The sequence below is a fragment of the Pinus tabuliformis genome, chromosome Q (genome assembly GCF_031772625.1).
Source record: "Pinus tabuliformis cultivar Carrire ecotype Pingquan chromosome Q, CPIR1, whole genome shotgun sequence".
Taxonomy (NCBI): Eukaryota; Viridiplantae; Streptophyta; class Pinopsida; order Pinales; family Pinaceae; genus Pinus; species Pinus tabuliformis.
Genome location: NC_142296.1, coordinates 1,199,460,396 through 1,199,532,484, shown reverse-complemented (window position 1 = coordinate 1,199,532,484; position 72,089 = coordinate 1,199,460,396). Strand labels below are relative to the sequence as shown.

The following is a 72,089-nucleotide window of genomic DNA, read 5'->3' as shown; positions in this document are numbered from 1 at the left end:
AAATTCAAACAAAATACAATACTATAACTATCTATTCATATTTTGTGAGATCCAAATTATTCTAAAATTAATCAAAGTTTAGAAAATACTTCAAGTATTTTTAACACAAACAAACCAAATGTCATATATATATATATATATATATAAATTCCAACAAAAGCGGATTTGGATATTTATTTATATTATATGTATATAAGAGATTGTTATTTACCATGATTTCATAAATTATGAAAATACATATTAAAAAAGGTTAGTTATAACTATACATTAATCATAACATAAATAAAAAATGATTAAATATGTTTATGGAAAATTAAAAAAATTACACCAATACATATATATTAATACAACAATAAAAATATTAACAAATTTATGAACATATTAATTTATATTAATAAGTATGTTTATTCTCGTTAAATATAAATTTAATGTAGTGTAAATAACCCATTTTAATATTCTTTATTATATTATTGTAATTATGGTTTTTTTTAATGTTAATGTTAAGTATATTAATTTTTTTATATGATTGATTTTTATTATGCGATAAGTATGTTTATTTTGAAATAAAATTTTATAATTTTAATTTAATTATTAATAAATATTAAGTGGGCAGTAAGAATTTAATGTTACTCAATATTAAATTGAAATTTGAAATTTATTTAAATGTAGTTATATAATCATAAGAGAACAAATTACTTGACCAGATAAAAAATATCATAAAAACAAGTGTGATGTGAAATAAATTATAGTTTTTTAATCATATAATAAACAATAATATTATTCTATAATATTATAATACAATCTATTTATAAATAAAAAATCTAATATTATAATACAATCTATTTATAAATAAAAAAATCAATATTTATAATTAAAATTTTTATTACATATTTATTTAAATTTATATATATTTAATTTAAATATAATAACAATAACTAAATAAAAAAGCTAACTTCCGTTTTCACCTTTTTAACGAAAAAGGTTATTTATTTTTGTTCATATCACGAGAGTGAAGGCGATTTCATGTACGTAATGTATGTCGTAATAAAAAGGCTTAGTGAAAGCAATTTAAGGTAATTTATATATGGAAATAAATAGGGTGAGCGAAAGCAATTTATATAATTCAGAATTTATATGGTTTACAACGTTAACGTTGACATTTGCAATGAACAATTTCCATTGCGCTGAACACAATCTTTATCATTACAAACGTATCATTTAAGAAATGTACATGGATTATCCGAAGACGCTTTTAATTTTCTGAGCACGCACTCGTGTTTAAAATCTTCCTGTTTATCGCGAAGGAACGCTGACTTCGTGAATTATATGCAGGTGAGGAATTTCTAGATGTTCCATTCAAGATTAAGGGCTTGACAAATTTCATTATTTTAAATGTATTTTTGTAAAGCAATACTTTGGTATCGTCTTTTTATGCCACAACGTTTCCTACTTATCCTGAAATGAAATCAATAGGCGAAAAGAATATCTGAAAATGCGTTGAAAAAAATAAGTGTGCGCATTGATAAAAACCGAAAGAAGAAAAGAGGTGTTGGAGGTTACGTTTTAGAGTGGAGGAACAAAAGTCAAATACGTTGGCAATTTTGGGATACCGGGAGACGCAAGGATTATTTTGATGGGTTTCGAGATACACGGAGTCTTCTATTACATCACGATTGATGCGGGGAGAGCAATGGTCAAGTATTAAGTGGAGCAACATATTTGAATACCAGAACTGTGGATGTGATAATGTTATCTTGACGTTGACGTTTTGTTTGTCCAGTTTTCCCAATTGCGTATGCCGACCGTCTGCTAAATATGGTCAAAGCGTGACGATATGCCCTCCATTGCATTCCGTATATTTTGTATCTCTCAAGTGCGGACGTGAGACCTCTCTTTCGCGATTCGCATTGAATACGTTTCGATGTACGTTTCTGGTCATTATCGTTAGTAAAACAAAATAACGAAATCAATTAAGACATATTGAACAATTGCATGGCAAATCGTCGACATCAATGTACGTTTCTGGCCATTATCATTAATAAAACAAAATAACGAGTCAATAAAAAATAGTGAACTATCATCGACATCAATGTAGGGAAATTTAAAATTTAATTGAAACTGCTTCCCATCTTCATAAATGCTCAAAAGAATTAGAAGGTGCTCTGCTCAAAAGAATTAGAAGGTGGCGAGCACAGCTGTCAAAACCACCCCTAAATGCTCGTTATCACCCCGGTCTTTTACCATCAATTTTTGTTTTTTATTTTTTTTAAGGATGCATGTTGGATGCGCTTTTTTTCTTTCTCTCTTTCCCTCAACTGTGAGTGTAACGCCTCGCAGGTTCGTGGGAAGGCGCGCGCCCCTCTCACTTGAAAAACGACTAAGTCATAAAAGTGCGGTGGCTCGAACTTGCGAAGGCGCAGTCACATATGCGCGCGGAGATAGGAGAGCGCCCGCACTGTTATAGGGCGACTGGATAGCTCGCCCCACACACAAGCCGACCGAAGGGTGGATTGAGCAAAGCTAACGGCATAAAGGGTTGAAGACACAACTGTTGGGCGATAAAGGGGTCGGCCATGGAGATGGTCGCCGCATGGAATGATGGTATAAACTCTTGATTGAGCATGCTCATTTGACAACAACAACTTCGCATTCTCTTCGCACATCTCAAGTGCGCACAAGAGGATGGCGCAGGTCTATCAACGACTCGCACTAAGGCAATGAGCCCGCCGAGCCGGGCGTAGGGTTGTAAGTGCACGGTGATAGGTTTGGAGGTTGCGGTGGTGCGCACAGGCGCCCACACCGTTATACGCTTAGATTGGGTTGAGGTTTGGAAACGGGTTAAGCATGGGTGCGCCCGCCCGCCCAACGCCAAGATTGTGTATGTATATTTGTATTACGGTGGATTATTGTGGCAGACCGTCGTGCACTCTTTCACAGGCGGGCGCCCTCTCATTTTATTAATGCCGGTAGAGCGCAGCTCCCGGTCATGTAAACTCTCATTATATAATAAAAGATCGTTCTTTTATATTATTGCCGAGTTGTATTATTATCTTTATATTGTTGATGGTTTCCGCACATTAATAATATGTAATTCATGTTTACTATGAATTGTTAAGGCGTAGTTCGTAAAGTTAATTAACAACGGAACAAGTTATTAACTTAGGCGGTGCCGCACCCGGCCAATTTAAGGGAAAAAGAATTGGGGGCGTGACAGTTGGTATCAGAGCAAGGTTTGCTCGTGAAGGTTTGAAGCTGATACACAACTTGACAGTTGGTATCAGAGCAACTGATTCAGGGTATTGAAGGTTGAAGCTGCTACACAACTTCACCGAAGTGAAGTTGGTATCAGAGCAGGTCTGAAGACTTGGAGAAGTCTTGCAGGAAGCTGGGCGAAGCAAGTGTGTATACACTTGGAAATTTGACAGGTGATATTGAGGCTTGAACAAGGTTCAGGTGTTGAAGCATTTGAAGGTAGTTTCAAGACTCGGTTTGAGCAGGGTTGCTCGTGACAGTGACAAGGGTACTTGCAGGTGAAGGAAGCCGTTTCACACGAAGTGAACAAGGGCTGGTTCATGGTTGCAAGGAACTTGGTGAAGCTGGTAAAAGTTGGAACCGGGTATCGTAGAGTTGGGCAGGCGATACTATGTGTTGGTCATACGATTTGGGCACTTGTCAGGTGGGCAAGTGGGACTGCATGTGGACAGGTATACACAGTTTGGGCGTCTGTGGACCAAACAAAGTACGAACCAGGGAAGACGAAGTACAAGGCATGGTAGGTTTGGAAGAATGCGAAGGGAAGCTCTTGCTTACCTTATACAGGTTGAAGAGGATGAAAGAAGAGAATCCCCGAATTCGAGATAAGCTTGAAGTCTTGGAAAGGAATGTTGAAGACGAACTTCTTCAACTTGGTTGGACAATGGAGCAAGATGAAGTTGCAGATTGTGCTATCAAGGAAGAGGAGGTGATGATGATTGAAGATGTTGCAGACATGACCATGATGGAGGATGAACTTGAGATTAATCAAGTTGGACTAGGATCGTGCAGTTTGCTAGCATGGATGGATGAGGATACTCATATGGAGGAACCTCATGACAATGATGATGAAGTAAGTATTGATACTTGTGTTTCATTTGGGCATTTGGTGGATGGACCATATGCAGGGAAGGGCAAAGCCAGTTTGCCAATGCTAGGGAGAATCTTACCATGGATGTCTATGATGAGACCTTGTATGGAGAAGCAAGGATTGTCGATTGTTGCAGGTTTTGTTGGGGTTGCTTGTGACCTTGTGATGAAAGGTGCAAGGGGCTGTGACAAGGGAGGAACATGATGATCGTTGTGGAGGATTGGGTCATGCTTTAGCCACTTTGGCTAAGTGCCCGGCATGACTCATGGACAGGTTGAGGAGGGCACACATTTGATGATGCTTGGGTGTACTTCTCATGGTCGAGACCAAGAGATAGTCTTGGTGGAACCTTCAGTGGGGGAGCTATGATGGAAGGGACTTATGATGATGATATGGTTAGGTGACCGAGTTCACTAAACCAAAGATTGCAGACTTGGATGAGGGTGACCGATTGTTGTGATGGGTCTACTTGGTTGGACTACATGGGCAACTTAGGCATGAACATCAGGTGGAGACATGGAGCATGGCAATCTTATGCAAGGACATTGTGTGGGAGCACTTGTAGAGGTGTCACTTATGGGCATCCAAGGAGGAGTGCGAAGGCAGGAATGTTGGGCAGATGGATTTGCTAGTGTTACATGGAGACTATTACTTATGAGCCGATGGGGAGGTTGTGCACTTATGTACAACAATGCCGTGGACTTGGATGGAGTTGTGAGCAGGCTATGGAGCATTCCTACTACATGGAGAGCTAAGGCATCTTGCAGAGAATGGAGATCCCCAACTTGACTTAGAGTTTATATATGTGGGAAACAATGAAGTCCAAAATATTTACTAGAAGGTAATGAATTTTCTATTAGAATTCTAGCACATATTTGGTAACTTTATATACAACAATGATTTAAATTAGAATGTATGGGATAACTAATAAAAATTCCACAAATGATTGGATCTTACCACACTCCAAAAGAGACTTTCTTTTGAGCATATATTAACTCGTTATTAAAACCACAATATATTTGACAAGGGATAAAATTACCCAAAATAATAACTCAAATCCCTCAAATCAACTATTCCACTATGAATCTCTATTAAAAAAAATAGTTTACAATAAAAAATAATTTCCAAAATAATAATTCACATCCCTCAAACAAATTAGTCAATTAATTTATTGATAACTACATTTTTAATATAAAAATAAAATTTATTTCTAACAACAACAACACTTACTATGAAAACCTTTAAATTATAAGAACACTTTCAAAATGAAAGAACTAGGAGAAAATATCATTGTAAATATGTCCATAATAACACATACAGAATGAAAGAACTACTTTAAGAAAGGAGAAAATATCATTATAAAGATGTCCGTATATTTTTGCCTAAAACTTTATACCTCTCGATAATCCTCCCTCCCGTAAAAGCATATCCTTTATCTCTAAAGGTATCCCTCACCTCTAAATTTATTTAATGATTATATATATATATATATATATATATGTGTGTGTGTTAGGATATTCTGACACATATGATATTCAAAGACATGTAGCTGCCACATCTTGTCTGAGCTAGTTTATTTCCATTCTGTATGTAAGAATATTCCAATTCCTTGATATTAATGAAATGAAGTTTTATTTTTGTTGTATCTCTGTGTTTATGGTTATATCTGTAATTTGTTGCATTCCTGTTTAAATTCGGATCAACCTGTGTGCCTCTGCAACAATCCTACTTCAGAGATTGACCGACCTCATTGTGGTTTCACAACTCTCATCCTTAGAATTTTGGTACTTCATCATTTCGTACTTCTTGATTGGAGCAGGCCCATTTTCTTGCCATTTAGTCGATCGTTATGGGATCTACAATTTCAGCTCCCTGATAATTTGAGCAATATATTTTTTTCTCTTTTGTGGGGAAATTTTTTCCTATGGGTTTTTCTCTCTTTCTCCACTTATGAGAGTTCGTACATGGGTACCTAATCAGGCCTGATTGCCGAGACCCATACTTCATTTCCTTTTTTCTTTAGTTACTCCCTATGAGATAAGTATGGTGAGTTCTAAGCTCACATAGGGACTTACATCTACCCATATTTCATAGTTATCCTTAACCGACAGTGTGCATCCTCCATTGTTGTATAATTGAGTTCTTCTATATATTTTTACATAAGATTATGAGTATTAAAATACGCTTAGAATTATTAACTCCAGGCCCCTTAATACTTGCATCAAGAAGGACAACATTAAAATCAAACACACATTAAATATATATATGTATTAAAAAATATTCCTTGGTTAGGTTTAACTCCATCAAATTTTCGACGCAATTTTTGAGATGAATTCCAATTCCATTCTTAACTTCCAAATCTTAAACTTTTTGAAATCAAACTCTTAAACTAGCTAAACAACTATTCATATTAGGCTTTTAATTCATCCTGAATTTATTCAATACTATAACCATTGAAAAAAAAATGTGTAGTGTTTTTATTAACACATTAACTTATATTCATATTGGTTTTTTAATTGATTGTGAATTGATTCAATACTATAACCATTGAAAAATAACAAAAAATTGTGTAGTGTTTTTATTAACACATTAATTTATCTATGCAAGCTCTTCAGTCATGTCACCCTATTCCAAGGTCACATATCCATGCTTTATTTGACAAACCAACTAATAAAAAATCCAACAAAACCCACGAAAAAAACCAATTACCAATAAGAAATGAATCTCCTCATCCATATGGAATAGGATTAGAGCATTGGATTCTCGACTTTCTAGGAAGGAGGTGAATCCTCGTATTACTTTGAGGGTGGAGGTGTGAACCTCTGGATTCCATTTTTGCAGATGAAGGTATTGTATCCTTTTATTTGTTGGTTGAGAAAATGTGCATATGTATATATGTGTGTATTATTGTAAATATTGTATCAAACTGGATTTATAAATCTCCATAGATAGTATCATTATTTGCTGGGTGAAGTAGATGTGTATGTGTGTATATTTGGTTATTATTATAAATATCATAATGAGCTATGTTATAAAGCTCCAGTAAACGGTATGCTTGTCATGTTTTAGCAAATGGTGAATGTAAATAATGCAAATGGTCAATGTATAAGTTAAGATCGATTACACTTGATTATGATTTTTAGTAAAACCTTATGAATAATTTAATATTAAATTAATTTAGGTCCTCTCGTGAGTCTTTGACTTTGATTAAATAACTAAAATTGTTTGATTATTTATCATGTAATAATTCTTATTATTTGGTGGTGGGGGGGATGTCAATTATGGGACTTAAAGAATGGGTAGGTGAACCATTAATGGGGAATAAATATTTTGGGGAAGGAGAGGGAATATGTCTTAGAAGGAGAGGATGGTGAGAAGGAGCTCTATTCATTTTTTCATATTTGGTTTTGTTGAAGTTTTGGGGAGAGAGGAGAGGAATAAAGTTGAAAGAGTTTGGATACTAAGGGTTCTCTAAGGAGGTTAGAGGAAGTTGGTGATTTGAGCACACGGTTTGAAAACACTATGGGTGGAAATTAGGGATTGGGCACAGGGGGTAAGGGAATTTGTTGAGGTTCCCCTTGGCTAGGATGTTGGAAAGGTTGTTTCTAGTTGGTTGGGACACAAACTTAATCAAGTGGGCTTGAAGGTCATGGGAAGGAAAGCGGCTTCATGGACCTCACAAACTCCATGTACTCTTCTTACTGTTGATGTTATCTAAATTAGTTTATGAATATTATGTTTTTGTGTGTAGATATATCTACATATACATATTTACATGCTTGCAACATGTTGTTCATTCAAATGAATATACACAATTTAACATGGGAACATGGTAGTTGAAAATTCTTGATGCCTTGTCTTAAGAATCACACATAGTATCAGAGTCGAGATTCAAAATATAGGGCCTAAAACTACTATAATAGCCTAAAACACCCTTCATCGATCGATTTTTTTTTTTACCTACAATCTAGCAAACTAGGCACATAGGCCTACATAACAGAAACCTTAAAAAGGGTGCATCTCTCAAATGCCCAAAGTTAGGCATCAAAGAATTACAAAATAGGTCAAGACCCCAACATATAACCATGAAGAAAATGGCACAAGGCCACCAATAGAGCTGCCATGGAATATCTTAGAGAAGATCTAATAGGGACCAAAATGATTATGAAGCCCCAACCATTGCCACCTTAATGCAAGCCAACAACACACACTAGAAGATAAGAAGAGAAGCATAAATGGTGTTCCTATTTGCACAGTCTCAAGAATAACCATCAAGGTTGATGAGTCTACTCCAAAGAAAATAGGAACATACTCTATATCTATGTGTGAATTTCATATCAATGAACCAAACATGAAGAAAGATAGATACTACTGTACACAAAAGCTTGGTATAGTCAGGAAAAGATAAATTGTTTTGTGGGAAGATGTAGGTCTTACTTTCTTTGGTTCATCAAAAGGAAGCATTGATAGGTATAAATATAATGTAAAATCTGTACTATAATAAGGGTATGTAAGGCTTGTTAGAGAAAAATATGTGGCAACTTAGGAAAATACGAACTTGAAAATATTTTTGGTGAAAATGTGCTTTAAGTTGTTTTTAAAAACAATATTAAAAAAATTTACAACCTACAAGCATGAAAAATTCGACATTTACCTATTTTATATGATAATCTAACACAGTAAATGTATATTGCCTCCTTGAGAGCTTGAGGTGGCTACACTGGATCACAAATTTCATGGTAAGGATGAGATTTTGGGGTTCTCAAGTGCTCCCAAGACAAATAGTTGTATCCAATATGGAGCCAAATGTTACCCAAAATCGTTTGGGGTAACCTTGGGTGGTCCTAAACCTACTTCTTGAAGACAATGATTGTGTTGTTGTTTGTGGAGCTAGATTTGGATTTTAATCGTGTTGAAAGTGTGAGGATACTGAACTAGGTACATGACATCCTAAAGTCATAAATGATAGGTTACAAATTCCATATTAAATTCATAAATGGAAAGTTACAAAAGCCAAAGGGAGCATGTGTCTCCCATTATATGGATGGAAACTAAATAAGAAGGTTGTCTGCCAATGGCCAAAGTACTAGGGTGACTAGGGTATGTTAGATGCAAAATAACCATAAGTTTTCAAGAATTTATTTTAACAAAAGTGATGGTGTGAGAGAATTTACTCCAACTTAATCACATTTCATGAGGTGAATTTGTGTATCCAACGCTACTTGAACCTATTATTTCAATGACAATGGTATAAGGCAATATTGAACCATGCCATGATCAGTTCTTAGAATGTTTTATAATGTTTTATAAGATGCTGAGATAATGTTTTATAATGAATGGAATTATATTAATTGTAGGTTTCAAAATTTATCTGTGAAAAGTGGAACTCCTAATTTTCTTCAAGGCATTCAAAATTGCAAAATCAACTATCCTTTTAGCAATGCTCTAGTGTCTGTCTACTAGAAATTATGTTTTTCTTTCAAGGTAAGGTACAAATAAGGTCATAATAATGTCAAATGCAAAGAAAAATTCTTCAATGACATCTAAAAACAATAAGCCTCCTTTCGGCTCCTCAATAAACCCAAACTCAATAAAAATCCACACTGAGTAAGTCATTACAAGGATAAAGAACTTTTCCCAGGCCTTGAAAGTATAGAAATTTCAATATAAATCACTCTATGTAACAATCCATCCTCTCATAAATTATAAGGATATGTTCTAATAAAAATCAAAGATTGTTACTAACCACAGAAGACAAAGATTTGTTCACTTATTTTCATAAGGGATCATGGAAGGTAGCGATCGATCAAAGTCGTCCCTTATTTTGTTTTGATAAGGAATAAGGTCAAGCAGGAGAAAGTAAGATAAATATTGACCTAAGGAAACCTAGTCAGCGGACTGTCCTGGTTTCTCTCATGCTTTATTTGCTTGAATTACATGAAAATGATGGGCAAGCTTACGAAGGAACAAATCTTTGAGTTCAGGGAAGATTTTAGCTTGTTTGACAAGGATGGAGGTGGATGTATCACAACAAAGGAGCTTGGGATAGTAATGCATTATTTAGGTCAAAACTCCAATGTATATAGGAAGTGGTCCAAATGTTTTATATTCAATAATCTAGTCCTGAATAGAATCAACCACAAAAGAGAATTTCTAATCTGCCTGTAAATTTAGCATCTTAAATACACCCTTCCAAATTGATTTTGAAAAGTAGCATCAAATAAATAGATGAGTCGGGTCATCCATCGCCTTCATACAAAGTAAACAACAACCAAGTCCACTTTGTCTTTTACGAAACAGATTGTCCCATGTTAAGATGAAGTAGGAAATATCATTTTAATGATATTATTAGGCAGAACGAAAGATGAAGCCAATATACATAGATGCTATGAAGGACTGCTCAAACTAGAGTCAACTTGCCTCCCAGGGAGATCCCCTTGTGTGCCCATGATAACGGCTTATGGTGGATTTTCTCTATAAGTGAGCTCCAACCCTTAATTCCATAACAATTAGGTTGGAGCACAAATAAAAGATATTTAAAACTGCATCCAACTCAGTGCAGATAACACCAAAAATATTTGAAATCTCTAGTACCAGTGCATCATCTAGGTAGGCATAAATCATATGATATTTACTATTATTCATAAGGAGCCCGTATACTATTCCAAATAGGTCAATAATACCGTAAATGCATCTCCAATCTAGAATAGGTATTCTACCAAATAGTAACACATCATCTCCACCATAGGCCGGGAACTCGAATTTTCTACATGCACTAGCTATTTTTGGTTGATTGATTAGTTAATTGGATGATCACTGAGTTTGACTGAAGTCCCACTGCACAACTGAATTCCACTAGTTCATCAAGGACTCAAAACTAGTTTAACTGAAAATAACTTGAGATAATTGAATTTGATTGCTACAAAAAAGTAATCACACATGCTTAACTGAACTTTAACTCCTCCAAGTCGAATATTTTGAGTAAACCAGGTGACACAAGCCATGTCACACAATTTAACTGCATCCAAGTTGTTTGTTGATGTGGAAAGTCAAATCTTCTCAATTTAATCAAGGAAAAGTCAAATTGAGAATTTCTTGTTTCATTTTTCAAGACTCCCTCTCAGCAAGAAAGGGGTTATCAACCACCCCTATCCTGCACTTGTGGAACTCAAACTTCCCTCTTTACAATTTTGTTTTCAAAATGTCAGCATCTTGTTCCTCTATTAGAATGTAGTGTAGCAACATCATCCACCTCTGCACACAGTCTCGTAAATGGTGATACTAGGTGTCTATATGCTTGGATCGATCTTGAAATACAAGATTCTTAGAGTGATTGATGCGACTCTAATTATCACAGTTGGATCCATCATCTGACCAAACAGTCCAACAAGTATATTTCTCATCCATATCGCCTCACATGTTGCTTTACTTGCAACCATGTATTCTACTTTTGTCGAGCTGAGTACCACATATATTTGCTTCCTGTTGTACCATGAAACAACTATAGATCCAACACTAAATATTCCACCTGATGTACTCTTTCGATCTAATGGACTCGTGCCCAATTTTCATCTATCAAGGCACACAACTTCACTCCCTTTGCTCGTCTGTACCATAGTCAAAACTGGGTAGTGCCTCTAAGGTATTGTAAAACATGCTTAGATGCCTTCCAAAATAATTTGGTCGGCCTAACCATAGCTTGGCTTTGCTGATTGACTACATAGCACATATCTAGTCATGCGTTCACAAGATACATGAGTGAACCCACTAACTTCCCATAAATGGTAGCATCCACTTCTTCACTTGAAGTGGCATCCTCCTTCCTCTAGTTGTTTGCTAGATTTGTTTCCATGGGTTTACAAATCTCCATAAAAAATCTCTGAAGTCTCTCATTTGTATAATTTCCTTGAGAGACAAATAGTTCCCCATCGCCTTGTCATACTACCAACTCGAGGAAGTGGTGCATGAGACCCATGTTATTCATTTCAAATTCCCTTGCAAGGTCCTCCTTAAAAAAGATCCGATCAGCTACTCATCACTGGTTAAAATCAAATCATAAACATATAAGACATTAATAGGCAATTTACCTTCTACTAATATGTGATAGAGGTTTGCATCCACTTCACTTATGGTGAAGCCCAAACTAGTGAGATAGTTATCAATCTTGGTGTACCAAGCATGAGGTTCTTATTTGAGACTGTACAATGCTCACTTGAGTCTGCACACATGAGACTCTCGATCAAATGTCTCAAATACTTTTGGTTTCTTGATGTACACCTCCTCCTCAATAACCCCATTGAGAAATGTTGTTTTTACATCCATCTGGTGGATCTTCCACCCCATATGCACAACCACAGCAAGAATTTACCTAATGGATGAGTACCTTGTTATAAGAGCAAAGGTCTCCTCATCAATTCCCTCAATTTGAGAGTACCCCTTGGCTACAAATTTTGCCTTACACTTCTCTATGCTTCCATTTGTTTCATGCTTCACCTTGGAGATCCATCTCGAACTGACTATTGATTTATATGTTGGTCATGGGACCACTTCCCAAAAATATTATTTGCAATGGATTTGTATTGCTCCACCATAACATCAACCCATACATGTTTCTCTATTTCTTCCTGAAAATAGGATGGCTCAATCTATATAAGATCAATCATAAGATCCATGTAGCCAGTGTACCTCTCAGGTGACCTCATTTCCTTGCGCAAATTTGAAGTATTTCCCACGTTATCCCCCGCATCCTAGACAAGTCTGTCAACTTCCTTGTTTCTTTTTCTACCTTCTTTGGATGGTTCTACTTCAGTGAATGTCTCCACCCTCTACTCCTCAATTTGTGGTTTCTCCACAAATTCCTAAGGCTCCCCCTTTGGAGCTAAAAGCTCCTCTTCTGGTGGGATCTAAAGATCCCTCTCAAGAGAGCAACACATTGCTTGATCATCATCAAACTTTACATCCCTTCGTAAAACTATCACTATGAGGGATGGCAAGTACACAAGGTAGTTGTGGGGATTTTCCTGAGTAACCCACAAATACCCCCAATTCTACGGTCCACTCAAGCTTATTCCTTGATTATTTGGAGACATGGCAGTAAATAGAGGCTCCAAAAATATTGGAGTGTGACACATCTGACTTTCTGACCAAGAAAGCCTCCTCTGGTGTAATCATGCCAAGAATCTGATGAGGACCTCGGTTCTGCAAACATACTATTGTATTGCATGCCTCAACCCAAAAATGTAGAGGTAGGCCTTTGTCATGCAACATCACCCTTGTTGCTCCTATAATGCTATGGTTCTTTCTCTCAACCAGCCCATTCTATTGTGGGTTGTGGGGTGTTGTCAACTCTCATCGAATGCCTTCTTTCATACAATTTTTTTTAAATTCATTCAACACATACCCACCTCCATTATCGCTCTAGAGAGCCTTCACCTTCTTCTTGGTTTCTTTCTCAACAAGTGCCTTGAATTTTATGAACTTGGAGAATGTCTCATCTTTCTTCCGCATCAAGAAGATTTAACACTTTCACGAGAAGTCATCAATAAAAGTGATAAAATATTTATGTCTAGCAGTGGAGGTTGTCAAGAAAGGTCCACAGACATCATAGTGGATCCTTTCTAGGACTGCATGTGCTTTGTTGCCCAATCATGGAATGTAGATTTTGTGTACTTCCCCAACATACATCATTTTCATACATCCTATTGCTCAAGTGATCCTTTAGGGAGGTGAGTGCTTATTTGTTATATAATATTTAAGGTTCCATGATGTAAATGGCTAATTCTTTTGTTCCAGTGTTCCCCAACATCGCGACCTTGCACTTCCGCTACCTTTTTGCTTAATGCAATAGAGTCTTCCACATATACCCTACACAAATTCTTCACACAAACCCCAGTCTGCTTCACCTGTCCCATGGCTATATGTCTCAGGAATTCTTTTCCTTTGCTAAAGATCACATCATAACCATAGTCTTTCAAAACTACAACAAAAATGATATTTTTCTTTAGGCCTAGAACAAACATGACATCCTTGAGCTAGAGAGGGGAGCTCAAATCCCTCTAAAAGGTGATTGTACCAATATCTGTCGTGTTTTACCTTCCATCCTCCCCTAGCTTGATGTGCATCTGGAGATCTTTCTCCTCTAGGTCACTTAAAAATTCCCTACACCTTGTCATCTGGAACGATGCACCCGAGTCCAAGTACCACACTCTCGCCATGATTGTGTTGGATATGCATGCGACAAGGGTAAATAAAATCTCAAACTGTGAAGCCAAGGCTTCATGTGCTGCTCCTCCTAAGGTCCTTTTTCATTCCTGTTTCTGTGGACACTTCTTGGCATAGTGCCCATATTCATGACAATGGAAGCATTTAAGTTTTGACAAATCTTTCTTCTTTCCCCCTTGACTAGATTCTGATTTGGTTTGAGATTTATTCCCTTTTCCCTTGTTTCCCATTCCAACCAATGCAAAGTTTTATTCATCCTTTCCCTTAGATGAGGTTCCATCTCTGGTATTCCCCCTTATTTCCTCCTGTACCAAATCAAACCATAAGCGTTCCCAATTCAGTAGTTTCTCCCTCACTTTCACTGAATCTTGATAGCTATGCTAACTCTTGGGAAGGCCCAGAAGGGCTATGCTTACCAAGCCATCCTCTGAAACAGTAACACCAACTCCTGCAAGCTCATCATGAACTTGTGTGAACCTCCTCAGATATTGCAAGATAAATTCATTATTTTACATCTTGATATTTCAAAGTTTATCCTTGAGCACCAATTTCCAATGGTCACTACTATTCTGTAACATATCTATCAATGCTTACCACATTGCATAAGGATTTTCTTTCCCATGGATATTGGTGACAATTTGGTCCCATGCACCCTCCAATATTATTCTCCAAACCTTTTCTACATCTTTCTTCCACTGAGCAAGGTTTTAGGCATTAGATTCTGTTGATTTTACAACATCTCTCTTGATGTATTCCATGCGGTCCTTCCATCCAATGAAATTAGAGCTTCCTTCCAAGGCATACTCTAGCCTCGACTCATTGAAGGCCACCGTCTGAGCTCTTAAGATATCCTACTACACTGAATTGCAAATTCAAACCGCCTGAGAAACAACTTCGAAATTCCTACTCTAATGTGAATTGTGTTATTATACCATGTAGAAATTATGGTGTATATTTGCAACTGCTCATGACTTTTTTCAAAATCACAAGACACAAACCTTGTCTACTACTCTGCGTAAATTAATTCACAATTTAGAACAAAAAATGTAGACATGCAATAAGAAATAAAACACATGAACACAATATTTTTCCCGATGAAAGAAATCTACTAAAAACCTTCTTTCATTAATCTTATGAATATTGATATATTACAATTGATTTTCTCAACTGATCACAACTTGCAAGTGAATAACCTATCTCTCTGCTCACTAAGAAGCTCTAGACCAAACTTAGCCAATTTATGCCTCTACTTGAGCCCCTATTTCCTTACGTAATTCTTTGAGAAATTAGGCCCCTATTATTTAGAAAAATTTCCAAAATGGATTGCACAATTCCTAAGGTTGATCATATTACTGCATGAAACACTTGTATACTCAAGACTACTCTATAACTGATGTTGCACTGACTTTGAATCTCTACCATAGTTGGGCAACTAGATGATCACCGAGTTTAACTGAAGTCCCACTGCACAACTGACCTTCCACTAGTTCCTCCAACAATTAGAACTAGTTTAAATGAAAATAACTTGAGATAATTGACTTTTATTGAACGAAATGCAAAATTATTCTAGAAATCAATGATTTAGTATAGGAAATATAATAGGATCCTATATTCGAAGAAAACTAATGGAAACATGATCAACTTACACGAAGACATTTCAGCAAAGCTCAGCACTTTCTTCGGGAACCTCCTGCAGGAACCCACTTGTTGAAAATGCACCAAGAAAAGATCAGTTTGACTTTGCCTTGGTCAAACTAAAGAAAATATGAATTTCTATTTTAGCAAAAACCTTGGAGGTAGTTAACTAAGGTGACATGGCGCTTGTCACTCATTTAAATAAGTTAATTCGAGTTGGGGAAGCATGAGTTCAGTTGAGTATGATTGATTGCTAATTTATAGCAATCTATTTTAGTTAATTTGAGTTATTTTCAGTTACGATAGTTCTCACTATCAAAATAACTGGTGGAGGTCAAGTTGTGGAAGTGGAACTTCAACCACACTCAGCCATCAACTAATTAACTGAGCAATCAACCCTAAATAATTGTTGCATTTAGGAAATTCAAGTTACCCATTTGAGATGGATATTCCAAGGTAGTGTACTATCAGTTGTAGCATACAAGTGGTGCATGCAGTCAGAGAAAGGACCTAAGTAATTACACAATTCAATAGTGGGAAATTCCTAAATAATAGGGGCCAATTTCCCAAAGGAACAACCCAAGGAAATAAGAGCTTGGAGGGCTTGAAAATTAGCTAATTCTCTAAGTTTAGGGTGAGTGAGTCAATTAGGCAGAGTGATAGACTATACACTTGTAGGGTGTACTGAAGCTTGAGTAAGCATATATATTTCATATCTATTCTCTGATTAATGCAATATATATAGTAAGGGGTTTTGAGCAATTTATTTCCTCTATATAAATCTTTGTGCATGTGTGATGTTTCCTTTTGCATTTCTATGACTTGTGCTCTAGATGATGAATTAACTTCCACAAACCAGTAGAGTAGCTTAAAGTCTTGTGATTTAGTAAATTTCATGAGCAGTTTTGAATATACACATGGTATCAGCTTAAAGTCTTGTGATTTAGCAAATTTCATGAGCAATTTTGAATATACACATTAAACATGGTATCAGGCCTGGAATCACTATAGAGCATAGATTTCGAAGTTGTCATAGTAATAGGTTCAAATTTGAAGATGAGTGTTACAAGTTTTCTTCCAAACTCAGAAAATGAGTTTCAAATAACAGACAACACATCCAAAAAAATCTACATTAATCTCACATCATATATTTCTCTTAAGCCTTTCACAAGAGACTTACATTCAAAACTACCAATTAAAATATCAATTTAAAAAATAATTATACACAAAACAATTTACACTTTTTCATATTATTTTTTTAAATTGAAATAAAATACAATACTATAACTATATAACTACATATTTTGTAAGATCCAAACTATTCGAAAAGTCAAAGAGTGAGAGAATACTTCAAGTATCTTTAACAAAAAAAAATCATATATATATATATATATATATATACTCCAACAAAAATTAACTTGGATATTATAAAAAAATATTATTTACAATGATTTCATAAATTATGGATATAAATATTAAAACATTTTTGTTAGCCATAATTATATGTCAATCATAACATAAATGAAATTATTAACTCCAACATAAATGAAATTGGATATTCATTTCTATTATGTATCTTTTATATATATATATATATATATATATATATAATATTTTTTACAATCATTTCATAAATTATAGACATAAATATTAAAAAAAAAATGTTAATTATATGTCAATCATAACATAAATAAAACAATGATTCAGTATGTTTGTACAAAATAAAAAAATTGCATCAATGATGATGATGATGATGATGGTGGTTAATGTCCACTGATACCAAATTGGTCTATCGGACCTACAATTTTCTTAATTTTTACTTGTCTGGCTCCTCGTCTTTCTTGGCGAGATTGGTGTTGTAGCTTTCTTTTTTTTCTCTACGGTCTTCCAACTTCCTTTATCTTGCATCTCCTTCATCTCTTCTGGTTCTTGGGACATTGGTGTCTTAGCTTCGCGATCTATTGTGTTCGTTCTTTTGAAGATAGTCGGAGAAGAAGTTTGGTCTGGGAGATCTGCTTTGCTGTTAAATGAAGATTTATTTTCTGCGGTATTCGAATCCTCGTAACTGTTGATTTGTTGTGGCGGGATTTCTCCTTGCTTGTCTTGAGAGTTGTTTCTTTCTTCCCTGCTTTCTTGTGACTCAGAGTTTTCTCTAGAATATTCTTCTTTGATGACAGTGTAGTGTTCTTTTTGTGCTCCTTCCCACCATGTAGATCTGTGGTGGTTTTTTCTAGCAAAATTTTTCTCAGAGGCTTTTGGGCAATTTTTGGCTAGATGCCCTGTCTGAAAGCAGGATCGACATCTGAAGAGGACACTTTCATAATCAAGTTTCTGAGTCCACACATAGTCTTTACTTGTTAGGTTTATTTCAGCTGGGAATCCGGCGCTGAAGTCCATTTCCACACAGATGCGTGCATAGGTGGTTCTGGCATATTCCTCTGTTTCTGGGCACCTGCAGTAAAATTTCCCAATTGCATTTCCGATGGCTTTTAGTGAGGAGAGATTCCAGAGATGCAAGGGTAGGCTTGGCAATCTCACCCAAACTGGTGCTGAGGTTATCACTGCTGTAGAGGGATCGAATGATGGGTCCCATGGCTTCATGAATAGGCCTGATTTTTCCCAAAACCAAGGGGCCAGAATCTAGAATACATTGTCTGCTTTCAGGATTTTCAAAATCTACTATAAAGAAACCCCTAGCACAGGGGTAGATATTAATTTCATATAGATTAATAGAACATTAAAAACATCAACACGGACATATTAATCTATAAAAAAATACAAATGCAATGTATTGTAAATAACTTATTTTAATATTCTTTGTTATGTTATTTTAAATTGGTTTTATTTTTCTAAACTTGTTATCTTTAGTTTCAAATTATTTATATTGTTATATTATTTTCATTATTTTTTAATGTTAATGTTAAGTATATTATTTTTTTATATAATCCATATGTATTATTTGAATAAGTATATATTTTCATAATTTTAATTTAATTATTAATAAATATTAAATGGAAAATAAGAATTTAATTTTACTTAATATTAAATTAAAAATTGAAATTTATTTAAAAGTAGTTATTTATTTTTTATATTTTAATTAAATTAATGAATTAAAAAATATTATAAGACTAAGTATAATATGAAATGAGTTATAATATTTTGGTTATATAGTAGTAATAAACAATAATATTAATTCATAATATTGTAATAAAATCCATTTACAAATAAAAATATTTTATTATAAAGTTGAATATCCATAATTAAAATTTTTATTACATATTTATTTAAATTTATATATATTTAATTTAAATATAATAACACTGCTTAAATAAGAATAAAAAAACTAACTTCCTTTTTCACCTTTTAACAAGAGAGGTTATTTATTTCTGTTCATATCACGAGAGTGAAGCGATTTCAAGTAGGTAATATATGTTGAAATAAAAAGGTTAGTGAAAGCGATTTAAGGTAATTTATATTGAAATAAATAGGGTGAGTGAAAGCAATTTATATAATTCAGAATTTATATCGTTTGATGACATTGCAATGAACAATTTCCATTGCGCTGAACATAATGTTATCATTACAAACGTGTCATTTAAAAAATGTACAGGGGCTCGTTTTTTAAATCTTCCTGTTTGTTGCGAAGGAACGCTGACTTCGTGAATTATATGCAGGTGAGGAATTTCTAGATGTATCTCTTTTTATGCCGAACAACGTTTCCTACTTATTCTGAAATCAACATATGAACAGAATATCGAAAAATGAGTTGAAAAGATAAGTGAGTAGCATTAATCAGTTTCATAAAAACCGAAGGAAGAAAAGAGTTGGAGGTTACATTTTAGTCAAATTCGTTGGCAATTTAGGGTTAGCGGGAGACGTAAGGAATATTTTGATGGCTGTCGAGATACACGTAATAGAATATCGAAAAATGAGTTGAAAAGATAAGTGAGTAGCATTAATCAGTTTCATAAAAACCGAAGGAAGAAAAGAGTTGGAGGTTACATTTTAGTCAAATTCGTTGGCAATTTAGGGTTAGCGGGAGACGTAAGGAATATTTTGATGGCTGTCGAGATACACGTAATCTTCTATTACATGACGACTGATGCGGGAGAGGTCACGCTGGCGGAGAGCAATGGTATTCAGTGGAGCAACTTATTTGAATACCAGAACTGTGGATGTGATAAGGCAATTCCTATTTCCACCTCCATAGCAAAGTTAATGCTATGGAGGGTACCTCTGTCAGAGCCCGGCGACAGCCTCGACGGCATCGACCATACCTTTCCGGCTGCCCAGCAAAAAGCCCTCTCCGACCTGCCCGCCGCCAACCTTGCAGTTCATTCATGGCATTGTATTGATGAAGTAAATCTGCCGAAGTATGGATCCGCCGCCAACCTTGCAGTTCCCAGGACATCCCTCACATCGTATTGATGGCATCAGGATTAATGCCGGAGGGGAGAGCTCACCAACCTCCTCCGGCCTTCAAAGTCCCGGCAGATTATCTGCAGTTCAATTCGGCAATTCGGAACAGAGCAGACCTGGAGCACCTGGCCACTAGTTATCGAGAGCAGCGGTCTGCAAGGTTAGTGCTGCTACATCTTCAGTAAATGGTGGATGCACTAGTTCTAGTTTTTAGCAAACGGAAGTTAAATTGTGTTCCAAAATATATACTGTAATGGAATTTATACTGTAAAACATATATTTTTGACTGCTTATTAAGTTAATCCGCCCTGTAAATCCTCTCTTGTATGTGATTTGTACGTAAGATCGGATTTCGTTTTCATTGTTATTGGAGATAATTTGATTTCATCGCCGATTTTTGTGGACACATTTTATTGCTATTTATTTGTTGAATTCAGTTATAGTTAAGTAAGTGTGAAAGTTCAGGTTGTTTCTTTTAGGGCGGGGAGGGGGCTTGGGTTTTCTCAGACGACCGCAGGGGTGAGGCGGTTTGAAGTTCGTCGGCTTAAACCCTCTGCCTCCGTGCTACGGCCTTTTAGGCGTGCTGCATTTTTATCTTTTTCGATCGTGCAATATGCGGCGTTTAGCTGAAGCGGCCTTTTATTTTCTTGGATCTTTTAAGTTGCTTTGTTACCTTCTCCTGTTCAAGCTTTGTTTGCGCGTTTGAACGATAGTTTGTTTGGCGTATCGGCTTAAAATAGCCGATTCTGTTATTGGAAAACTTGATCAGGCCTTTTGATTCTTCACGAGAAAAACTGCCCGGTCCAGAATGGTAGATTCTTGCGTCGATGCACTGATCTAGCTTTATTCTCACGTTTTGCCTGTCTTTGAATAAATTATTTTCATGTTTCTCGCCGTTTTGCTTTGTTGATTTGTTCCTCCAATTGAAAGAATCCCTGGGTGATATTCATCATCATGCAAATTTGTTATGAAAAATAAATACAAGATGCTTCCAACAGTCTCTAACTCAGTTTCGAATTCCCGCAAACTTTGTCGATGGTGTGTGTATATATAGTCTTTTAATAGCAATTGTCTTACAATTCTTGAGAATACATTTATAAACTTTGCTCAGTTGAGAAAACCTACTAATAAAAATTTTCAGTCGTAAAAACAATTCGAAAGAGTTTAATATAGAAATATTCCACGTCATATTCTCACAAGCATCCTTACCTGGAACTCAATACGGAGAAATTGAAAGCTTAAATACCTAATTACCAAAGAAAAAGTGAACGCTTAAGCACCTCTTCTTTAAAAAAAAAAAACTGTTTTCATTAAAAAGAATTCATAGTTGTAATAACAACTCCAAATCCAAAGTACTTTACTATAAAAAAATATCCCGGTCCTTATTCATAAACGCATTACACGTTCAGTTGAAATCCAATAGCGAGAACTTGAAGGGTTAGATACCTAATCAGTAGGGAAAGGTTTCGAGGTTTGAATACCTCAGCGGGGCTCTCATTGTAGAGAAAGGCCATGAGATGGTCAGAAACTAACGAAGCAGATGTTAGGCATCTCTGAATCTGCATTATGTCATCATACATGAGAAGGGCCATGTCCATGTGCAATATTACTAACCTTGGAGAACCTGGTCAGGACATCAAAGCATTTTTTAAACAAAGGACACATATTGATGTTGATATAATTCTTAAATCCATGATATGATCCAGAGAAATAATACCTTGACCCATTTTGTTCGCATCCCCTTTAGTAAATGGCTTAGGCTGATTTGAACGGTAGAGAGCTATAATGATCATACATACTAATAAAACTGAACCCAACGAGATGCAAACAATAGCTGGTGTTGAGACGGAAGCTGTCCATTTTCAAAATCAACTCAATACTCTTAAAAATATAATTTCACAGGAAATTTAATCACAAAACAGAACTAATCCATGGAATCTAAAATTTATTTCTGTTTTCACCTTTCGATTGTCTGGAGTATATCCCACAAAGTGATCCAATCCAATTGCCACAAAGATCTAAACATGTTATTATTATAGTGAATTTTGGATTTGGGTAAAAATCTCAAAAATTTTATTTTTGTAAATACAGTGTTTGAATACTTGCTCGTCAACTCTCAACTAGTTTTCTTGGAAAAGCCATTGAAGGAATTTGGCATACCGGTGTGGTAGTTTATGGGAAGGTGTATTACTTTGGGGGTGGTATTCAACACAGCCCTACAGGGCAAACTCCTTATGGAAAACCGTGGAAAGTGGTTGAGTTGGGTGTCACTCACGTCCCGATGGAAATGTTTGAAGAATTCCTGGAAGAAATAAGCCCTCGCTATACAGCTGAAACATATAGTTTGTTGCACCATAACTGTAACAACTTCAGCAATGAGGTTGCACAGTTTTTGGTTGGCTGCAACATCCCAGATTTCATCCTTAGGCTCCCACAAGAAGTGATGAACAACCCAATGGGCCCTTTAATAATGCCAATGATAATGCAGTTTGAAGCTACTCTAAGAAATAAATTTAACACCGTCAAAAACACATAATTTTTATTTAGATTTACTAAAATCTCTGCAATTTTTTTCTTTCAAGAAATTCCAAAGAAAAAAACATAATCGTTAAACTAAAATCAGTGGATGAAAGCACTTACAGACTTTGTCCTTGCCGGATGTGCAACAGTGACCACAAAAAAATAGATATGAATATTGATTTTTATTTTAATCTGTTTTTATGATGTTTTTAACAACATTGTTGTTTACATATTCATTTATAAGGAAGTAAGAAAATGGAGGAAATTAGACATGAATGGGAGGTAACTATCAAAGGCACCAAGCAAGTGTTCACTTGTCTTGTTGGTGGCTGTGCGGGGAATTTGAGTCGATCTAAGCTATCTGGCCTTAATCATCATCGCGCTACCACCCACAATCTCCCACCAATTCCTCCACGTCAAAGAGGTCGAGCAAGAGATGCAAATGCTACATGGGCGGTCAAATCAACAAGTGCAGTTAAAAGGCAAAATGCCAAAATACAATATGACTTAGATGCAAGGCTATGTCGTGCACGACAACAAGCATATAAAAGATTTGTCAATGAAGAAATTCTTTCAGCTGTAAGTATTTATTAGTATTTATTTGTATATGATTTTTTATTAATATTGTCAATGAAGAAATTCATTCAGCTGTAAGTATTTATTAGTATTTATCTGTATATGTTTTCTATTAATATTAATTTATTGTTGTGGACTAAATTCATTGAAACTTGTTTTCACAGTCAGTTGCTACATTTGATCAGCTTAATGACACTTCGAAGCAAAGGATTTGTGAAAAAATTCAACGTTGGGATCAGAGTCTACCTCGTAGACGCATGCAGACAATGAAGCGCATAGATATTGCTATAAAAGAGAAAGCAAGCACTGAGGTTCCCGATGATGTGGGGGAAGAAGGATCAGATGGGCACAGCCATATATTAAACTTTGATGAAACCAATCAGGACAATGACAACACAGTTGAGTCCATTTTTTTGCAGATATTAATTTTTTAGACATTTTAACATTAAATAATATTTATATTTATTATAATTGTATACTAATTTCTCATTGTTATTGATATGCATAGCCTAATCAACAAAATTCCCCAAATTCAAGCCACCAACCATTGCGACGCTCACCTAGATTTCAAGGTTTTCAAGGGGTTACTGGGCCAGTAAGTTTTTAATCCATATAACCTATTCCAGCGAAAATATTAATATATAAATTGTTATGTTTTACCATAATGATGGGATTAAATTGTTATGTTTTACCATAATGATGGGATGAGAAATGGATGTCCTGTATTATATATCCTTATCTTTGATTTTTTTTTATTATGTGCGTGTGTGTTATTTCTTATTTATGGTGCAGGTGTTCCCTTTGGAACCATCACAATCAATGAAAACCCCTTGTAGAAGCCTTAAGAAGAATGGAAATGAAATGGTTCAAATGCTACAACCATCTTCATGTCCAATGTCACAATGCAAGGTAAGACTATATTTATTTATACTCTTATAATTTTATCATATTTTTACATTTAATTCTTTTTGATTCACATACTTATATCTATGTATAATCTAATGTTCAGAGTAATGAATATACATCTCCTAAAACACCTTTGCACATGTATGATGGTGGATATGATACTCAGCAAAAATCACATTCTCCTCAACCATTGCGGCATTCACCTAGACTTCAAGATAAATTAGGAGAGGTAAGTTATATACTACATATCTTAGCTCATAATAACATTGACGTATTTTTTTATGACTAGTTAATGCAATTTCTTTTCATATTCCTTAGATGTTCACCATATTCTCATTATATCTATATAGATTTTGATATTTATTGATAGCTAGTCAATGAAATGTCTTTTCATATTCGTTACATGGTCAGCATATTTTCATTATATCTATGTGGATTTTGATATTTATTGATAATGTTTTAATTTCCACAGAAAACAAAAAAGATAAATGTTGATGCTATGGTTAAAAGGACCAAAATCACGCCAAAGGACTTGAAAGCTCGTGGGTTCAAGTCACGCAAACAATACATAGAGCATATATGTTCAACTAGCATTGCTCTCACTAAACCCACTAGGTTTGCTACTTTGAAGGCTAAAGATTCCAGCAAGTTTAAATGACTTAGGCTACAATAATATAACTTTAGCCATTGTTTTATCTATAAAGGGGCTACAAGGACAGTTTCAATATATGTAATCTCTGTATTTTTTAGACTTTTTAATACATCATTTTTTTTTCCAAAAATTGTTTCCAGATGCTAAGTATGTCTTTAAAATGCCAACATCTAAGATATTTTGTAATTTTGTAAATAAATCCAATTCCAAATAATTTTTTTTTAAAATTAAATTATTTTTGGTGACGTTGTGCTTGAAAATGGCAAGTCCTGGATTCAAAAAGGATATATACATTTTTGCCACCAAAATTCTTTTAACTACGTTAGAAGTCGCTAGTGGATATGAACAACAAACAATATTAGTTAAGTTCCAAAATTTTAAACGTCTAAACTTTCGTTCTTGCCTGCATCAACACCGTGTCTTGTTTTATATTTTATACAGCTTCAATTTAAACAGAGTTAACTTTAGTTTTTATTTTTCATTACATTTTATGCTTACTAGAAACGATATTATTTTTTCAATCAAACTTGCATGGAGAAAAAACTTATACATTCACATGTGTTTTAATTCCCTAATGATTATCTTTTTTATCTGGAATAATATATGAAATAATATATAAATGGGTTAGTTTTGATAAATAATTGAATACTCAAAAATACTAAAAGATTACATGTTTTAATATTTAATTTTTTAAAATTATAAAATTATAGTATATATATATCATTTGGGTATTTAAAAATGTCTTACTATTTTATATACAAAATAGAGAATTTTCTTGATTACTATATATTAATTTATTTTTTATATGAAATAATATATGATTTTGTTTAATTTTATTTTTAAAATAAAATTAAAAAAATAGAATTTTTAGAAATGAATTAACAATTTTAGTTTTTGGAAAGTTTTTACTAAAAGAAATGTATACCTATTTTTTAATATGAACATTTTATAGTAATAAATATTTATCTGGTTCTTTTCGATTCTCTTTTCTTGTTTCACTTGCCTTGCCTTAACTTTGTTTTTAAACATTGAAGTTAGAGAATGACAAAGAAGTGCAATGATCTGTAAAAAGGAGTGCAAGAAGCATAAGGATGAAGAAGAGCCTTTAACTCAGATTACTTTACAATGGTTCATAGACATTTTAATCCATCTTTACTTTACATGCAAAATAAATTATCAATATCCAATCAGTCTATATTCACAAATAAGATTTTGGAGTGAAACAAAAATTATATGCTATATGGATAGATCACACATATATAGAATAAATTTATGTGGGATTGAGAACAAAAAATGCTTATGTTTGCATGAAGTATTTTCATTTTATTTTTTCATGAATAATATCAATATATAGAATAAATTTATGTGGGATTGAGAACAAAAAATGCTTATGTTTGCATGAAGTATTTTCATTTATTTTTTCATGAATAATATCATGTTTCGTTACATGTACTCAGTTCTCAATTTTATTTCATTTTTGTAAAATATATATTTTTATGTATATAAATTTTCCTTTGGATGTATTATTAGTCGAGATTTATTTATAGATTTCTTAGCATTCTATTTGAGACACCTAACCTTTGTTTAACTTTTATTTGGGTAAATTATTTTTATTTTTATTTATTTATATTTTTATGATTAAATTTGATATTATATGTAATACATTAATGTTTCTCTAACCAATTTGTATTTTAATACATAATTGTTTTACTAATCACATTTTCTCAATCTTTTCAACATTTTTCTATGATTCTTCAACTAATTTTATAACCCATACAACAACTATATAAAATCGTTGTTATTACTATTTTTTTCATTTACTATTTATAGAATAGATAATGTCCTTTCATGATTCTTTCACTAACTCTATAGATCAAAGAACAACTATATAAAATTGTTGTTGTTACTAAGAAAAAATGTCACTATTATATGAAATGATTATATTGTTATCACAAGTATCTTTACGATTTGTTAATAACACAACATCATCTATTTAAATTAATAATAGCAAAGTATGACTTCTTATATGTATACTTCCTTTATTTTTTATGATCCAATTTTCTAACTAATTTATATATAAGTCAAATAGAGGATACATTTTTATTTCATTTCTATTTTACCCTTGATTTTGACTAGTTCTTGTAATGTTATCATTTATTTAAATCCTCAATTTTACACTGAAATTTTCATATAATTAGAAATTAGTCCTTCTCCACTCTACTTGAATTCCTATTTTCTCCATTATTTTTCAAAGTTATTAAAGATAGTATGATCATTTTTAGAAAAACCAAAGAAACATTATTAAGTATTGTTTCTTCATATCTTTTTCAAAACATCAACGAAGTTATGAGATGGTCAATGGTTGAATGCTAAGGCTAAGGAAACCCAATAAATATCCCTTACAATTTTCAATGGTCAATGGTTGAATGCTTATGCCAAAATAAACCCAAGAAAAATCTCTCACAATTTTCACATTATTAGTCTCGACAAACTCTAGCATCATGTTAAGCGCCATGCCAAATTGACCAACACTATGTAATTATGCATTGTACTACACAATTTGTAATTTAGATCTATAGAAATGTGGCATCCATTTAGTTGTATATGCACATAATGTAAATGTGATTTGAACGAGTCCTACCAAAGTTACTACTTTGTAATAGAATTACAAGATTTTTTTTTCTGGAAAATATAAATTACTAAACTTTGTCATGTATAAGTATGAATACAAATGTGCTTTGTAAAACAATTTCATAGAATAATCATTTTCTGTTATCTTACAAATATGAAAGATATATATTAATATTCTCCATATTATATTAATATTAGTTTAAATATCTCATAGTATACTTTATATGTATCATGTTATCACCTTCTATGTGCAAATTTTCTAGCAACATAATCCCTATTTTCAATGGCAAGGACTATGCTTCCGTGTAACACTTGTGTAAGGTTGTATTTTTGATAATAAAGAATCATACCTCCATTAAATCAATTTTTGAACCTTAATGCCTAAAAAAAACATGTAGGTAATTTTCATAGCATTAAATTTTTGTTAATAAGAAATCATACTTTGGTTCAATTAGTTTTAGTCCCTAGTGCATCTTCATATTGAGTAGGCATAAAAAACCCAACAAGGGATTTCAAATGGGGAGCAAATAAAATAGATAAAGGCAAGATTATATGCTAGAATCAAAATGTTAAATGATGCTATTTTTGAGTGTACAAAGATTAATGACTAACGAAGCAATAGTTTCTTTAAATGTATTAAAGTTGTTGAAGATATTCAAGGGTCAAGAATGATTACAGACTCCATGTTAGTTCCAAAAGATGTGCTACAAGAATTGGAAGTTATTAAGACATTATGGGGTAATGAGTTCGACAACTTAACAAATTCTTTGAAGGAAGAAATAAAAAAATGGTTAGTTACATATAATAATGAGAATGAAGACCAACTATCAGTCATCAATCAATTATGTTCAAATACAAAAGAAACATATGAGCATACTTTTGCATTAGATGTAAGACACGACATAATCGTCCTTCCTATGGATTATATTAAAGAATGGCTTAGAAAATATTTAAATGAAATTGTTAATCCTGAATAACTTCCCCATTGGTTAGATTAACAAATATGCAAAGACTAATGTATACTCCAACATTTGATGCTATAAGGGATAGATAATTCATTAAGTCGGTCATCCTTCTGCAATTTTGTGAGTGTTCTATATTTTATTTGAAGCAATTCCCATTTATTTCTCCCTAGTCTTAAATCATCCAACTTTGTAAAGTTTGTTATACATTTGTAATTATGTCTGCATTCCTTTTGCTTTCTTCTAGCTTAATATATACCATTTATTGTTCCTCAAGAGTCCCATTCGAGTTCCATTCTAGTCCCTTAAGGATGAATGCATTCAATTTACATTTAAGTATTAGGAATTTTGTAGAGTACTTTACACACTTGCTCTATTTGAACTTAAAGTTTGTAATATCTTTTTGACTCTTATAGAGAGCTATTTCCAAGAGCGCATGGAATTTGTGGTTTCGTATACTTTTAATTAAGCATTGAAATCTCATGAATGTTCTCCTATGATTGTTTATGATATTGAATGAAATCATTTTAGAGCTCTTTAAAATATTTGGACCATTTCTTTATTTTTTGTCTATGTATTTGTTTCAAATGTGTCTCCCTCATGATATGTGAATGGATATGTGCCATGGAATGACTTAATTAGATAGTATTTACTTCTTTTTGTTTTTATTTATTTTCTTTAAAATCACATGGTCCACTCAAAGGTGAATATGTTGAATGTTTAATTCCACATTTTTGAGTTAATCAGAAAATGTGAGTGTGTGAAAGAGGAGTATCACCTCTATAAAAACACCATAGAATATATAAAAGTCCCTAGGATGTTGACTTTTATCGTTGACGGGAAACGAGATCAACAACATTGTGTCTTTTGATATGAGGCTTATAGGTATTCTTCAAACAAGTTTTCATAATTTTGTGAAAGAGCCAAATCCTAGTGAGTTGCCCAATAAGTCTATGATCAACAAGGGCCAAGATTTTGTATCTTCACATGGTAGGATATAGCATGGCTTCTAGAATTTTCTCAATTCTCTTCACAAATATGTTTAGTTGATATTTGGAAATCTTAGTGTAGGTCGTAACCATGGTTTCAAAAGCTAGACCTTTAGCATCGAGAATGGATTGCAACCCCCTTTGAAGATGTGGGCATATACGGAAACTGGGCATGTACGGAAGATGTGCGCATATACGGAAGATGTGCGCATATACGGAAACTGGGCATATACGGAAGATGTGCGCATATACGGAAGATGTAGGCATATACGGAAACTGGGCATATACGGAAGATGTGCGCATATACGGAAGATGTGCGCATATGCCCAAACTGGGCATATACGGAAGATGTGCGCATATACGGAAGATGTGGGCATATACAGAAACTGGGCATGTACGGAAGATGTGCGCATATACGGAAGATGTAGGCATATACGGAAACTGCGCATATACGGAAGATGTGGGCATATACGGAAACTGGGCATATACGGAAGATGTGCGCATATACGGAAACTGGGCATATACAGAAGATGTGTGCATATACGGAAACTGGGCATATACGGAAGATGTGCGCATATGCCCAAACTGGGCATATACGGAAGATGTGCGCATATACGGAAGATGTGGGCATATACGGAAACTGGGCATATACGGAAGATGTAGGCATATACGGAAACTGGGCATATACGGAAGATGTGCACATATACGGAAGATGTAGGCATATACGGAAACTGGGCATATACGGAAGATGTGCGCATATACGGAAGATGTGGGCATATACGGAAACTGGGCATATACGGAAGATGTGCGCATATACAGAAGACGTAGGCATATACGGAAACTGGGCATATACGGAAGATGTGCGCATATACGGAAGATGTAGGCATATACGGAAACTGGGCATATACGGAAGATGTGGGCATATACGGAAACTAGGCATATACGGAAGATGTGCGCATATACGGAAGATGTGGGCATATACGGAAACTGGGCATATATGGAAGATGTGCGCATATACGGAAGATGTGGGCATATACGGAAACTGGGCATATACGGAAGATGTGGGCATATACGGAAGATGTAGGCATATACAGAAACTGGGCATATATGGAAGATGTGCGCATATACGGAAGATGTAGGCATATACGGAAACTGGGCATATACGGAAGATGTGCACATATACGGAAGATGTAGGCATATACGGAAACTGGGCATATACGGAAGATGTGCGTATATACAGAAGATGTGCGCATATACGGAAACTGGGCATATACATAAGATGTGCGCATATACGGAAGATGTGCACATATGCCCAAACTGGGCATATACGGAAGATGTGGGCATATACGGAAACTGGGCATATACGGAAGATGTGGGCATATACGGAAGATGTGGGCATATACGGAAGATGTGGGCATATACGGAAACTAGGCATATACGGAAGATGTAGGCATATACGGAAACTGGGCATATACGGAAGATGTGCGCATATACAGAAGATGTGGGCATATACGGAAACTGGGCATATACGGAAGATGTGGGCATATACAAAAACTGGGCATATACGGAAGATGTAGGCATATACGGAAACTGAGCATATACGGAAGATGTGCGCATATACGGAAGATGTGGGCATATACGGAAACTGGGCATATACGGAAGATGTGCGCATATACGGAAGATGTAGGCATATACGGAAACTGGGCATATACGGAAGATGTAGGCATATACAGAAACTGTGCATATACGGAAGATGTGCGCATATACGGAAGATGTAGGCATATAGGGAAACTGGGCATATACGGAAGATGTGCGCATATACGGAAACTGGGCATATACGGAAGATGTGCGCATATACGGAAGATGTGCGCATATACGGAAACTGGGCATATACGGAAGATGTGCGCATATACGGAAACTGGGCATATAGGGAAGATGTGCGCATATACGGAAGATGTAGGCATATACGGAAACTGGGCATATACGGAAGATGTGCGCATATACGGAAGATGTGGGCATATACGGAAACTGGGCATATACGGAAGATGTGGGCATATACGGAAACTGGGCATATACGGAAGATGTGTGCATATACGGAAACTGGGCATATACGGAAGATGTGCGCATATGCCCAAACTGGGCATATACGGAAGATGTGCGCATATACGGAAGATGTGGGCATATACGGAAACTGGGCATATACGGAAGATGTGGGCATATACGGAAACTGGGCATATACGGAAGATGTAGGCATATACGGAAACTGGGCATATACGGAAGATGTGCGCATATACAGAAGATGTGGGCATATACGGAAACTGGGCATATACGGAAGATGTGGGCATATACGGAAACTGGGCATATACGGAAGATGTAGGCATATACGGAAACTGGGCATATACGGAAGATGTGGGCATATACGGAAGATGTGGGCATATACGGAAACTGGGCATATACAGAAGATGTAGGCATATACGAAAACTGGGCATATACGGAAGATGTGCGCATATACGGAAGATGTGGGCATATACGGAAACTGGGCATATACGGAAGATGTGGGCATATACGGAAACTGGGCATATACGGAAGATGTAGGCATATACGGAAACTGGGCATATACGGAAGATGTGCGCATATACGGAAGATGTGGGAATATACGGAAACTGGGCATATACGGAAGATGTGCGCATATACGGAAGATGTAGGCATATACGGAAACTGGGCATATACGGAAGATGTGCGCATATACGGAAGATGTAGGCATATAGGGAAACTGGGCATATACGGAAGATGTGCGCATATACGGAAACTGGGCATATACGGAAGATGTGCGCATATACGGAAGATGTGCGCATATACGGAAACTGGGCATATACGGAAGATGTGCGCATATACGGAAGATGTGGGCATATACGGAAACTGGGCATATACGGAAGATGTGTGCATATACGGAAACTGGGCATATAGGGAAGATGTGCGCATATACGGAAGATGTAGGCATATACGGAAACTGGGCATATATGGAAGATGTGCGCATATACGGAAGATGTGGCCATATACGGAAACTGGGCATATACGGAAGATGTGGGCATATACGGAAACTGGGCATATACGGAAGATGTGTGCATATACAGAAACTGGGCATATACGGAAGATGTGCGCATATGCCCAAACTGGGCATATACGGAAGATGTGCGCATATACGGAAGATGTGGGCATATACGGAAACTGGGCATATACGGAAGATGTGCGCATATACGGAAACTGGGCATATACGGAAGATGTGCGCATATACGGAAGATGTGCGCATATAACGGATAAATATGTACTCACCCCGTACTTATTTGTACGCAAGGTTGAATCCATTGGGATAATATTATTGTGAGAGTATTTCAGCATCATTGAACACATCCACTTTGTTTGTATGCCTATGATAAAAGGGATATTTTCAACAAGATCATTGAACACATGCGCATACCTTCCATAATCCTATGAGTTTCGAAGTGAAACTCGAATTTGGCCTATTTCCAAAACGTTTGACACACTACCAACCTTCTTTTCTGAAGATTCGATAGATTTCAGTGGTCATCGTCATCATCATACATATAATTTTTCATGGTTTAAATTGAATTTTAGAATGTATAAATGGATTCAACTCTTTGAAAATCCTTTTGAGCACTAGGATTACATAGATTATAGTCTCTTTAATTTGTTGTCTGCTATATCTTTTGTTGATATTTCTAATAACGTTACAACATCATCAACACCTTCAAACTATTCCAAACTATTCTAATTAGTTGATATGTAAAATTGGATACGTGTACAAAGTATTTTTTTTTTTATCTTTGTGAACCTCATCTCCTTGGTGACTCCTCATGGCAGTTTTTTCCAAAGTCTGAACTTTCTTATTCTAGAACTGGTTTTAATATAAATGTAATTATAATTATGTATCAAATTTAAGCATGTTGTATTTTCTTTCCAAGGTATGGAAGTATCAACTACTGGAATTTTTCTCATATTTCACTTCTATCTGTTGAATGATGTCTAGTATTTGTCTATTTTGGAAAAGAGAGTGGCTATTGAGAGATGTTTTCATTGATAGGAGAGGGTTGAAAATGACCTGCATAGGGATCATAGAAGCGTTTAAATATGGAAATAATTGTGCTTTTTCCAAATCCGTTATGACCAACAGGTGTTATTGTCTTGCCAGCATGAATAGAAAGGTAAAAATATTGAAAGACAATTTGTTTTCGAGATGGATATCTAAACCAAATATTCTGTAGTTCAATGTGCCCCTCTACTTGTAATAAAGTCTCGCTTTCAGGAAGATTGTGATTTATATCTTGATTTTGTTCTATCATGATTAGAATGCTATATGCAGTTGTGATTAACTAAGTGCAAGTGTAATCACATCACACAAAATGCAATACGTTTTTTCATTTTTTCCTTTTAATTAAAATTAAATAGCAAACTATAGGATTGTAATGTTGAATTTACATGTTATACACATTTTTTTTGTAAGCATTTCAAGATGGTGTACAATTACACTGTCTAGATTTGTCCCCATTTTCCCCATCCTAGGACGAGATGATTTCCTTATCTCATACTGTCACAGTTTGGGCCTTGAAGTTGAAATAGGCAAACAAAGCATGGGTTTGTTAGCAAATCAATAATGAAATGACATATTATACATGGTATCCAGGGTTTGTTAACAAATCAATAATGAAAAGACATGTTACCCATTATTTGTAGATGGATAGGTGGTCTCATTTAGATTGAGGTCTTATCTAAGGATCTATCCATATGTATGAAGTGTTTGAATCAATTCATCAATCTTGTCTCCATGAATCTATAAATTGTGCTCTTTCCAAATCCTTTATGACCAACAGGTGTTATTGTCTTGCCAGCATGAATAGAAAGGTAAAAATATTGAAAGACAATTTGTTTTCGAGATGGATATCTAAACCAAATATTCTGTAGTTCAATGTGCCCCTCTACTTGTAATAAAGTCTCGCTTTCAGGGAGATTGTGATTTATATCTTGATTTTGTTCTATCATGATTAGAATGCTATATGCGGTTGTGATTAACTAAGTGCAAGTGTAATCACATCACACAAAATGCAATACGTTTTTTCATTTTTTCCTTTTAATTAAAATTAAATAGCAAACTATAGGATTGTAATGTTGAATTTACATGTTATACACATTTTTTTTGTAAGCATTTCAAGATGGTGTACAATTACACTGTCTAGATTTGTCCCCATTTTCCCCATCCTAGGACGAGATGATTTCCTTATCTCATACTGTCACAGTTTGGGCCTTGAAGTTGAAATAGGCAAACAAAGCATGGGTTTGTTAGCAAATCAATAATGAAATGACACATTATACATGGTATCCAGGGTTTGTTAACAAATCAATAATGAAAAGACATGTTACCCATTATTTGTAGATGGATAGGTGGTCTCATTTAGATTGAGGTCTTATCTAAGGATCTATCCATATGTATGAAGTGTTTGAATCAATTCATCAATCTTGTCTCCATGAATCTATAAATTGTGCTCTCTTAATATTTCCCAAAAATAGATCTCGAATGGTCCACCCATCTGGAAATTGTGCTCTCTTGATATTTCCCACAGAGATGGTCCACTCATCTACAAATGGTAATTTGGAATGGAGATGTAGAATGTAGAAGATATTTCTAATGATAAAATGGTAATTATATGTTTTATTTTTCAAAATTTTGTTTGCATTGATTTTTTTTTTTTTTATATATTGATCTTTTATATATCACGATTCTTCGAATTTATGCCTAACTAAGTTTCCTTTGCAACATCTAGTGCAATTGCTAGTTATAATTAAATTTTCATTTTTCAAAGGTTACACAACTTTATATGGGAAAATGCAATATCCATAACATTTCTTATTGGAATATTCACAAAATTGAATATTTGACTCAAGCAATGAAGACATTAGAAATTGCATTTTTCATTAAATAAATATGATATAATTTTAATATATTGAGAAAAAGTTTTTAAATTTTATTTCTAAAAATTATTGAAATAATCATAAAAATGAATATTTAATTTAAGCAATAAATACATTAGAAGTTACATTTTTTTTAAATAAATATGATATAACTATGATACAGTGAAATGAAATAATTACATGTCATTCAACATTTCATTAATATTTTCCGAAATTTTTAAAACTTTTTATTAATAAGATTCATTATTAATATTAAATAGTTCTCTTTACCTCCCATCATCTTCAGGACCAAAAAAGACTTATGTAATATTAATAATAATACTTATTATTAAAAAGCTTTTTAGTAATTCCAAAAAGATGAATGAAATACTAAGTGATACTTATTATTCAATTATATTTTTATAAATGGAATTATAAAACTTTTCTAGATACATTATAGTTATGATCATATTTAGCTCCGGGAACCGGGTATTTTAATCTCTTTACTCTTAAAGTCAAATATGTCTTTACTGTTAAAGTCAAATGGGTATTTTAATCTCTTTACTCTTAAAGTCAAATATGTCTTTACTGTTAAAGTCAAATATTCGTTTTTTTTTTTGTTAGTATTTGAATGAGAAATGTTTTAGATTTCTCATTTTAACTTATAATGTTATATATAAAGAAAAAAACAAATCTTATTTTCAAAATTTCAAATAAATAAGAGAATAATCAACTCATAATCAAAAGTTTGAAAAAGAATATTGAATATTTTTATTTCCTTATTAAATAAACTTTCTCCAAAAATCAATGAAGGTCCATCCCAAAATACAATTATTAAAATTGGAGTCATTTGTGGATGTTTCAATATAACATAAGTTTTCAAACCATCGAAAAGATCAAACTATTGTATTTGTTTTATTAATTGTATTGTTTTCAATGGTTGGTTTAATTAATTGTTTTCAATTGTTTAATGGTTGGTTTAATTGATATTTGATTTCAATACATTTGTAATTCACTATAATACTTTATTATTTTAATTCTAAAACGTTATCTAATTAAACATTAGTTAGAAAATCAAAAGAGGGATTCATTTGGAATAATGGGGAAGTCTATAATACATATTTTCCAACCATTGAAAAGCTCAAATAATTATTTTGAAGGATGGGTTAATTGATATTACAAGGTTAGTTGAAGCACTTAACTTATAAACTTGATAATTTGTAACTAATAAAAACAAAATCCGTTACAACTATTCATCAAAAAGTAATGTAACATTGATAGAATATAACATCGCATCCACATAAGGATTTAAAATTCAATGGAGATGTTGTCATAAACACAAATATAAATTTATGTATTTTTTATTCAAAATAGGTCCAACTATACATGTTTCTTTTTTACAAAATAGAACTTCATTTCCAACATAAATAATGGAATCTCATGCCCAGCAATGACATAATGGAAAAACAACATCATGATCGATCTACCGTATGGGTCTATAAGTCACCCTCGTCCCATGAGGCACTCCCAGGTGGATTTCCAAATTGATGTCTCTGCAAAAAATTACAATAATCAATTAGTTGTAAAAATTGAAAGGCATATAATCAATTTCATTAATTCATGATGATATTTTGATCAAATACTCATTCTCACCGTGAGGATTTGAGGCAATGGAGAAGACAACCCTTCCTGGGTAGATGGCGGAGCACTTGGTGACAGATATAGGCATGGTTCAGGGGCGCTGGATAAAGGCATGGTGGATGTGAAATATGGAAAAGGTAGTGGGTGCGGGCGACGATACACCCCCACCGGTTGTACAATACTGGGAAGCACTGTAGGCCGGGGGATTGACCTAGGGGGGGAATTGGAATGTTAAGGGTGGACGATTGAAAAAATGAGAATGGTGGATGATTGAAGGGTAGGGGTGAGCATTGGGAAGGTATTACAGAGGTGGTTATAGGCATGGAAGAATTTGTGGAGGAAAGAGGTGGTGGGTGTGGGCGATGATACATCTTAATTGGTTCAACAATAGGGGGGGCACCCTTGGGGAGGATATTGGGGTGTTAATCGCTGAAGCAGTGTCCCCAATGCTAGATCTTTTTTCGGTAGCATGTTCATCGAATAAATGAATTCGACAACTTGGAATGGCGTGAGATGTGGGTCCCTCAGCTGTAACAATAAAAATAGTTCGTATAGTCATGCAAATGTGTTGAACATGATAATATATCGCATTTAACGTAAAACAATGCATAGCATGACATTTCCATACCAATATTGGGTATAATAGAATCTTGAATTATCTCAGGCGCGTGGTCCATATTTCCTTGTTTTTGAGAAGATGACTCCAATTGTTCATCCATTCTTTTTTTCCTTGCATGAACTCGTCCAACCCTTTCAAATTGTAGTATATCTGTCCCTGACTTTGACTTGCGACCACATCGCCTCTTTTTATTTACTAGACTCAAGAAACTATGTTTTCTCTTGGTAGTGATCTTGGATGGAGTTATAGTATTGAAAAACATTTTGTTGTATTCTTGACATGCTTTGTCTACCAAGTTGTTCAATGCATATGCCTGTTCCAAATTTGTAGGTATTATGGATCTCAATTTCTCAAGAGTTGATGAGTTAACACGTTCCATCTCATCATGTTCAAAGAATGCACTATCTTGTCGTACATTGGTCGATTCAACATTGTATGAGAAATTCTCTAAATTATCAATGCTTGTTTCATTATGATAATTCAGATTGGGAGGAGAATCAAAGCATGGAAAAAGCTCTGTTTGGATTTCTGGGACCAATATAGGTGTTTCATTCAAGTCAAATAAAATTCTAGGCCTTTCTGTCGTGGGATCAGTGACACCAGGTGCTACATTTTCACCCAAAATAGTGTTACTCACTAACATCTCAACTTTCAATACATGTTTACAGATATTTCCATTTAGGGCCCAATTGCAATTGCAGAAGTGTAGATTAGAACCCTTATATATGACATTGTACCAAATGTCACGAGTATCCTTATTTTGGCTACGAACCCAGTAGTCATTACTCTTTTCATCAGGCACACAATCTTCATTTGGGATTTTCTTAGCTCTACACTTGGATGAATTCAGTTGTTCCTGTATTTTTCTGGGTCGTACAAAACCAGCTTCTTTTAAACGGTGCATATGATTGTAAAATAATACAACCTTTGTCAACAAAACATAGATTAACCAATCAACCCTTCTGTGGCATGCATTGTTCTTCTCACATAGGTACCTTTCCTTGATATATCGATGGTAAGATTCAATGGCGTTGTTCGTATCTTGATTTGAATGTGGAAAATTTCTGTATGCTTTTGCCCACATATCTGTAGAAAGAAATTTATTAGTTATATATTAATAAGTATACATATGACATGAAAAATAGAGTCATTATAACCACCAATAAGAAGCTTACATATTTTGTTGTTGGACAGCCAAGTATTTCTAAAATATTCCAAAAAAAAAATTTGTTCACTAAATTCTTCAAATAAGCTTTCAACTTTCTTTCGCACAAATTCATCATCTTTACACATGTGCATGATTTCACCTAATCCACGAAAAATGCGTATTTGGTTTTCCCTCCCTTTGACCTTGTTTCCAACATTTTTCAACCATGCACGACGAACATGCCACACACATAATAATACTTTGCACTTGATCGTAGACCTGCAATAACATAATTTTTAGTGAGATTATACATTAACAATATTTTTTATGCCTCTTGTAAAAATAATAAACACATCACCTCAATGCTTCAATTTCAGCAGTAGCATCATCCGTGATGAAGGCAAGAACATGCCAATCTGGTCGCTCTTTGTATCCAATTGAAAGTAAGGCCGACATCCATTTAGAAAGATCAGCTATAGTGTTGCGTGATGATATCACCCAAGATATTGGAACCCCATTGTGATGTTCGTCGAAAACCATTAAGGTGTAAAGTTGATACTGCATTACAAAAAATATGCATAATTACATTTATATAAGATACATGCATTAATATGAGGTTAAATAAATGAATCGGATTTAGGATAAATATGTACTCACCCCGTACTTATTTGTACTAAAGGTTGAATCCATTGAGATAATATTATTGTGAGAGTATTTCAGCATCATTGAACACATCCACTTTGTTTGTATGCCTATGATAAAAGGGATATTTTCAACAAGATCTTGTTTTTGGTAGAAGAAAAAACTCTCTGGGTTTTCCTTGTACCAGCACTCCACACTCTTTGGATCACTTTGATCTTTAACATACTCTAGCCTTATGATATCATTGTAAATGTTACTTATATCCTTTTTTGTCATGTAGGTATCTCGAAGTATCCCTGTGTATAACTCACCGGATCCATCCTTCACATCAGAGATGAACTTGTCCCATATCATTGTAGCATTAAAACCTCTTTTAACGAAATGTTGGATTGTAGATCGCATATGCCAACTTAAATGTGGTGCATAATTGAATCTCATGAACCTTCCGATTGCATCTGTCCCATGACAAATAACATTGGATTCATCAATATGTCTACATGCAGTATATATTATTACAGCATCATCTGGTCTCATCACAAGTCGTCGCACAAAGAAGTGACATTGGCAACCAACTTTAATACTTTCATGTCGATTGCGGGTTGTCTTTGGATCTGATGATGCACTCCTAATTCTCCTTGTCGACTGTGGACCATATGAACACCAATAACTGTACGTAAAAAAATTACTGCAAATTAGATATAATATTTATGCATATTGAAAAAATTACACATATCTTGAAAAAGCATATAGAGACTCACACACTGTACTCCAAGAATGTTGAGTAATTGGTGACTTTGATATCCTCTATTTTTTTACTTCGGTGATTCTTAAGAAGAAATTGGGTGGGTGCACTTTCATTTGATTCCTCTCCACTTATGAAATCATCAAGTCGACAATATGGAATAACTGCAACTTGGTCCCCCTCAATCTCTGTCCATGTTAAGTCTTCTGCTGAAAATTGTATCATATCTTCCGGGTCTTCAACTTCCAACTCGTTAATCCTCCCCCACTTATTCATTCTTAAAATACCTATACAAATTGCATTGAAAATAATTTAGCTTGAGTAAATAATATGGTCTTGATCAATGCATAGCGTACTAAGCATGGAAGTCTCATTTTTTAGTAAATATTTTATACTTTTCACGTAAACCACTTTGGGATTAAGTAATATTCAGGGGATCTTAGATGACATTGTACGATAACTAAGATCATAAGAAATTGGGTCATTAATAAGCTTAAATATCTCTGACAAATTTAGACTAACCCATGCATGACATATGAATTCTTTCTGGAGGTGGGGCCACCATGTTATTGTCGAGGGGCGACTTGTGATGAGTCGCTGCGCTGGAATTGGTCAAAGGGAACTGCCTAACATTGACACATAAGATGGTGCGTTAATGGGTCCCTTCAAATAGGGATGAAAGGGAGAGACATAAAACCTGTCCCCAACAAACCCCCAATATCAAGAGTAATAAGCTTGAAGATTACCAATGCTAGGGAATTCCAAGGTTAATAACAAATGAACAAAACAAGGCTCTGATACTGGGGTTGACCTTGGGGTACATATTGAGGCTGGGGTTGACCTTGAGGAATGTATTGTACCACAGGTATATACTGTCCTTGAGGTTGCCCCCCAGACGCAATTTGTGTCCTCACCCCGAATTCTACGGGATGTCCTCAACAATTCGGCCACGGAAACAATCTCAGGAGACTGGCCCCGAAGTCTACGGGACTGTCTCGGTAATTCCGCCACAGTTAAAGACTTTGAACTACTGCACACGCAAACAAAGTAAAATCTCAAAGCAAACTGCCTAAAGTCTCTAAAGAACCAAACAAATTTGAAGCACACGCCTAAAGAATCTAGGGCATCAAACCAAGCACAAACAGTAGCCTTCCGGACCGAAAGCGCTAGTTGGAGATGAAACCCAACATCGCCGGATTCAGTACAGAAGTGGCGGGTGGAACAGTTACCCCGGCAACCTGCTTAATGAATAGACCGGCACAAGTTCCTCCACTTTAACCATCTCAAGTGAAGTGAACCCCCCGGAAAATCCAAGTGAGTCTAGCCGACGTCTGCTCCAGGTACAGTGGGATCTTCCCTCCACCGTCACCTCGGTAGAATCCTAAAGATTATGGTCACTAAGGTTACCAACAGCAACAAGTATACCTGGGGGAACAGTCTACACTCCGACAGCACGCAAGGGCAGAGTATCAAGCTCAATCCCCTTGCCAGCTCCTTGACAATAATCCAAGGTTTACCGACAAGTGACCCCTGGCTCCTCGACAATGGTTAATCCGAGGTTTACCGTTTGTAATACGTGCGTGTCTGGCGTCGTTCCCAACGAGGGAGGATTGATCCCCTCACTGGTTCGGACACGAGCTCGTGCTTCTCCTTTAAGAGGAGCTTTCCCAGAGTATAAATGAAACAGCTGGATTTAATCTATCACAAGATAAGCTACTTGTTTGGTTTTGTTGTCTTGGAGAGTTTATTACTCTCCTACTCCAAGACACTAGCTTGATCTATATTGGTGTTTCAGAGCCCTAGTAAATAAAAAGTTACTAAGTTGATTTTACTTTAAGCGTTAATTTTATGGCTTTCTTAAGACAAAAGGTAGTGGAGATGAAACTGGTGGTGTGTAGACTCGACTCTCAACCACTACAAATATGCACCTAAGATGATTTACACTACTTTTCTTTTTCAATGAATCTCCTAGCTAAGAGAGTTGGAAGAATGCAAATTTTATAGAAAACAACTTTCTTAACAAAGACAATCAAAGAAACAATTTTCTTTATCTTTTCAAAACATGCAACTCATGACCACTAATTATTCACGAAATTTCCTTTTTCTTCAAAAGACTACAAATGCTACCAAAGCAAACTTTGTTTCCAAAAGAATTTTTGTATTTTTCCTATATTAATCAAGCATGTAAAACTATTTATCAAAAATCAAATTTAACAAATCTAAGACAATCAAATCAAAATCACTCAAAATTAAAACTAAAGGCAAAATTTATACCTTTACCATAAATTCAGTTAAATTAAATGACATCTTAAGCAATAACACAAGGCCATGTGCAAGAAAATTAAAGTAGAGTATGAAGAAGTATCAGAGTACTTTGTAAAATAAATGTAGAGATAAAAAACTATACTAATTATATGTTATTAGTCAATCTGAACTGCATTATCTAATATTTTTTCTCAAAACTTTGGAAATGAGTGGATATTTATGGTAGGAATGTAGCTTGAATATGATATAGATTTAATACATTAAATTTTTTATGATACATTCCATTAAATAAATTCAATAATCTAAAATTATAATTATCTCAATTTCACACAGTGAATTAAAAAATCTTAAAAAACAAAAAAACTGATAGAAAAAAAAATAAAAAAATATTGCATCAACAAAATTATGATGCATTCCATTAAATAAACTTAACAAATTAAAATTATAATTATCTCAGTTTCACACACTGAATAAAAAAATCTTAAAAAAATGTATAAAAATAACAGCATTAAACTACATTTCATGTTAAAATTTATAATGAATTATATAAATATCATTAAACTCATCATAAAATTTAGGTAAAGAATTAAAAAATTAAAAAAAGGAACAACTCGTAAAATTTAATACGGATAATAATTACCTTTTTAATTTTGGACAATCTTTTACACTATTTAACGAAGGAGGAATTGCACACTATGAATCCTTAGTATCCTATCCACGTTGGAGAGGGAAAAAAAAATATCCCAAATTTCTACCACTGTTCTATTGATTGGTCCTACTGATGGGGATGAACAAAAATGAGTCTAATCCTATATCCAATATAATTCTATGTATAGTACTCAAAACTGTCAATGTAAAAAGTGTATGTATGTATTTGGGGTAATACATTGAAAAACTGAAGGCACTATTCTTTCTCTTGTACATTTCACTTGATTTGTCTGTAGATCTTCCAGTGTACCATCCACCATAGTTGTAACTTTTAGTGCCAATAGTAACCCAAAAATGTCTTTGCACCATCCACACTGGGGAAATAAGGTGGTTCAAAATATATATGACGTAGGGCATCACAAGCACCTAGATATGATGGACCCTTCATTTCAGTGCTACCCATGGTTGTTACTACCAGCTGCTGATACGAGAAGAAAAACCTTTTCACCGCGGCTTCTATTGCCTGGAAGGCCAACAGAACATGTATTGTTGCAACATTGTAAGCACCTGAAGTGTTATGTGAGCGCAGTCCATGTGAATGAAACAAATGCATAAGTGCCTCCTGGAGCCTTGGTCCACCCTTTGGATCAGCCTCAACACCGATGACTTTGGGCACCAGATGCCTTAGTTCCTTGCATGCATTTGTAAGGTCTCTAAGGGGGGCAGACCGAAGGCAATATGCACCTGCAAGCGTACTAGTGCTGCTAATTGCCAACTGGTGTTTAAGGCAAAGGAAATCATCTGGGTCCATCACTAGAAGCAAATGCACAATTTCTGTGAGCATGTTCCACATCCTTTCAACCATCCAACAGTCTGTGGATGCTCCTACGAAATCCCCAGAGTCTATTCTTTCATATACTCTCTGCAACAATTCTTGGCCTACAAATACCCACGCCTCAAAGATCTGGAGGACATTGCAAAGTTTGGCATCTTCTAGATTATGGAACTGTTTATGTTGTTTTAAAGAGTGAAAATATCTTGGCTTGCAGATTCTATCATATTCAAGAAGAGGCTTACCTGACATATTTGGTTCCCCCAGACCTAAAGTGAAGGGAGTCCTCTGCATATGGCCTTCAATGGCAAGCCATATTCTAGAAACCATAGCTTCAGCGCTTTTCCATGTACCCAAACGAGGAAGTAAGCTCTCTTCACTTGTTCTGCTAACCACAGGTAAAGCACCAGGTCTCTGCCATACCTCATGGAAAACTTTCCATGAGAGAACACCACTACTTACTGACAACTGAAGAGTGGGAACCTGCTTGTCATTTTCATAAATCATTGAAATCAACTCAATCTCGGAACTAATTAAGGATTCAAGCCTTCTCTTCCATTCCTCTTTGTCAATGTAAGTCCTCGTGTCACAAAGGACAGACGAAACAAACTGAAAAGTAATCTCCAATGACTGTAAGGCAGCCTTTACCAACCCCTCTCTAGACCAACTAGGCCATTCCTTGAATTTCCACATGGCACTGAGCTCGGGGAGATGCACATACTGCTCGTAACCCGCACACTCCATGGGGGAGGGCTCTATGGATTCTTCAACAAAGGCAAAATAGGATGCCATTTTTTTACAGGACATATTTTTTCCCTGCAAACATAACGAGGAGAGTAAAGACACTAATGCTCTCCATATACCATAATCTAAAAAGAACAACATAATAATAGAATAAACACTAAAATTTTGAAAACTGGAATAGAATAAAATGTTCTTAAATCCTTGATATATTTAAAAAGCCATAATATATCAAAAAGCTATATATAATACGTTACTGGACAAAAAACATATCTATTTGTTGCAACTCAACTTTTTATGTAGATGATAAAAACTCAACACATAAATAATGAAAAGAGTTAAATAATGTCAACACATAAATATATATTTTTCCAGTTAACAAAGTGAATAGATATAAGCTAAATATACGGTGGTTGGTCTGTTGGCACTTAAATTCTGAGCACATTACTGTTTATGTAATACAAATAAATCAAACTATTTTTAACTTTCACCATTTTTATTTATCTAAAACTAAAATGCATCGAATTTTTTTTTTTTTTCTTAATGAATTTGTACCTTTTCTTAGTTTACACTAACCCGTAAACTAACCTCAAAGAACTTGAAAATTTTAATGCTATCGGATCGCACTGATGTATTCTTTTAATGCAACGAGGTCCTTATTGTATAGTCTATTTGGGTCTAGACTTATTTATGAGTCTATCGAGTTATTAATTCTGAGTATAATGCTAAGCAGATAGAAATGCTTTTTTTTTGGGTGTGTTTTGTTCTTAGGTAAAGGTAAAATACTTTTGAGGGGTTAAATCTATTTTAAAATAAGGTTTGAAAGCATTTTAATAATATATTCAATATTAGTTTATCATGTCACTTATGAGAATTGAATCTAATTATGAAAGATAACAATCATTCCTCATGACCACCTAAAATATACCCAATTAATTTACTATGTATTTTTATTGAAAATTCATGAAAGATGCTAAACTTGCTCTGTTTTTGTGTATATTTGAATTCTTTCTGCACGCATCTGTTATCTCTTGATTTGTGATGTTCTTTTATAAACCAGCTAGGTCCATGAAATAGTTGTCATTAGGCACACTTAATCTCATTTTAGAGTAAGACTAGTAAACTAGGGCGTTCATAAAGGTTTGTTTTTGTATCCAGCTGTCAAAATTAGTTATATAAGGTAAGAAATACATAAATATATCAATGATAAAATTATAAATAAATAAAAAATAAATAAGTATATATAAATTTAGTTAAAATTAGGTGTGAGATAACCAAATTAATATATAAATATATAAATAAAGTAATAATAAATTATTTATTTATTAAAAATATATAACAATATAAATAATAATTTATATTTATTTATTTAAATAAATAAAATTAATAATAATTTATATTTATTTATTTATTAAATAAAAATAAATATAAATATAAAAATAAATACATAAATATATGAATGATAAAATTATAAATAAATCAAAAATAAATAAATATATATAAATTTAGTTAAAATTAGGTGTGAGATAACCAAATTAATATATAAATATATAAATAAAGTAATAATAATTTATACTTATTTATTTAAATAAATAAAATTAATAATAATTTATATTTATTTATTTATTAAATAAAAATAAATATAAAAATAAATACATAAATATATGAACGATAAAATTATAAATAAATCAAAAATAAATATATATATATAAATTTAGTTAAAATTAGGTGTGAGATAACCAAATTAATATATAAATATATAAATAAAGTAATAATAATTTATATTTATTTATTTAAATAAATAAAATTAATAATAATTTATATTTATTTATTTATTAAATAAAAATAAATATAAAAATAAATACATAAATATATGAATGATAAAATTATAAATAAATCAAAAATTAATAAATATATATAAATTTAGTTAAAATTAGGTGTGAGATAACCAAATAAATATATAAATAAAGTAATAATAATTTATATTTATTTATTTAAATAAATAAAATTAATAATAATTTATATTTATTTATTTATTAAATAAAAATAAATATAAAAATATAAATTAATACATATAATAGCAAAGGTAAATTATTTACTTAATTTATATAAATGGTATTATTAGTGAGATAAATAAATATAAAATCATATATAAACATATAAGTTTAGTTATATTAGGTGGAGATAACTAAATATATAGATATATAAATAAAATAGTAAATTATTTAATTTTTAAATAAATATATCAATAATAAAAATATATTTGTTAATTTATTAAATAAATAAATAAATATAAAATTAATAATTAATAATTATAATAGTAAATTCCTTAATAATAACATGTTTAGATCTTTGTGGCAATTGGATTGGATCACTTTGTGGGATATACTCCAGACAATCGAAAGGTGAAAACAGAAATAAATTTTAGATTCCATGGATTAGTTCTGTTTTGTGATTAAATTTCCTGTGAAATTATATTTTTAAGAGTATTGAGTTGATTTTGAAAATGGACAGCTTCCGTCTCAACACCAGCTATTGTTTGCATCTCGTTGGGTTCAGTTTTATTAGTATGTATGATCATTATAGCTCTCTACCGTTCAAATCAGCCTAAGCCATTTACTAAAGGGGATGCGAACAAAATGGGTCAAGGTATTATTTCTCTGGATCATATCATGGATTTAAGAATTATATCAACATCAATATGTGTCCTTTGTTTAAAAAATGCTTTGATGTCCTGACCAGGTTCTCCAAGGTTAGTAATATTGCACATGGACATGGACATGGCCCTTCTCATGTATGATGACATAATGCAGATTCAGAGATGCCTAACATCTGCTTCGTTAGTTTCTGACCATCTCATGGCCTTTCTCTACAATGAGAGCCCCGCTGAGGTATTCAAACCTCGAAACCTTTCCCTACTGATTAGGTATCTAACCCTTCAAGTTCTCGCTATTGGATTTCAACTGAACGTGTAATGCGTTTATGAATAAGGACCGGGATATTTTTTTATAGTAAAGTACTTTGGATTTGGAGTTGTTATTACAACTATGAATTCTTTTTAATGAAAACAGTTTTTTTTTTTTAAAGAAGAGGTGGTTAAGCGTTCACTTTTTCTTTGGTAATTAGGTATTTAAGCTTTCAATTTCTCCGTATTGAGTTCCAGGTAAGGATGCTTGTGAGAATATGACGTGGAATATTTCTATATTAAACTCTTTCGAATTGTTTTTACGACTGAAAAATTTTATTAGTAGGTTTTCTCAACTGAGCAAAGTTTATAAATGTATTCTCAAGAATTGTAAGACAATTGCTATTAAAAGACTATATATACACACACCATCGACAAAGTTTGCGGGAATTCGAAACTGAGTTAGAGACTGTTGGAAGCATCTTGTATTTATTTTTCATAACAAATTTGCATGATGATGAATATCACCCAGGTATTCTTTCAATTGGAGGAACAAATCAACAAAGCAAAACGGCGAGAAACATGAAAATAATTTATTCAAAGACAGGCAAAACGTGAGAATAAAGCTAGATCAGTGCATCGACGCAAGAATCTACCATTCTGGACCGGGCAGTTTTTCTCGTGAAGAATCAAAAGGCCTGATCAAGTTTTCCAATAACAGAATCGGCTATTTTAAGCCGATACGCCAAACAAACTATCGTTCAAACGCGCAAACAAAGCTTGAACAGGAGAAGGTAACAAAGCAACTTAAAAGATCCAAGAAAATAAAAGGCCGCTTCAGCTAAACGCCGCATATTGCACGATCGAAAAAGATAAAAATGCAGCACGCCTAAAAGGCCGTAGCACGGAGGCAGAGGGTTTAAGCCGACGAACTTCAAACCGCCTCACCCCTGCGGCCGTCTGAGAAAACCCAAGCCCCCTCCCCGCCCTAAAAGAAACAACCTGAACTTTCACACTTACTTAACTATAACTGAATTCAACAAATAAATAGCAATAAAATGTGTCCACAAAAATCGGCGATGAAATCAAATTATCTCCAATAACAATGAAAACGAAATCCGATCTTACGTACAAATCACATACAAGAGAGGATTTACAGGGCGGATTAACTTAATAAGCAGTCAAAAATATATGTTTTACAGTATAAATTCCATTACAGTATATATTTTGGAACACAATTTAACTTCCGTTTGCTAAAAACTAGAACTAGTGCATCCACCATTTACTGAAGATGTAGCAGCACTAACTTTGCAGACCGCTGCTCTCGATAACTAGTGGCCAGGTGCTCCAGGTCTGCTCTGTTCCGAATTGCCGAATTGAACTGCAGATAATCTGCCGGGACTTTGAAGGCCGGAGGAGGTTGGTGAGCTCTCCCCTCCGGCATTAATCTTGATGCCATCAATACGATGTGATGGATGTCCTGGGAACTGCAAGGTTGGCGGCGGATCCATACTTCGGCAGATTTACTTCATCAATACAATGCCATGAATGAACTGCAAGGTTGGCGGCGGGCAGGTCGGAGAGGGCTTTTTGCTGGGCAGCCGGAAAGGTATGGTCGATGCCGTCGAGGCTGTCGCCGGGCTCTGACAGAGGTACCCTCCATAGCATTAATTTTGCTATGGAGGTGGAAATAGGAATTGCCATGGTCGATGCCGTCGAGGCTGTCGCCGGGCTCTGACAGAGGTACCCTCCATAGCATTAACTTTACTATGGAGGTGGAAATAGGAATTTCCCTCTTTCGCGATTAGCAACTATGCTGCGTTGAATACGCTTCTGTTCATTATCATTAATAAAACAAAATAACGAAATCAATAAAAACATAGTGAACAATTGCATGGCAAATCGTCGACACCAATGTACGTTTCTGGTCATTGTCAGTCATAAAACAAAATAACGAATCAATAAATGTGGGGAAATTTAAAATTTAATTGAAACTGCTTCCCATCTTCATAAATGCTCGAAGGAATTAGAAGGTGGCGAGCACTGCTGTCGACGGCACCCCACAATGCTCGTTATCACCCCATGGGGATACTCTATGATGTCCATTTTACTTTAACTACGGTAACCAAACTAGTGTAACAATACTTATAATCGTTGTTATAAATTTTTAATTTAATTTTAAATAATTTGACTTTTTCAATTTTTACATTTTCATTATTATTTGTATTTAACTCCATGAAAATTATTACATAACATAAAATGACATTATAATTTCCTTTTTATATTGGGCTAGAGAGTGTCTCTAAGCACAATCCCCATTAATGTTTAGTTACGTAATAAATATCAAGATTAGTTGACATAATTTATACAACTACATTGAGAGTAAGTTTGCCTTTATTTCTTTATTTTTTAGACAGTTAAATATTTATGATAGCTCTTGAGATATAACATGTGGGTTATATACATGCATACTAAGTTGATGTTTACTCTTATATATGAACTAATACACAAAAGTTTTTTCGCCATACTAAGCTGATATTTATGCTTATATATGAACTAATCTACCCAAGTTTTTTGTCCTCACAAATGCATCATGGTACTTCTGAAATGACACCAGACACAGTGCATGGATTGAGAGTTTAGAGGAGTTGTTTTTCTTTTAGTGTTTTTGGATAGTTAAATATTTATGATAGCTCTTGAGATGTAACATGTGTCTTATACACATGCATACTAAGCAAATGTTTATGCTTATATATGAGCTAATCTACCTAAGTTTTTTTGGCCTCATTGAATGCATCAAGGGACTCCTCAAATGACACCATACTAAAATATTGATGTATTTTTATTTGCTAGATAAAATCATGTTTTCTTTGCTAGGAAAAAATAAAATAAATATGAAAATTCTTATAAATTTTTGAAAAACTACTCGTATATAAATATATGTTCAGCTAATTTCTTAATAATCATGTTCATAAACATGGAAATTATCATAAAATTCAGTAAAACAAATAATGATATTAACTTATGTTAAACATTCAAATTATTATAAGTTTTAGTAAAACAATGATATTAACTTATGTTTGAGTTTTAGTATAGTATTAACACATATTTAAATTTTATTATGATATCAAATAATAACATTGATGAGAAATGGAAATTAGTTATTAAATTTAATATTTTACTTTGAAATTTTTATTTATTAATAAACTGGTTTGTAAAATTAACATTATTACTTTAATAAATCAAAACATATTTTGTTTTTTATTTAAATGTTTTTGGACTTTTTTGTAGAGAGTTAAATATTTATGATAGCCCTTGAGATGTAACACCTGTCTTTGTAACATGTGTCTTCTACACATGCAAATATTGATGTTGACATGATTTAGACACTGCATTGAGATTTTAGAGGAGTTGTTTTTTTTAATGTTTTTAGACTTTTTTTAGATAGTTAAATATTTATGATACCTCTTGAGATGTAACATGTGTCTTATACACATGCATACTATGAAGATGTTTATGCTTATATATGAGCTAATCTACCTAAGTTTTCTGGCCTCACGGAATGCATCAAGGTACTCCTGAAATGACACCATACTAAAATATTGATGTATTTTTATTTGCTTGATAAAATAATGTTTTTCCTCCTAAGAAAAAATAAAATAAATATGAAAATTATTATAAATTTCAGAAAAACTACTCGTATATAAATATATGTTTAGCTAATTTCTTAATAAGTATGTTCACAAAAAATATTAATACTTTATTAGGTGATAACATGCAAATTATTATAAATTTTAGTAAACAATGATATTAACTTATGTTTGAGTTTTAGTGTAGTATTAAATGATATTAACCATTTATTATAATATCAAATAATAACAAGTTATACATTGATAAAAATTTAATAATTAATAATTAAATTTAATATTTGACTTTAAAAATTTTACTTATTAATAAACTGGTTTTTAAAATTAACATTATTACTCTAATAAATCGAAACATATTTCGTTTTATAAAATTACTAAAATATTAAATCTATTTAATAAATCGAAACATATTTCGTTTTATAAAATTACTAAAATATTAAATCTATTTTATAAAATTTATACTTGTCACACAAACAAACTCAAAATTATTAAAATATTAAATCTATTTTATAAAATTTATACTTGTCACACAAACAAACTCAGTTACGGATTGATAAAAACAATAAATATCAACATTTTTATAAATCCCCTAAATATTGAATTTTGATGAACTGTTCAAGATATGACCTCTTTGCCGCTAATTAACATAAAGATACACGTATAGTACTATACATCAAATCAACTTTATTCCATTCCATGAACAATAAATCCGAAGGTTATGACCGCAGAACTAAGCTGACTATAAACAACAACAGAACTGATTGCGTTTTGATAAAACGAAGCAAAGCAAGTCGAAGGCGATGAAAGGAAACCCATCTATGACTTTGATTTTGTGAGAATTATATGCAATCGTCCATCACGCATGCCAGGTTCAAATCGGTCTTATTCTACTCAAGCGCCGTTGTATTTCGTGGCGCATGGATTACGTATTATATAGAACGTTCATCAGCCATCTATGTTTGAATCCGACGGTATTCTATTCGAAGATAACAACGATTACACGTGCTCTTCTCTAGCTTCTAGGCAAAGGCAGCGCCGAACTCCTTTGACCCAGTGATCAGTAGCCACAAACCAGCCACGCTATAAGAGTGGATCTATGCTTCATGCAGAGCACGTCGCGCTAAAGAAAGCCTGTTATTTGTTTCAGCAATTTTGATAGCAGAAGAGTTAACAATATTCAGCATCCTTGCATTTAAATTCTAGTATAGCTCAAGGTTAAAAATCCCTTAGATCAGAGATGCAGAAATCGAAAAACCCATCTGTGCTTGTTGTCTTAACGTCAATAATACTTCTCGTTGATGTTATTGCCGTGGCACTTGGGGCTCCGGTTTATTCGAGTGAAAGCTATGACGACCCTCGTGGTGGGAAAACGGTGTCTAGTTCAATAAGGTCCGTTTGTAGGCAGACACGATTTCCTGAACGTTGTGTCTCGTCATTAGCTACATACGCTGCATACGAGACGGCAACGCTTGATAATTTGATGAATTTGATAATGAAAGAGAGTATGGAACGGGTACAACATGCTCACGATTTTGCTATGAGTTTAAACAAAAATATCATGAATGAAAAAGAACTTGCAGCATGGCAAGACTGTGCCCAACTTTTTCAAGATACGATTGATCATCTCAACGTTTGCTTGAGTAACAATTCAGTCAAGAAAGACATCCCAATTTGGCTCAGCGCAGCCTTGACAAATCAAGACACTTGTTTAAATGGTTTCCGTGATTTCAATTTAACAACTACGAGTAGCATAAGCCCTCCGCTGTCTTCAAGAGTTCTTAATGCGTCAGAATTATTGAGCAACTCCCTTTCCATGTACAAGCTGGCCAGCAGCTCTTCTGACAGCTTGAAAAACCGCCGTTTGTTGAGTTTTAAACGGAAGGAGGAATTCCATTCTCACTACGGTCGCACCGAGAAAGATGGATTTCCCGAATGGTTATCAGCAGCAGATCGAAGACTGTTACAATCATCCAGCCTTACCAGCCAAGCGAACGTGGTGGTTGCCCAAGATGGTTCTGGTAATTATCGGACCATCACTCAAGCAGTAAACGCTGCGCCTCAGGAGAGTAATAAAAGGTATGTCATCTACGTAAAGGCCGGAATTTATAACGAGAATGTCCAAATATCGAAGAAGATGACAAATCTGATGTTCATTGGCGATGGCATGGATCGAACGGTCGTCACCGGAAACAAAAACGTTCAAGATGGTTCAACTACTTTCAACTCTGCAACTTTCGGTAACCATTTAAATCTATGGATCTTCTCAAAATTTTGATTATATTATAGATATGTGTTTATATGCAATTCTCAATAATCATTTAAATCTATGTGATTGCTATGGATCTTCTTAAAATTTTGATTATATTATAGATGCCTGTTTATGTACAATTCTCGATTTCAGTGTCTGCTGTCCTTGTGATCTTAAACGACTAATTGTTTGTGTGATAGCTGTTTCTGGAAATGGATTTATTGCGAGAGACATGACGTTCCAAAACACTGCGGGAGCTCAGAAGCACCAAGCCGTGGCACTTCGAGTAGGCGCAGACCTCTCGGTGGTGTATCGTTGCAGTATTAAAGGGTATCAAGACACTTTATATGTTTACTCCCTTCGCCAATTTTACAGAGAAGTAGATATCTATGGCACCGTTGATTTTATCTTTGGGAACGCAGCCGTGGTGATCCAGAATAGCAATATCTTTGCAAGAAGACCCATGAACCAACAACAGAACACAATTACAGCTCAAGGAAGAACGGATCCCAATCAAAACACTGGAATTTCCATCCAAAACTGCAAGGTAAGTGCAGCTTCTGATCTTCTAGCGGTTCAAGTGTCCGTCAAAACATACCTGGGAAGGCCGTGGAAACAATACTCTCGAACTGTCTTCATGCAGTCCGCTCTCGATGACTTGATCGATCCTGCCGGTTGGCTGGAATGGGACGGAAATTTTGCGCTTCAAACATTATACTATGGCGAGTACATGAACACAGGGGTCGGTGCAGTAACATCAAAACGAGTCAGTTGGCCCGGATTCCATATCATCACAAGCGCCACGGAGGCGGCCCGATTCACAGTCGGTCAATTCCTTTCTGGTAATTCATGGATTCCAGCTACGGGGGTTGCTTTTACGTCGGGATTGAATTGATGATATTTCTGTAAAATCGCATATTCATTATTATTTTAATGCCACAATAAGTTTCTCCATTGACTTGCCATGGAAGAGCAAAGGAAGATGCTGTCGTCTCGTTGATAACAGCCATCTATTTCGGTTAACACACCCATAACAACGAAGCGATGTTGATGTACATGGGACGTTAAATATTTTTCTTACCGTAAACTAATGATAATTGTATCTCAATTTAATTTAGAATGCCTAAGACCCTCAGATTTCAAGAATTTGTGAGTTGTCAAGTCCGAGTTATCAAACACTTTGCTTTTCCTTTTTCAAGAATGGTAGTTACAAGTGTTTTGATATTTGATGATAATATTATAATCACGATGTTGAATGTGAGTAAAATCTGAATAAAAGAGGTTACAACACATGAGAAAAATATAATTTAATATAACAACAATAACGTTAATCTGGTCTTTTCCTACCATTCATTTTAAACATTATGTTCTTCAAGGGCAGGGTGTATTTGGCATGGACACTTTGAATTATCAACATGGCAGGTTCCTAGTACATTTCCATTCCAATTGTGTTATAGTTGTAATTTTCATATATCTTTATGTTTTTTAAATTTGTTGCCATCAGTTTTTCAAACTGTTTTTCGTTTATCGAAGGAATTATTAATTAGGTGGGTCCTGTATTTGTAATTTGGGGTTGATAACCATAACTTCAGTTGGATGTTAGACCGGGAATATTATAAAATTTGAAACTAATAATAATTATTATTATGCAAAAGTTGCTTTAATAATTCTTCAAAACATACATTTTGTTATGTATTTGATATTATTAATTTTAGTTAGTATTTTAACTATTTATGGTATTTGTACATTTTTAAATTTTTAAAATGAGTTACATATTTGTTAATCTTAAAATTTAAAATGAACATATTTACTATAAATTCACATTTTTAATATGTGAAATGTGTGAAAAGTGGGAGATCGCAATTTTTTATTTAATTATTTTAAAAGTTATCTCTTTTAAGGATAATTTTTATATTTATGACAAATCTTATATAAAAATGATTATTTTTTAATGATAGCTTTAATAATTAGAAGTACTTTTTGATGTTATAAAACTTTAAGAACATATGTTTGGGAAATTCTTTATTAATATTAATATCCACACAAATTAAAATATATATGAACAAAGTTCATTAAATCCTTTCTATATCATAGTTTAGAAAGATGGTTAAAGTGTTTAGAATATCTTTGTTTTTCAAAGAAAAAGACATATACCACACCAAAGCTAACATTTTGGATATAACCATAGTATTAGGATTAAAAAATGGAAATCATAAATATTTTAAATACTACCATAGTATTGGGATAAAATTATGGTAACTATGAAGTGTTAAAAGAACACTATTATATATATATATATATATATATATATATATATATATATATATATATATATATATATATATATATTTTAATTTACCTTAGAATACTTGACCTCCAAATTCATACCTCTTTTAATTTAACAATATATTGACCTCGCATAGCTTCCTTAGAATTAGTTGCATCCCTTTGAAGACCTATATTTAAAGGAGAATTTAACTGGAACAAACTGCCTCTAATTTAAGCAATTAAAATAGGAGATGCCTTAGATTAAGTTACATCATTTTAAGAAATTATAATAGAACACCATGATGTTATCCTAAACCAAGAACTCCCCCACTTAATTGTAATGCTAAAACAAAGGGTAGAAGCCTAATGTTATCATAAGTTAGTGTAACTAGGTCCTTTAGTGTTTTCCCTCATAAATTAGGTATTGAGATGTCATAAGGAATGGAGATCCCCAACTTGACTTAGAGTTTATATATGTGGGAAACAATGAAGTCCAAAATATTTACTAGAAGGTAATGAATTTTCTATTAGAATTCTAGCACATATTTGGTAACTTTATATACAACAATGATTTAAATTAGAATGTATGGGATAACTAATAAAAATTCCACAAATGATTGGATCTTACTAAAGAAAATTCCACACTCCAAAAGAGACTTTCTTTTGAGCATATATTAACTCGTTATTAAAATCACAATATATTTGACAAGGGATAAAATTACCCAAAATAACAACTCAAATCTCTCAAATCAACTATTCCACTATGAATCTCTATTAAAAAAAATAGTTTACAATAAAAAATAATTTCCAAAATAATAATTCACATCCCTCAAACAAATTAGTCAATTAATTTATTGATAACTACATTTTTAATATAAAAATAAAATTTATTTCTAACAACAACAACACTTACTATGAAAACCTTTAAATTATAAGAACACTTTCAAAATGAAAGAACTACTTTAAGAAAGGAGAAAATATCATTATAAAGATGTTCGTATATTTTTGCCTAAAACTTTATACCTCTCGATAAAAGCATATCCTTTATCTCTAAAGGTATCCCTCACCTCTAAATTTATTTAATGATTATATATATATATATCTGTGTTAGGATATTCTGACACATAGGATATTCAAAGACATGTAGCTGCCACATCTTGTCTGAGCTGGTTTATTTCCATTCTATATGTAAGCATATTCCAATTCCTTGATATTAATGAAATGAAGTTTTATTTTTGTTGTATCTCTGTGTTTATGGTTATATCTGTAATTTGTTGCATTCCTGTTTAAATTCAGATCAACCTGTGTGCCTCTGCAACAATCCTACTTCAGAGATCGACCGACCTCATTGTGGTTTCACAACTCTCATCCTTAGAATTTTGGTACTTCATCATTTCGTACTTCTTGATTGGAGCAGGCCCATTTTCTTGCCATTTAGTCGATCGTTATGGGATCTACAATTTCAGCTCCATGATAATTTGAGCAATATATTTTTTTTCTCTTTTGTGGGGAAATTTTTTCCTATGGGTTTTTCTCTCTTTCTCCACTTATGAGAGTTCGTACATGGGTACCTAATCAGGCCTCATTGCCGAGACCCATACTTCGTTTCCTTTTTTCTTTAGTTACTCCCTATGAGATAAGTATGGTGAGTTCTAAGCTCACATAGGGACTTACATCTACCCATATTTCATAGTTATCCTTAACCGACAGTGTGCATCCTCCATTGTTGTATAATTGAGTTCTTCTACATATTTTTACATAAGATTATGAGTATTAAAATACGCTTAGAATTATTAACTCCAGGCCCCTTAATACTTGCATCAAGAAGAACAACATTAAAATCAAACACACATTAAATATATATGTATTAAAAAATATTCCTTGGTTAGGTTTAACTCCATCAAATTTCCGATGCAATTTTTGAGATGAATTCCAATTCCATTCTTAACTTCCAAATCTTAAACTTTTTGAAGTCAAACTCTTAAACTAGCTAAACAACTATTCATATTAGGCTTTTAATTCATCCTGAATTTATTCAATAATATAACCATTGAAAAAAAAAATGTGTAGTGTTTTTATTAACACATTAACTTATATTCATATTGCTTTTTTAATTGATTGTGAATTGATTCAATACTATAACCATTGAAAAATAACAAAAAATTGTGTAGTGTTTTTATTAACACATTAATTTATCTATGCAAGCTCTTCAGTCATGTCACCCTATTCCAAGGTCACATATCCATGCTTTATTTGACAAACCAACTAATAAAAAATCCAACAAAACCCACCAAAAAAACCAATTATAATTCTTTTACATGGAAGTATTTTCTTTATCCAATAAGAAATGAATCTCCTCATCCATATGGAATAGGAATAGAGCATTGGATTCTCGACTTTCTAGGAAGGAGGTGAATCCTCGTATTACTTTGAGGGTGGAGGTGTGAGCCTCTGGATTCCATTTTTGCAGATGAAGGTATTGTATCCTTTTATTTGTTGGTTGAGAAAATGTGCATATGTATATATGTGTGTATTATTGTAAATATTGTATCAAACTGGATTTATAAATCTCCATAGATAGTATCATTATTTGCTGGGTGAAGTAGATGTGTATGTGTGTATATGTGGTTATTATTATAAATATCATAATGAGCTATGTTATAAAGCTCCAGTAAACGGTATGCTTGTCATGTTTTAGCAAATGGTGAATGTAAATAATGGAAATGGTCAATGTATGAGTTAAGATTGATTACACTTGATTATGATTTTTAGTAAAACCTTATGAATAATTTAATATTAAACTAATTTAGGTCCTCTCGTGACTCTTTGACTTTGATTAAATAACTAAAATTGTTTGATTATTTATCATGTAATAATTCTTATTATTTGGTGGTGGGGGGGATGTCAATTATGGGACTTAAAGAATGGGTAGGTGAACCATTAATGGGGAATAAATATTTTGGGGAAGGAGAGGGAATATGTCTTAGAAGGAGAGGATGGTGAGAAGGAGCTCTATTCATTTTTTCATATTTGGTTTTGTTGAAGTTTTGGGGAGAGAGGAGAGGAATAAAGTTGAAAGAGTTTGGATACTAAGGGTTCTCTAAGGAGGTTAGAGGAAGCTGGTGATTTGAGCACACCGTTTGAAAACACTATGGGTGGAAATTAGGGATTGGGCACAGAGGGTAAGGGAATTTGTGGAGGTTCCCCTTGGCTAGGATGTTGGAAAGGTTGTTTCTAGTTGGTTGGGACACAAACTCAATCAAGTGGGCTTGAAGGTCATGGGAAGGAAAGCGGCTTCATAGACCTCACAAACTCCATGTACTCTTCTTACTGTTGATGTTATCTAAATTAGTTTATGAATATTATCTTTTTGTGTTTAGATATATCTACATATACATATTTACATGCTTGCAACATGTTGTTCATTCTAATGAATATACACAATTTAACATGGGAACATGGTAGTTGAAAATTCTTGATGCCTTGTCTTAAGAATCACACATAGTATCAGAGTCGAGATTCAAAATATAGGGCCTAAAACTACTATAATAGCCTAAAAACACCCTTCATCGATCGATAATTTTTTTTACCTACAATCTAGCAAACTAGGCACATAGGCCTACATAACAGAAACCTTAAAAAGGGTGCATCTCTCAAATGCCCAAAGTTAGGCATCAAAGAATTACAAAATAGGTCAAGACCCCAACATATAACCATGAAGAAAATGGCACAAGGCCACCAATAGAGCTGCCATGGAATATCCTAGAGAAGATCTAATAAGGACCAAAACGATTATGAAGCCCCAACCATTGCCACCTTAATGCAAGCCAACAACACACACTAGAAGATAAGAAGAGAAGCATAAATGGTGTTCCTATTTGCACAGTCTCAAGAATAACCATCAAGGTTGATGAGTCTACTCCAAAGAAAATAGGAACATACTCTATATCTATGTGTGAATTTCATATCAATGAACCAAACATGAAGAAAGATAGATACTACTGTACACAAAAGCCTGGTATAGTCAGGAAAAGATAAATTGTTTTGTGGGGAGATGTAGGTCTTATTTTCTTTGGTTCATCAAAAGGAAGCATTGATAGGTACAAATATAATGTAAAATCTGTACTATAATAAGGGTATGTAAAGCTTGTTAGAGAAAAATATGTGGCAACTTAGGAAAATACGAACTTGAAAATATTTTTGGTGAAAATGTGCTTTAAGTTGTTTTTAAAGACAATATTAAAAAAATTTACAACCTACAAGCATGAAAAATTCGACATTTACCTATTTTATATGATAATCTAACACAGTAAATGTATATTGCCTCCTTGAGAGCTTGAGGTGGCTACACTGGATCACAAATTTCATGGTAAGGATGAGATTTTGGGGTTCTCAAGTGCTCCCAAGACAAATAGTTGTATCCAAGATGGAGCCAAATGTTACCCAAAATCGTTTGGGGTAACCTTGGGTGGTCCTAAACCTACTTCTTGAAGACAATGATTGTGTTGTTGTTTGTGGAGCTAGATTTGGATTTTAATCGTGTTGAAAGGGTGAGGATACTGAACTAGGTACATGACATCCTAAAGTCATAAATGATAGGTTACAAATTCCATATTAAATTCATAAATGGAAAGTTACAAAAGCCAAAGGGAGCATGTGTCTCCCATTATATGGATGGAAAATAAATAAGAAGGTTGTCTGCCAATGGCCAAAGTACTAGGGTGACTAGGGTATGTTAGATGCAAAATAACCATAAGTTTTCAAGAATTTATTTTAACAAAAGTGATGGTGTGAGAGAATTTACTCCAACTTAATCACATTTCATGAGGTGAATTTGTGTATCCAACGCTACTTGAACCTATTATTTCAATGACAATGGTATAAGGCAATATTGAACCATGCCATGATCAGTTCTTAGAATGTTTTATAAGATGCTGAGATAATGTTTTATAATGAATGGAATTATATTAATTGTAGATTTCAAAATTTATCTGTGAAAAGTGGAACTCCTAATTTTCTTCAAGGCATTCAAAATTGCAAAATCAACTATCCTTTTAGCAATGCTCTAGTGTCTGTCTACTAGCAATTATGTTTTTCTATCAAGGTAAGGTACAAATAAGGTCATAATAATGTCAAATGCAAAGAAAAATTCTTCAATCACATCTAAAAACAATAAGCCTCCTTTCGGCTCCTCAATAAACCAAAACTCAAATGGTGAAACCATCCTTTATACTCCTCAATAAACCCAAACTCAATTGGAAAAATCCACACCGAGTAAGTCATTAGAAGGATAAAGAACTTTTCCCAGGCCTTGAAAGTATAGAAATTTCAATATAAATCACTCTATGTAACAATCCATCCTCTCATAAATTATAAGGATATGTTCTAATAAAAATCAAAGATTGTTACTAACCACAGAAGACAAAGATTTGTTCACTTATTTTCATAAGGGATCATGGAAGGTAGAGATCGATCAAAGTCGTCCCTTATTTTGTTTTGATAAGGAATAAGGTCAAGCAGGAGAAAGTAAGATAAATATTGACCTAAGGAAACCTAGTCAGCGGACTGTCCTGGTTTCTCTCATGCTTTATTTGCTTGAATTACATGAAAATGATGGGCAAGCTTACGAAGGAACAAATCTTTGAGTTCAGGGAAGATTTTAGCTTGTTTGACAAGGATGGAGGTGGATGTATCACAACAAAGGAGCTTGGGATAGTAATGCATTATTTAGGTCAAAACTCCAATGCATATAGGAAGTGGTCCAAATGTTTTATATTCAATAATCTAGTCCTGAATAGAATCAACCACAAAAGAGAATTTCTAATCTGCCTATAAATTTAGCATCTTAAATACACCCTTCCAAATTGATTTTGAAAAGGAGCATCAAATAAATAGATGAGTCGGGTCATCCATCGCCTTCATACAAAGTAAACAACAACCAAGTCCACTTTGTCGTTTACGACACAGATTGTCCCATGTTAAGATGAAGTTGGAAATATCATTTTAATGATATTCTTAGGCAGAACGAAAGATGAAGCCAACATACATAGATGCTATGAAGGACTGCTCAAACTAGAGTCAACTTGCCTCCCAGGGAGATCCCCTTGTGTGCCCATGATAACAGCTTATGGTGGATTTTCTCTATAAGTGAGCTCCAACCCTTAATTCCATAACAATTAGGTCGGAGCACAAATAAAAGATATTTAAAACTACATCCAACTCAGTGCAGATAACACCAAAAATATTTGAAATCTCTAGTACCAGTGCATCATCTAGGTAGGCATAAATCATATGATATTTACTATTATTCATAAGGAGCCCATATACTATTCCAAATAGGTCAATAATACCGTAAATGCATCTCCAATCTAGAATAGGTATTCTACCAAATAGTAACACATCATCTCCACCATAGGCCGGGAACTCGAATTTTCTGCATGCACTAGCTATTTTGGGTTGATTGATTAGTTAATTGGATGATCACTGAGTTTGACTGAAGTCCCACTGCACAACTGAATTCCACTAGTTCATCAAGGACTCAAAACTAGTTTAACTGAAAATAACTTGAGATAATTGAATTTGATTGCTACAAAAAAGAAATCACACATGCTTAACTGAACTTTAACTCCTCCAAGTCGAATATTTTGAGTAAACCAGGTGACACAAGCCATGTCACACAATTTAACTGCATCCAAGTTGTTTGTTGATGTGGAAAGTCAAATCTTCTCAATTTAATCAAGGAAAAGTCAAATTGAGAATTTCTTGTTTCATTTTTCAAGACTCCCTCTCAGCAAGAAAGGGGTTATCAACCACCCCTATCCTGCACTTGTGGAACTCAAACTTCCCTCTTTACAATTTTTTTTCAAAATGTCACCATCTTGTTCCTCTATTAGAATGTAGTGTAGCAACATCATCCACCTTTGCACACAGTCTCGTAAATGGTGATACTAGGTGTCTATGTGCTTGGATCGATCTTGAAATACAAGATTCTTAGAGTGATTGATGCAACTCTAATTATCACAGTTGGATCCCTCATCTGACCAAACAGTCCAACAAGTATATTTCTCATCCATATCGCCTCACATGTTGCTTGACTTGCAACCATGTATTCTACTTTTGTCGAGCTGTGTACCACATATATTTGCTTCCTGTTGTACCATGAAACAACTATAGATCCAACACTAAAAGTTCCACCTGATGTACTCTTTCGATCTAATGGACTTGTGCCCAATTTTCATCTATCAAGGCACACAACTTCACTCCCTTTGCTTGTATGTACCATAGTCAAAACTGGGTAGTGCCTCGGAGGTACTGTAAAACATGCTTAGATGCCTTCCAAAATAATTTGGTCGGCCTAACCATAGCTTGGCTTTGTTGATTGACTACATAGCACATATCTAGTCATGCGTTCACAAGATACATGAGTGAACCCACTAACTTCCCATAAATGGTAGCGTCCACTTCTTCACTTGAAGTGGCATCCTCCTTCCTCTAGTTGTTTGCTAGATCTGTTTCCATGGGTTTACAACTCTCCATACAAAATCTCTGAAGTCTCTCATTTGTATAATTTCCTTGAGAGACAAATAGTTCCCCATCGCCTTGTCATACTACCAACTCGAGGAAGTGGTGCATGAGACCCATGTTCTTCATTTCAAATTCCCTTGCAAGGTCCTCCTTACAAGATCCGATCAGCTACTCATCACTGGTTAAAATCAAATCATAAACATATAAGACATTAATAAGCAATTTACCTTCTACTAATATGTGATAGAGGTTTGCATCCACTTCACTTAGTGCCTCGGAGGTACTGTAAAACATGCTTAGATGCCTTCCAAAATAATTTGGTCGGCCTAACCATAGCTTGGCTTTGTTGATTGACTACATAGCACATATCTAGTCATGCGTTCACAAGATACATGAGTGAACCCACTAACTTCCCATAAATGGTACCGTCCACTTCTTCACTTGAAGTGGCATCCTCCTTCCTCTAGTTGTTTGCTAGATCTGTTTCCATGGGTTTACAACTCTCCATACAAAATCTCTGAAGTCTCTCATTTGTATAATTTCCTTGAGAGACAAATAGTTCCCCATCGCCTTGTCATACTACCAACTCGAGGAAGTGGTGCATGAGACCCATGTTCTTCATTTCAAATTCCCTTGCAAGGTCCTCCTTACAAGATCCGATCAGCTACTCATCACTGGTTAAAATCAAATCATAAACATATAAGACATTAATAAGCAATTTACCTTCTACTAATATGTGATAGAGGTTTGCATCCACTTCACTTATGGTGAAGCCCAAACTAGTGAGATAGTTATCAATCTTGGTGTACCAAGCATGAGGTTCTTATTTGAGACTATACAATGCTCACTTGAGTCTGCACACATGAGACTCTTGATCAAATGTCTCAAATACTTTTGGTTTCCTGATGTACAGCTCCTCCTCAATAACCCCATTGAGAAATGTTGTTTTTACATCCATCTGGTGGATCTTCCACCCCATATGCACAACCAAAGCAGGAATTTACCTAATGGATGAGTACCTTGTTATAAGAGCAAAGGTCTCCTCATCAATTCCCTCAATTTGAGAGTACCCCTTGGCTACAAATTTTGCCTTACACTTCTCTATGCTTCCATTTGTTTCATGCTTCACCTTGGAGATCCATCTCGAACCGACTATTGATTTATATGTTGGTCTTGGGACCACTTCCCAAAAATATTATTTGCAATGGATTTGTATTGCTCCACCATTTCATCAACCCATACATGTTTCTCTATTTCTTCCTCAAAATAGGATGGCTCAATCTATATAAGATCAATCATAAGATCCATGTAGCCAGTGTACCTCTCAGGTGACCTCATTTCCTTACGCAAATTTGAAGTAGCTCCCACGTTATCCCTAGCATCCTAGACAAGTCTGTCAACTTCCTTGTTTCTTTTTCTACCTTCTTTGGATGGTTCTACATCAGTGAATGTCTCCACCCTCTACTCCTCAATTTGTGGTTTCTCCACAAATTCCTAAGGCTCCCCCTTTGGAGCTAAAAGCTCCTCTTCTGGTGGGATCTAAAGCTCCCTCTCAAGAGAGCAACACATTGCTTGATCGTCATCAAACTTTACATCCCTTCGCAAAACTATCACTATGAGGGATGGCAAGTACACAAGGTAGTTGTGGGGAGTTTCCTGAGTAACCCACAAATACCCCCAATTCTACGGTCCACTCAAGCTTATTCCTTGATTATTTGGAGACATGGCAGTAAATAGAGGCTCCAAAAATATTGGAGTGTGACACATCCGACTTTCTGACCAAGAAAGCCTCCTCTGGTGTAATCATGCCAAGAATCTGATGAGGACCTCGGTTCTGCAAACATACTATTGTATTGCATGCCTCAACCCAAAAATGTAGAGGTAGGCCTTTGTCATGCAACATCACCCTTGTTGCTCCTATAATGCTACGGTTCTTTCTCTCAACCAGCCCATTCTATTGTGGGTTGTGGGGTGTTGTCAACTCTCGTCGAATGCCTTCTTTCATACAATTTTTTTTAAATTCATTCAACACACACTCACCTCCATTATCGCTCTAGAGAGCCTTCACCTTCTTCTTGGTTTCTTTCTCAACAAGTGCCTTGAATTTTATGAACTTGGAGAATGTCTCATCTTTCTTCCGCATCAAGAAGATTTAACACTTTCACGAGAAGCCATCAATAAAAATGATAAAATATTTATGTCTGACAGTGGAGGCTGTCAAGAAAGGTCCACAAACATCATAGTGGATCCTTTCTAGGACTGCATGTGCTTTGTTGCCCCAATCATGGAATGTAGATTTTGTGTACTTCCCCAACATACATCCTTTTCATACATCCTATTGCTCAAGTGCTCCTTTAGGGAGGTGAGTGCTTATTTTTTATATAATATTTAAGGTTCCATGATGTAAATGGCCAATTCTTTTGTTCCAGTGTTCCCCAACATCGCGACCTTGCACTTCCGTTGCCTTTTTGCTTAATGCAATAGAGTCTTCCACATATACCCTACACAAATTCTTCACACAAACCCCAATCTGCTTCACCTGTCCCATGGCTAAGGTCTCAGGAATGCTTTTCCTTTGCTGAAGATCACATCATAACCATAGTCTTTCAAAACTGCAACAAGAATGATATTTTTCTTTAGGCCTAGAAAAAACATGACATCCTTGAGCTAGAGAGGGGAGCTCAACTCCCTCTAAAAGGTGATTGTACCAATATCTGTCGTGTTTTACCTTCCATCCTCCCCTAGCTTTATGTGCATCTGGAGATCTTTCTCCTCTAGGTCACTTAAAAATTCCCTACACCCCGTCATGTGGAACGACGCACCCGAGTCCAAGTACCACACTCTCGCCATGATTGTGTTGGATATGCATGCGACAAGGGTAAATAAAAGCTCAAACTATGAAGCCAGGGCTTCATGTGCTGCTCCTCCTAAGGTCCTTTTTCATTCCTGTTTCTGTGGACACTTCTTGGCATAGTGCCCATATTCATGACAATGGAAGCATTTAATTTTTGACAAATCTTTCTTCTTTCCCCCTTGACTAGATTCTGATTTGGTTTGAGATTTTTTCCCTTTTCCCTTGTTTCCCATTCCAACCAATGCAAAGTTTTATTCATCCTTTCCCTTAGATGAGGTTCCATCTCTGGTATTCCCCCTTATTTCCTCCTATACCAAATCAAACCATAAGCGTTCCCAATTCAGTAGTTTCTCCCTCACTTTCACTGAATCTTGATAGCTATGCTAACTCTTGGGAAGGCCCAGAAGGGCTATGCTTACCAAGTCATCCTCTGAAACAGTAACACCAACTCCTGCAAGCTCATCACGAACTTGTGTGAACCTCCTCAGATATTGCAAGATAAATTCATTATTTTACATCTTGATATTTCAGAGTTTATCCTTGAGCACCAATTTCCTATGGTCACTACTATTCTATAACATATCTATCAATGCTTACCACATTGCATAAGGATTTTCTTTCCCATGGAAATTGGTGACAATTTGGTCCCGTACTCCCTCCAATATTATTCTCCAAACCTTTTCTACATCTTTCTTCCACTGAGCAAGGTTTTAGGCATTAGATTCTGTTGATTTTACAACATCTCTCTTGATGTATTCCATGCAGTCCTTCCATCCAATGAGATTAGAGCTTCCTTCCAAGGCATACTCTAGCCTCGACTCATTGAAGGTCACCGTCTGAGCTCTTAAGATATCCTACTACACTGAATTGCAAATTCAAATCGCCTGAGAAACAACTTCGAAATTCCTACTCTAATGTGAATTGTGTTATGATACCATGTAGAAATTATGGTGTATATTTGCAACTGCTCATGATTTTTTTCAAAATCACAAGACACAAACCTTGTCTACTACTCTGCGTAAATTAATTCACAATTTAGAACAAAAAATGTAGACATGCAATAAGAAATAAAACACATGAACACAATATTTTTCCCGATGAAAGAAATCTACTAAAAACCCCAATGCCTTCTTTCATTAATCTTATGAATATTGATATATTACAATTGATTTTCTCAACTGATCACAACTTGCAAGTGAATAACCTATCTCTCTGCTCACTAAGAAGCTCTAGACCAAACTTAGTCAATTTATGCCTCTACTTGAGCCCCTATTTCCTTACGTAATTCTTTGAGAAATTAGGCCCCTATTATTTATAAATTTTTCCAAAATGGATTGCACAATTCCTAAGGTTGATCATCTTACTGCATGCAACACTTGTACACTCAAGACTACTCTACAACTGATGTTGCACCGACTTTGGATCTCTACCATAGTTGGGCAACTAGATGATCACCGAGTTTAACTGAAGTCCCACTGCACAACTGACCTTCCACTAGTTCCTCCAACAGTTAGAACCAGATTAAATGAAAATAACTTGAGATAATTGACTTTTATTGATAAAAATTAGCAATCACACATGCTTAACTGAACTCTATCTCCTCTAACTCGAATTTACTGAGTAAACTGGGTGACACAAGCCATGTCATACAATTTAATTGCATCCAAGTTGTTTGGTCATGTGGAAATTCAATTTTTCTCAATTTAATCAAGGCAAAATCAAATTGAAAATTTATTGTTGCATTTTTCAACAATCCTTCATGTGAATCTAATCCATGTTGCCAATGATAGTTAGGGGTTTCAGCACAACAATGTGCTGATAACAACAACCAACGGATGGAAGAGTGTTCAAAATAAATAAAACAGTAAAAAAACACATATTAAAACACAATCGATGGAGACCCAAAAAAGTACTTCAACTATGTTACTGCCGATCGACGTTCATCGAAAGCCCCTTCGTTACTCTTTTCATGAAGAACACCTTTGTTGTCAGCCTCCATTGCCCTAAATCCCATTAGTTGTTGTCAACCTCCATCGCTCTGCTTCTTGAAAAAGCCATCAATAACATAAAGACGAACCCCTAGTCATTTACCTTTCAATGGCTAAAACGTGGAGAATGGAATGCAAAATTATTCTAGAAATCAATGATTTAGTATAGGAAATCTAATAGGATCCTATCTTCGAAGAAAACTAATGGAAACATGATCAACTTGCACGAAGACATTTCAGCAAAGCTCAACACTTTCTTTGGGAACCTCCTGCAGGAACCCACTTGTTGAATATTCACCAAGAAAAGATCAGTTTGACTTTGCCTTGGTCAAACTAAAGAAAATATGCATTTTTATTTTAGCAAAAACCTTGGAGGTAGTTAACTAAGGTGACATGGCGCTTGTCACTCATTTAAATAAGTTAATTCAAGTTGGGGAAGCATGAGTTTAGTTCACTATGATTGATTGCTAATTTATAGCAATCTATTTTAGTTAATTTGAGTTATTTTCAGTTAAGATAGTTCTCACTATCAAAAGAACTGGTGGAGGTCAAGTTGTGGAAGTGGAACTTCAACCACACTCAACCATCAACTAATTAACTGATCAATCAACCTAAAATAATTGTTGCATTTAGGAAATTCAAGTTACCCATTTGAGATGGATATTCCAAGGTAGTGTACTATCATTTGTAGCATATTCCAATGTGTACAAGTGGTGAATGCAGTCAGAGGAAGGACCTAAGTAATTACACAATTCAATAGTGGGAAATTCCTAAATAATAGGGGCCAATTTCCCAAAGGAACAACCCAAGGAAATAAGAGCTTGGAGGGCTTGAAAATTAGCTAATTGGCTAAGTTTAGCCTGAGTGAGTCAGTTAGGCAGAGTGATAGACTATACACTTGTAGGGTGTGCTGAAGCTTGAGCAAGCATATATATTTCATCTCTATTCTCTGATTAATGCAATATATATAGTAAGGGGTTTTGAGCAATTTATTTCCTCTATATAAATCTTTGTGCATGTGTGATGTTTCCTTTTGCATTTCTATGATTTGTGCTCTAGATGGTGAATTAACTTCCACAAACCAGTAGAGTAGCTTAAAGTCTTGTGATTTAGTAAATTTCATGAGCAGTTTTGAATATACACATTAAACATGGTATGAGACCTGGAATCATTGTAGAGCATAGATTTCGAAGTTGTCATAGTAATAGGTTCAAATTTGAAGATGAGTGTTACAAGTTTTCTTCCAAACTCAGAAAATGAGTTTCAAATAACAGACAACACATCCAAAAAAATCTACATTAATCTCACATCATATATTTCTCTTAAGCCTTTCACAAGAGACTTACATTCAAAACTACCAATTAAAATATCAATTTAAAAAATTATTATACACAAAACAATTTACACTTTTTCATATTATTTTTTTAAATTCAAATAAAATACAATACTATAACTATATAACTACATATTTTGTAAGATCCAAACTATTCTAAAGTCAAAGAGTGAGAGAATACTTCAAGTATCTTTAACAAAAACAAATCATATATATATATATACTCCAACAAAAATTAACTTGGATATTCATTTCTATTATGTATATAAAAAAATATTATTTACAATGATTTCATAAATTATGGATATAAATATTAAAACATTTTTGTTAGCCATAATTATATGTCAATCATAACATAAATGAAATTATTAACTCCAACATAAATGAAATTGGATATTCATTTCTATTATGTATCTTATATGTATATAAAAAAAAAATTTACAATCATTTCATAAATTATAGACATGAATATTAAAACATTTTTGTTGTTCATAATTATATGTCAATCATAACATAAAATATTCTTTACAATCATTTCATAAATTATAGACATAAATATTAAAACATTTTTGTTAATTGTATGTCAATCATAACATAAATAAAACAATGATTCAGTATGTGTGTAGAAAATAAAAAATTGCATCAATACATATAGATTAATAGAACATTAAAAACATCAACACTAACATATTAATTTATATTACTAAGTATGTTGATCGTTATTAAATAAAAATACAAATGCAATGTATTGTAAATAACTTATTTTAATATTCTTTGTTATGTTATTTTAAATTGGTTTTATTTTTCTAAACTTGTTATCCTTAGTTTCAAGTTATTTATATTGTTATATTATTTTCATTATTTTTTAATGTTAATGTTAAGTATATTTTTTTTATATAATCCATTTGTATTATTTGAATAAGTATATATATTTCATAATTTTAATTTAATTATTAATAAATATTAAATGGAAAGTAAGAATTTAATTTTACTTAATATTAAATTAAAAATTGAAATTTATTTAAAAGTAGTTATTTATTTCTTTTATTTTAATTAAATTAATGAATTAAAAAATATTATAAGAATAAGTGATACGAAATGAGTTATAATATTTTGGTCATATAGTAATAATAAACAATAATATTATTTCATAATATTGTAATATAATCTATTTACAAATAAAAGTATTTTATTATATATATTTATTATATAAATTTATATATATTTAAAGCCCTAAGGGTTAGCTCAATCGGTCAAGATGAGGCCTCGCCAATGGGAGGTCACAGAGTCGCGAAAGCTCTTGGGGTCAGGTCAGTCAATAGGCCGCCGAGGGGTGTGACCCCCTGGTATCCGTGAACCAGTAGTGAAAAAAAGAATTATATATATTTAATTTAAATATAATAACACTGCCTAAATAAAAAAACTAACTTCCTTTTTCACCTTTTAACAAGAAAGGTTATTTAGTTTTGTTCATATCACCAGAGTGAAAGTCCGACCATGGGTATCCATGAACCAGTAGTGAAAAAAAAATTATATATATTTAATTTAAATATAATAACACTGCCTAAATAAAAAAGCTAACTTCCTTTTTCACCTTTTAACCAGAAATGTTATTTAGTTTTGTTCATACACGAGAGTGAAAGCGATTTCTTATATGTTTGAAATAAAAGTGTTAGTGAAAGCAATTTATATAATTCACAATTTATATCGTTTGATAACATTGCAATGAACAGTTTCCATTGCGCTGAACATAATGTTATCATTACAAACGTGTCATTTAAAAACTGTACATGGATTATCCGCACAGGCTTTTAAATTTTTGAACAAATGCTCGTTTTTAAAAGCTTCCGGTTTATCGTTGACTTCGTGAGTTATATGCAGGTGAGGAATTTCTAGATGTTCCATTCAAGATTAAGGGCTTGGTATATCTTTTTATGCCGAACAACGTTTCCTACTTATTCTGAAATCAACATATGAACAGAATATCGAAAAATGCGTTGAAAAGATAAGTGAGTGGCTTTAATCAGTTTCATAAAAACCGAAGGAAGAAAAGAGTTGGAGGTTACATTTTAGTCAAATTCGTTGGCAATTTAGGGTTAGCGGGAGACGTAAGGAATATTTTGATGGCTGTCGAGATACACGTAATCTTCTATTACATGACGACTGATGCGGGAGAGGTCACGCTGGCGGAGAGCAATGGTATTCAGTGGAGCAACTTATTTGAATACCAGAACTGTGGATGTGATAATGTTATCTTGACGTTGACGTTTTGTTTGTCCAGTTTTCCCAGTTGCGTAATCAAAGCAAGTTATTATTATATATGGTCAAAGCGTGACGATATGCCCTCCATTGCATTCCGTATTTTTTGTATCTCTCAAGTCCGGACGTGAGACCTCTCTTTCGCGATTAGCAACTATGCTGCGTTGAATACGCTTCTGTTCATTATC

At 34.0% G+C, this 72,089-nt stretch overlaps 3 protein-coding genes, 1 long non-coding RNA gene and 1 pseudogene across 4 annotated transcripts; 3 read left to right on the top strand and 2 right to left on the bottom strand.

Moving 5' to 3' along the window:
• Nucleotides 1–21,795: 21,795 nt before the first annotated feature.
• LOC149224087 (LRR receptor-like serine/threonine-protein kinase SIK1) lies at nucleotides 21,796–22,412 on the bottom strand. Its single transcript, XM_089388075.1, has 3 exons — nucleotides 22,360–22,412; nucleotides 22,116–22,250; nucleotides 21,796–22,022 (listed from the first exon to the last, which is right to left on the bottom strand). The coding sequence occupies exons 2-3, from the start codon at nucleotides 22,189–22,191 to the stop codon at nucleotides 21,796–21,798; spliced, it is 303 nt and encodes a 100-aa protein (XP_089244201.1). The 5' UTR covers nucleotides 22,192–22,250; nucleotides 22,360–22,412.
• Nucleotides 22,413–23,173: 761 nt separating this feature from the next.
• Nucleotides 23,174–25,132, top strand: LOC149224086 (uncharacterized). The gene is made up of 6 exons (XM_089388074.1): nucleotides 23,174–23,497; nucleotides 23,659–23,892; nucleotides 24,003–24,089; nucleotides 24,287–24,403; nucleotides 24,504–24,629; nucleotides 24,873–25,132. The coding sequence occupies exons 1-6, from the start codon at nucleotides 23,174–23,176 to the stop codon at nucleotides 25,056–25,058; spliced, it is 1,074 nt and encodes a 357-aa protein (XP_089244200.1). The 3' UTR covers nucleotides 25,059–25,132.
• Nucleotides 25,133–43,633: 18,501 nt separating this feature from the next.
• Nucleotides 43,634–44,926, bottom strand: LOC149224085 (nematode resistance protein-like HSPRO2 pseudogene; annotated as a pseudogene).
• A 2,295-nt stretch (nucleotides 44,927–47,221) lies between these two features.
• Nucleotides 47,222–47,653, top strand: LOC149224084 (uncharacterized). Its single transcript, XR_016249029.1, has 3 exons — nucleotides 47,222–47,280; nucleotides 47,390–47,524; nucleotides 47,618–47,653. It is a non-coding gene; the product is annotated as an uncharacterized LOC149224084 (long non-coding RNA).
• Nucleotides 47,654–52,558: 4,905 nt separating this feature from the next.
• On the top strand, nucleotides 52,559–54,769 carry LOC149224083 (pectinesterase-like). The gene is made up of 2 exons (XM_089383483.1): nucleotides 52,559–53,664; nucleotides 53,876–54,769. The coding sequence occupies exons 1-2, from the start codon at nucleotides 52,665–52,667 to the stop codon at nucleotides 54,568–54,570; spliced, it is 1,695 nt and encodes a 564-aa protein (XP_089239609.1). The 5' UTR covers nucleotides 52,559–52,664; the 3' UTR covers nucleotides 54,571–54,769.
• The last annotated feature ends 17,320 nt before the right edge of the window (nucleotides 54,770–72,089 follow it).

Excerpts from the sequence above, each read along its gene's own strand:
- LOC149224087 (XM_089388075.1), bottom strand. The coding sequence starts at position 22,191 with ATGATCATTATAGCTCTCTACCGTTCAAATCAGCCTAAGCCATTTACT. Across the intron at positions 22,023-22,115 it reads TGCGAACAAAATGGGTCAAG|GTTCTCCAAGGTTAGTAATA; the intron begins GTATTATTTCTC and ends TGTCCTGACCAG.
- LOC149224083 (XM_089383483.1), top strand. The coding sequence starts at position 52,665 with ATGCAGAAATCGAAAAACCCATCTGTGCTTGTTGTCTTAACGTCAATA. Across the intron at positions 53,665-53,875 it reads TTTCAACTCTGCAACTTTCG|CTGTTTCTGGAAATGGATTT; the intron begins GTAACCATTTAA and ends TTTGTGTGATAG.
- LOC149224086 (XM_089388074.1), top strand. The coding sequence starts at position 23,174 with ATGGAGGAAATTAGACATGAATGGGAGGTAACTATCAAAGGCACCAAG. Across the intron at positions 23,893-24,002 it reads ATCAGGACAATGACAACACA|CCTAATCAACAAAATTCCCC; the intron begins GTTGAGTCCATT and ends TGATATGCATAG. Across the intron at positions 24,630-24,872 it reads TTCAAGATAAATTAGGAGAG|AAAACAAAAAAGATAAATGT; the intron begins GTAAGTTATATA and ends TAATTTCCACAG.